The 72,089-nt window shown below is 43.3% G+C and overlaps 2 protein-coding genes across 2 annotated transcripts; both read left to right on the forward strand.

Moving 5' to 3' along the window:
- The first annotated feature begins 14,973 nt into the window (after positions 1-14,973).
- On the forward strand, positions 14,974-15,960 carry LOC128735914 (uncharacterized). Its single transcript, XM_053830393.1, has one exon. The coding sequence runs from the start codon at positions 14,974-14,976 to the stop codon at positions 15,958-15,960; it is 987 nt and encodes a 328-aa protein (XP_053686368.1).
- A 1,523-nt stretch (positions 15,961-17,483) lies between these two features.
- Positions 17,484-20,483, forward strand: LOC128735915 (uncharacterized). Its single transcript, XM_053830394.1, has one exon. It carries the CDS (start codon positions 17,484-17,486, stop codon positions 20,481-20,483), a length of 3,000 nt encoding a protein of 999 aa, XP_053686369.1.
- Positions 20,484-72,089: the final 51,606 nt, after the last annotated feature.

Here is a 72,089-nt window from a genome sequence, read left to right on the forward strand (position 1 = left end):
AACCCGATCAAAAACATCCTTCACCAACATGGATTTGCGACAGCCTTCAAAAGCAGCTGCACTCTACGGGAAATGTTGTGCAACCTCAAAGACAAAATCCCGCTTGAGGAACAATCTGGAATATATCAAATCCCATGCCAAGATTGCCCCGCTATCTACATTGGACAAACACGTCGCAAATTCAAAATTAGACTGAGGGAACATAGGAAGGCCGTGGAGCACAGCCGATCATGTGACTCTAGTGTAGCAGCGCACAGTGAAGAATCACGGCATACAATAGATTGGGAGAGTGCGAAATTAATCAAAACCATTAAGAAGGTTTCACTGCTAAATGCATGGGAATCAATGTATATCGCCAATGCAGAGAAACCTCTTATGAATGGAGATGATCCACCAATAATTTCCCCTCTCTTTGGATTGGCAAAAAAAGTGAGATCAAGTTAACAATTTCTCCCGCTCTTCGACGTGGATTCAACCAGATAAACAATACGTAATCAGTTGGACATCGGCATCGTCCTGATGATAGGCTTAGAATGCCTGAAACCGGTCGACGCGTAGGTAAAAATAATTTTTATTAATATTGTTTTTATCCTTAAATGTTGTAAGAGTGATACGTGTTTGTGTCTTGTCCACCAATTTTATTATTGTGGTGCTCTTACGGTGGCACGAAAGCAAGAAAAAGTGACATAACAATTTAAAAAAAAAGCTTTACATTTATTTCTCAGATCGCTCGTCTCACATCCCACTGCGGTACTAACATGTACTGAAGACAGTAGTTATGCCTCGAAGACAGCAAAACACTACGCAGTTCTGAAGTACGCCATATATATTTGACTGCTAAAGGAAACCACACACTACAATATATGTGCAGCATAGCAAAAGACTGCAATAAAACCCTTAATCCACCCTTCCTAGCCTTCCTGTTAAGAAAAATGTAAAAAACCTACTAACCCCAGTAAATCGGGTGTATCGATCATACCTTCTAACATAAGTTATAAGCAGTGCTTACCGTTATATTTTTATATAAGACTTACGGCTCCTTTAAGTTAACACGAAAGAGCCAAATCAAATAAACGAGATTAAAAAAAAAACAACCAATTCATATATATTCGTAGTGTCAAAACCTCTCATTTGCTATTAAAATAATTAAAATTAGGTAAATTATCTTGGTTAAAATCATTATAAATGATTGTTAATTTTGGTGTGATGTATACGGATGCTCATAACTTTCAAATTAAACGTCCAATCTAAAAATCATTCAATAGTGATCTATTAGGATATATTGTCTTTCAAATGAGACTAATAGCGCATAAATCGGTTTAGCCATCTCTGAGAAACAGGCGATGATTATTACTTTGTCAAAACAGGTTTTTTAAACTACTTGTTTGTTTTCAATTAAAAATTTCTGAATAATATAGCTTTAATAAGGGCTTTCATTTGATACTAAGATCATTGAAATCGGTCATGTAGTTCTGGAGAAACCCGCGTCACGTATTTTTCACATTTTTGCTTATAATTTTTAAACGAAACGTCGTGTCACGAAACAACTCAATAGTGATCTACTAGACAATAATACCTTTCAAACAAAAGTAATAGCGAACGAATCGGTTCAGCCATATCTGAGAAACAGGCGAAAGAAAACATCATTACATACATACATACATACACACACACACACACACACACACACACACACACACACACACACACACACACACACACACACACACACACACACACACACACACACACACACACACACACACACACACACACACACACACACACACACACACACACACACACACACACACACACACACACACACACACACACACACACACACACACACACACACACACACACACACACACACACACACACACACACACACACACACACACACACACACACACACACACACACACACACACACACACACACACACACACACACACACACACACACACACACACACACACACACACACACACACACACACACACACACACACACACACACACACACACACACACACACACACACACACACACACACACACACACACACACACACACACACACACACACACACACACACACACACACACACACACACACACACACACACACACACACACACACACACACACACACACACACACACACACACACACACACACACACACACACACACACACACACACACACACACACACACACACACACACACACACACACACACACACACACACACACACACACACACACACACACACACACACCCAGACATTGCTCAAATAGTCGAATCCTATCCTATTTCGTGTTTTTCGACCAATTTTTAAACCTTTGTTATGGTATAACAAAGGTATAAATGAGTTTTTCAAAATTTCTAGTCGATTATGTCCCCTTAAAACAGAGTTCAATCCGTGTTTCAGATTCAGTCAAAAGTAGAACAGAACTGTCGAGCAGTTGTAAATTCGTTCCACAAAAGAGCTCGAAAAGTAGAACTGCAACTCAGCATTGCGAATGCCTAAGGCCGTTCCCAATGCTGTTGTATTTTGTATGGGCTGGTCTATTTTATAACTAGAACTAGAACTGGTCATTCGCAATGCTGAGTTGCAGTTCTACTTTTCCAGCTCTTTTGACGTAGGGCTACGTCTTTGTTTACTATGCAGGGACTGGGTAGCACTTTGTGAAAACGAAAAAAGAAGTGTAACGTTTGAATAAAAGATTTCAAATAATGCTAATAACTACTAAACTACTGAACGAAATTGAACAATGTACCGTGAAAGCACCTAATTCCGATCACCTAAGGCATGATTCATCTTTGAGTCCCTACTGAAAAATATAGTTTTGATATTTATTTACACGGTATGTGTCTTTAGCAAGTATTTTCAATTATGTTTCATGGAAAAATACTAAAATACCTAAACTATTTACCGAAAGTTAAAAAAATGCATCAAAGTAAGATGTATCAGTGCACCTAATTCCGATCATCAATTATAAGGGGTGATTCTAATTCCGATCACAGGTGTATCTAATTCCGATCACGTCATGATGAGCTGTTAAAGTATAAAACTATTGTCAACTCGTACCAAATGGATCTGAAAGGTATTGCATTTATGTAGTTTGACGACAATCCCCTTACCAGTCATCTTTTGCTTGCGTTAATGATCATTATTATCATTAGCTTAATATTCATAAAATGTGTGCACTCAAAAGATCGACAAGTGGATTATGAAACTTTTCTCTTCTTTTATCTTTGTTCAACTGTTACAATTACAATAAAATTGAGCCACATTCGACGTTTTCATAAAGCTTTGATCATAAATAATAGTAAAAATCAAATCAGAAACGTTGTGTTTCAGACATGACCACGTAGTTGGCGTAGAACTACGTGAGGCTGGTTTTCGCGAAGAAACCTTGAATATTAAAGAAAACTTTTTACACCATATTGGTATACGTGTAGCGTAAAATAGCGTAAAGTGAGGAAAAAACAAACAATAATAATATTATCTTGCTGCACCGTATTTATGGTTGGTGAGCTATTTTGTGATATCAAAAACGAATATTTTTCTCAGTGCCATAATCAGAGTATTTCAATATAGAAATCTGCCTCACGCATTCAGCTATTAACAAAGTTCTAGGAGAAAACTTAAGTCCTCAAAATAATATGCTATTGTTATATTAAAAGAACACGCATTAATAAGATAGTTCATAACTGCGCTGCCGCTGCCGCTTGTTTGCAGCGTTAGAAAAGCAAAACATCTGAACCTCTCAGTTGGACTCGAGGTACGGCGTAGTCGTAGTGGTAATAGGAATTATACTTTCAGCCGACATTCGGAGAGGAATCGCGCTAGTAACAATAGTTTTTCTCGCAAAAATAATGATTCAAATCCTCAGTCCAGAAATAATCATTTTCGCTTAATTTGCAATTGGTGTAAGAAAAGAGGTCATATAAAGAAAAATTGCTGGCTCATGAGAGATCGCAAATCGGTAAATTTTGTTGAACAGATAAATGATTCCCTTGAAACTTATGATTTTAAGAGGCTACAAATTAGTGATCGCGAAGAAGATGAAGTTTATCCCTGCATGATTTCAGCCATCAATCATGTCAGTGAGCCATGCCTAGTAAACGCCTTGGTTAACAATGTAAGTCTTAGGATGGAAATTGATTGCGGTGCGACAGTTACAGTTATTAGCAAATCTACTTACTTAGCCCTATTCTCTAAGTTACCTGTTTCGAACTATCAAAGCAAACTTGTGGTAGTGAACGGTGAACCATTGAATATTTTTGGGAAAATTTCTGTTTGCGTTAGAGTAAATGGGGTAGAAGAAAATACATCGTTGGTGATTTTGGATGGTAAAAACTCTTTCACACCGCTGTTTGGAAGGAATTGGCTAGATATATTTTATCCCAACTGGAGAGGTATGTTCCGGGGAGCTTTTTCGGTGAACAACGTGGATATTACCAAATCTGACGGAAAAGACTTAGGTTTCGAAGCAGACTTGAAAATGAAAGATGAACAACCGATATTTAAAAAGGCATACGATGTACCATACAAATTGAAGCAAAAAGTGTTGATGCACTTAGATCAATTAGAGAAACAGCAAATCATAACTCCAATCGAGGTCAACTGTTAACGCGCACAGAAGTCAACTTAAATTGGTGGGGAGGAACAAACCTAGTACGGCGATAAGTATACCAATGCAGCGCAGTAAACGTCTACGAGAAATTTCTGATACAGAAGCAGAAGCTTCCAATGCTCGAGGCATGGACGGTGAAATTTCTAACAACCACAAGCGTTTAAAGCGCAGATTACGACGTCCTCGGAGTCCTATCGTCACGCGATCTAAATCGCGATCGAAGTATCCAGATGTACAGTGAAACGAACGATCTTCGGAATATTATACAAGCAAAAGTATTTAATTTAAAACGTTAAATTCTCGAATATTGTTGTATTGTTGTGGCTGAACTAAATTATACTCAGCGTTCAAGTTTATTGTAATTGTAAAAATTGTAATCCTTTTAATAGACAAGTTAGAGATGATATTGTCAACGAAAGAAGGAATTGTTATATATTCTTTCGATCAGATTGCCAAACCCTTTAATATCATTTATATAACTCACCGCTTAGCGGAACTCAATCTCTGTTAGATCTCATTGGAGAGATTCAACTGTATAAAGCGAGTACGAATAAAGAGCTGGTAGTTTATTCCAGTTAGTGTTACCGTAACTGCAGCATCTCTTATATCTGTCTTCACGTTGAAGATTCCCCTGATTGATCATACATAACAATAATTTGATCTAGTTTATATCCATATGAGTATCAAAAATCAGTATTTTGTCTTGCTGTATAACCAAATTGTAAAAAAGCAAAGCCATGGGTTTATACCGTCTTTAGACATTACCCTTCTTTATCGACAGACTTCGCAGCCGGCTGTTAGAGTACAGAAAAATTACGGGGCCAGTGCAACAATCCTACTGACTCTAACTAGCAAGCACCGCCTAGCCGAGATTCGAACATACGACGACTGGCTTGTTAGACCAACATCGTACCTCGAAGCTAGCTGGGCGATGCTTGCTAGTTAGAGTCAGTAGGATTGCCCAAATTGTAACAAAGCGATTTATAAGTAACAGAACGAGATAAAATCTTGGTAGAAACATTTATAGCAAAGTTTGATAAAAATATCAACTTGAGCAACAATTCTGTAAGATTTTTGTTAGAATCATCTGATCGGGAAGCTATTAGACGTCACATGTTCGAATCTCGACTGAAAGAGTCAAAGGATTTGTAGCACTAGTCCTACAATTGTTCCGTACTCTTACAGGCTGCGAAGTCTGTCGTATAAAAACAGAAGGTCAAAATTCCAAATCGGAATGTAGCACCTAGGCTATATTGAGCTCTGTAGTAAGCAAAAAATTTATTTATTTTGCTTCTTTGTCTTGAATCAGCAGCAGCCACAAGCTTGAAATTGTGAAGAAGCAGAGGATTTCCTGGTCTTTATTAGCAACAAGCATTGGACTAACATTCCTTCCCATCACACCAGGAACCGCATTTAGACGTGGCCGGCGTCGGTATTGATCAGCACGCACGGACCTGATAAGGTAGCACAATAAGGAAAATGCGCTGTCCTAACCATGCTTTTTCCAGCCATCATTTTACAATTTTCATTGGTCCTGGTCAATAACGGAGTAGCAGCACACGGGCGGAATCCTATGCTTATGCTTATGGTTGCTTATGCTAATCAGCAGCAGCCACAAGCTTGGTGTGTAATGGTCGTCCGTGCCTGGGAAGCAAGACTATCATACGGAAAATGTATGGAAAATTTTTAGCTTGAAACCTTTAGTTAATTTTCACTATTTAGCGATTGGCAAACAATCTTTTCAAGAAAGCCATACAATTGCTGCATCGTTTATGATCAAAATCCGTTTTAAACTGGAAAAGCTATTAGCGTTCAAAATCTTTCATTCTTTCGTGAGGGTGGCTTGACTCCAAATTTTGGTTGACACCCTGCCGTAAGACGTAGTCCTACGTCAAAAAATTTCGATAATCCTACCATGTTATCATGTTGCAATTAATCCTAAAATCCAAATAGTAACTTTGTTAGCTTGCATTTTGCCAGTTTATAACTTTGATATAGTGATCGGAATTAGAAGCAGAAAAAAATTATGTTCATAATTCCGATCAATCACTCTAATGGAATAAATTCCGCAAATTCAACATTTTTTCAGCCAAATTTGATATAGAACGGTTACATATGCTTGTATCTATTTGTTATCATAGAATACCGAAGAAGGTAATCTATTTTCACGCTGCTATGATCTTAGCAAATTTGATCGTGCGCTTAGCACTTCGGCTAAGAAAATACATTTTGATGGCGTTTTTTGCTACTGCCTGTCGAATTAAATTTATTTTGAAGTGCATGGTGCCCCAAAGGCAGTCATTTTTCAACAACTGACACATAAATACATAGCACAATAACTAAGTGCTCATTTACTACAGATTTTGGGTCAATTTTCTAAAAATTGACCATTTAGGCTGAGTGATCGGAATTAGGAGCTGATCGCAAATATGTGCGGTCACGGTATATGTCGTTGGATAGATAAAATGATCAGCAATTTTATGGAGGGGGTAAGAGACCAATTTTATGGAGGGCGTAAAAGGAGGGGGGGCCTTTTTGGCCTATACAAATGAAATACAAATTTCTTCATAACTCGAGAACTAATCAAGCAAATAGAACCAAATTTGGCATGTGGGGGTTTCAGAAAGTAGGATTTTTTTCTGCTGTACTGAGACCCCTTCCCATTCTAAGAGGGGGCTCCCATACAAATGAAATACAAATTTCCTCATGAATCTCGAACTAATCAAGCAAATGTAACCAAATTTGGCATGTGGAGTTTTTTGGAGGCATGAATTTATGGTTTGAGATCCTCCCCCTGTGGTACGAAGAAATAGAAATAAACACAAATAAAACAGAAATTTTCGCGTATGTGCTATATTTTCTGCTGTGAAAGTAAACTGGTAAAACCTTCTCGGAGTAAAAAGCAGTGAATCTACGCCGCTAACTTACGTGCCTGTTGCCATTTATGTCAAAAGAGAACGACGATTTGCGATGAACGTGCTTTGGCTCTAATGTTATTTGTAACCAATGACCCTTTTTAAGGCCACAAGCAAGTTAAAGTAAGATTATTGAAACATGTCAAGCTACGCATAATCATATTTAATAAAATAATCAGTGGGGTGGTCTTTCATTACCATTTCAACCTTTATGATGTACACAAGTGATTTTTAAAAGAAATCTTTATGTCTCAATAGTTGCAGGCATTGTACATAGGAACCCCCGTCCACGTATTTTCAAAGACACCATTGCATTCAATGAAGAATTGAATCTGAATATTTCGCTCCACAGTGGCCAAATTTTTGAAAAAACGCGGACATTAGCAATTGGGTAAGAAATGCGTAATTTTTCAAGGGTGCTGTCTTCGGAGAAGTTTAATAATAAAATATAGCGCATCTTTCTGCACTATTAGGGTGACCGTTAATTCACCTATTAGGGTGATACGAAATTTTGTTTTTTTAATTTAAAAAAAAAATGTTTCTTCAAAAAGTTTCAGAACATACTAAAATAAGCAACTTTGCTGAATACATTAACTATCTATCTCTTACCGATTGCGAAATATAATGATGTGTCAAAAAGGAGCGCTTAAAAACCAATTATGCTTAATAACTTTGTACACGATTTTTTTTATTGCTTTCGAGTGTTCAACAAAGTTATTCAGTATATTTTAGCATACTTTACATAGACCCTTTTGTTATGGCGAACATCATAGTTTGTTTCTTACGTGCTGTGATAATTATTAACTAATTTACGTGTGAAATTGCAAATGTACAGTGGAATTTGTGTTTCCAAAGTGTACCTTAAAAGGATTATTATCGGAATAAATAGAAGTTCAGTAGCAACTGCTGCTTGTTATTGAATTATTTACGATATAATTTTGCAGCCGGCTTCGCCGCTGCCGTATTGTGATATAAACCTAACCTAAGTTTCCTTTAATTCTTATAGTCTTATTGCATTCTAATCACTGGAATTTCAGTCTAATACAACCTTGATAGCTCTCTTTCTTGTCTGCGATTCTCCAAAATACCTTTTGTCTTTGTCTATATTGCCTGTGTGCGCTGTACGTAGCGTCCACCGTGCAATATGGAATGTGCAGGTATGGAAGTGTAATGGGAACGTATTCATCAATGATCTTGTCTGCTGCTACCGCTGTGGCGGGAGCTTTCACTCTCGCTGCGGTGGAATAAGTGGACCTGCTGTAAAATTGATCAATACAAGCGATAATGTACTGTTCAAATGTGATGGCTGTCTATCAGTTCAGGTTTGTGACGAGCAGAATGTTTTGAAGTAGGACTACTTCTTTGATTTCTATATTGGGGTGCACTTTAGAAAAACGAAAAGGGAACATGTAACGAAAAGTGGTTATGGTTTGCACGCTTATAACTCAGTCATCCGTCAACAGATTCTAGAGATATTGGTATCAATCGATTGGAAATTTTTCAAAAAGTTCATTACAACACAGTAGATTACATGTTTCCCTAACAGACGTTTAATAATTGAGAAAATATGAGTCGAATATTTAATATTTCATTATTTGCATTTTTTTGCCTTCCCGCGTCAGTGCTTCCCTAGCACGGATGACAGAAATATATACGAGATGAGCTATGGGTTAAACTTCCTTTCCTTACCTTCTTCGGTCACCGGCTTTCGTTGGCGAAACATCTACCAGCAGCAGCTAGCTTGCGACGCACCGGATAGCAAGTTTTCGAGACACATCGGTGGCAAATTGGCAATTTTAAAGGTTGTATTTGAAACATTGTTTGCCTTTGCCTCGGTGTGCGTGATCAGTCTGTCGCCGACTTTCGTTGGTTGGTGAAACATCAGCCAGCAGCAGCTAGCTTGCAACGCATCGGACAGCCAGTTTTCGAGACACATCGGTGGCAAATTGGCAATTTTAAAGGTTGTATTTGAAACTTTGTTTGCCTTTGCCTCGGTGTGCGTCATCAGTCGGTCGCCGGCTTTCGTTGGCGAAACATCAGCCAGCAGCAGCTGGCTTACGACGCATCAGACAGCCAGTTTTCGAGACACATCGGTGGCAAATTGGCAATTTTAAAGGTTGTATTTCCACCATTTGTCTGCGGATCAACCTTACTGAAAACAGTAATTTTATTTATTGCTAGATTCCCGAGATATATCGAGATAAAGTCAACGGTTCACAGGTGTTGTACAAAATACAACAGCGCAAGTAAACCTTCCGTTACTGCGCAACTGGGGAATCTATTAGGTATATGAAATTCGTACAAAAATCACCGGATTTGGCATTGGGAGGCGAATTGCTCTACATTCGTAGTCCTACTTCAAGCCTGCGCCCGTGCCACTAGGCATGGACCCTTATACTTTTTGCATTTTCGAATATCAAATTGATGAAAGCTGAGATCAAGAAGATTTCAGACTCCATCACAAATATCCAAAACAACATTGCTGCTCAGATGGACAACGCGTTTAAGAGAGGGATGGAAGAGTTGGGATTAAAAGTAAATTGTGCGATAAATGATAGATTTCTCGGCTTTGAAAAACTTATGCTTGAAAAAATGAATAATATGGCTGGGTCATTTTTTGAAATGAAACGTAAACAGGAATTAGTTACTATGAACGAACATGTTTCAGATTCGGAAAAATTGAGCGTGAAAAGTAAAAAGCGTAAATTGAATGATAGCGGTAGTAACGTGAACAATGAAGAGGAAGAGGTAACCTTTGCTAGCGTGTTGAAAGGGAATGTGAAAAAACGTAAGGCTTGCCCGGTCGTTGTGATCAAACCAAAAGAGTCCTCCTAGAGTAGTGAGGCTACACGGGATTTTTTAAAATCGAAATTAAATCCAAAAACACAAAATAAGTAATTTTAAAAACGGAAAAGATGGCTCGGTTATTGTTGAGTGTGCAACGAAAGATATTGTGGAACACGTGAAAAAAGTCATTGAAAGCAATCTTGGTGAGAGTTACACTGCTGTTGTTCCCATTCCCCCAGTGCCAAGGTTAAAAGTAATGGGCATGAGTGATCAGTATTGTTCTGATTGACTTTTTAAGAAGTCAAAATGAGGGTATTTCCATAGAACAAGTCAAGGTTTTTGAATGAATTTTTAAATAAATGACAAAGAGTAAGAGTAAGGTTGTTAATATGTACGAGAATCCTCGTTTCAAGTATAACAAGTTCAATGCGATAATTGAAGTTAATAAACAGACTTACAACTGTTTATTGACTTCAAAAAAAGTGAATGTCGGTTGGGATCGATGCCATTTTGCTCCGGCAATTAATGTTTTGAGATGCTTCAAATGTGGAGAATTCGGTCACAAAAGTACGGATTGTAAGAATGACGAAAAGTGCTCTTTGTGCATTAAAAAACACAGAACATCTGATTGTACGACTGTTTCGAAATGTGTTAATTGTATTAAATTCAATAAAGAACGTAAAATGAATTTGGACATTAACCACGCAGCATCTAGTTCAGAGTTGCTTAGTTTACAAGAAATTGTATGAGCAGAAAAATGGTAGTTTACATTTTGATAAATAGCAACCAAATTCTAAGAGAAATGTGAATCAATTTGATATAATGTATTTGAATATTACTAGGTTATCTAGAAACTACGTTGCGTTGCGACAGATTGTAGAAGAAAAACCCGATTTAATCCACCTAGTGGTGAAAGGAACCTTTGTTATACGGTCTTACTTGCTATTTGAAATAGAAATCGACACGTCTTCAGAACATAATTCAGCTATTGATTATCGTTGCGTAGTGCGTTGGTTTACATAAAATTTTGGAAAATTGAATAAGGTTACAAAATTTGAACAAAATAGGAACACTTTTAAATTTTGATAGATCCTTTTTTCATTAAATTACTGAGTTGGTTGTTACTAATTTGAGTAAGTGCAAGTAAAAGCAAGTTGTAAGAGGAAATATTATTCTTTAACATATACGTTGCCTAGTAAAGGTCTAGTTTATAGGTTTTTGAACTATGCATAATTCCCTGTAATGCCATTCTATTTGATTTACATCAATAGAGTTTTCTTGAATAATTTTCATCAATTTTTATTACCCTTCGGTTACTCACGCTGTTGTATTTTATACAACACGTGTAGGGGTTTCAACGCCATATTGTTATAAAGTTACAAATCGTTGTTTTACTAACGTATATTCTTCAATAAACTTATTATGAGCAAAATGTCATAATTATTCAATGCATTAATAATTTAAATTGTTGGGAAAATGTATGCAGCAAAACTATTTGCAAATGTAAAATGTTTAAAATGTATCCGTTTGCTGGTAGTCGAGTAATTCGGTATCAAAATTAGGGTATTCTTTATAATCAAAGTTCTACAGTTTCTAAACAATCAAACATAGAGGTATACTGTTTTCAGCAAAGTTGTGTATTTTTACTATCTGTACAGTTTTGTTGTACATGAAAAAGTCATTTGACAATTACAAAAAGAGCAAAAATAGAAAAACTGATTTTACAAATTCATATCCCATAAATATGATTTTTCTATCTTCGCTGCAAAGATAGGAGGTTACTGTCTTTAGCAAAATTTCTTGTAATAATATGTTCTATAACTTTGCAGAACACATCAATGTGTTATATTGACACTGAAGGAAAATATTTTTTTTATTTCACTTTTAGGGGGATTAATCAAAATTTAAATTCCACCAGACGATAGAGCTTTCAATTTCAAGAAACTCTTCCAAAGGTTCGATAAACCTAAAACCAAGTTTTCCCAGTCAAAACTTTAGTGCACACCTTTTCTTTGGTTTGGGGCTATTTTGCGCGCGAGTAACTGTGTTACAAAAGTTGACGCGAGTGTTCGAGGGTTAATATCATTTGACCGGTAAAACCAACTCTTATGAAATTCTGCATATATATTCGTAGTGTCAAAACCTCTCGTTTGATATAAAACTAATGATATTAGGTAAATTATTTTGGTTAAAAACATTATAGATTATTGTTAATTTTGGTTTGGTGTATACAGTTGCTCATAACTTTCAAATTAAACGTCCAATCAAAAAATCATTCAATAGTGATCTATTAGGATATATTATCTTTCAAATGAGACTAATAGCGGATAAATCGGTTAGGCCATCTCTGAGAAACAGGCGATAGTTATTACCTTGTTAAAACAGGTTTTTACCTGTTTTTACCAGGTTATTACCTTGTTAAAACAGGTTTAGGAATTGGTCGAAAAACACAAAATTGATCCGAGGCCCGGAGGGCCGAGCCACATATACCAATCGACAGGGTTCGACGAACTGAGAAATGTCTGTGTGTGTGTGTGTATGTGTGTATGTATGTGCGGGGCGCAACTTTCCTATCGCCTTTTGTTGTTTGAGTTAGTCACCGTTCGCTTTATAATCTGAGTTTCTTGATATTTTCGGTGAAAATTAGACCAATACTGTGTTTTCAGCGGACGTTTCGACCTACTATTCTTCGGTCATTGACTACGCATCAACACGTATATTCTCTACCTCGTCATCTATCTAACTTAGAGTTAGATTTTCACCGAAAATATCAAGAAACTCAGATTATATTTCCTATCGCCTGTTTCTCGAAGATGGCTGAACCGATTTGTTCGCTATTACTTTTGTTTGAAAGGTATTATTGCCTAGTATATCACTATTGAATTGTTTCGAGGTTCGACATTTCGTTTAAAAGTTATAAGTAAAAAGTGAAAATTACGTGACACGATTTTCTCCGGAACCAAATGATCGATTTCAATGATTTTGGTATCGAATGAAAGCTCTAGTTAACACTAAAATTTTTTGGTAAATTTTATTGAAAACAGACAAGTAGTTTAAAAGTTATGCTTAAAAAACCTGTTTTGACAAGGTAATAATTATCGCCTGTTTCTTAGAGATGACTAAACCGATTGAGGCGTTATTAGTCTCATTTGAAAGGTAACATAACCTAATAGATCACTATTGATTTGTTTTTTGATTGGACGTTTAATTTGAAAGTTATGAGCAATTGAATACAACATATTAAAATTTACAATAATTTATAACGATTTCATCTAAGATGATTTATCTAATTTGAATTATTTTGGCATCAAATTAGAGATTTTAATGCTGCAAATATATCTGCAAAATTTCAGAAGAATCGGTTTTGCCGATCAAAAGATATTAATCCTCCAACACTCGCGCCAACTTTTGTAATACGGTTACTCGCGCGCACAATGACCCAAAGCCAAAAAGACATGCGCACTAGAATTTTGACTGGGAAAACATGGTTTTAGGTTTATGGAACCTTCGGAAGAGTTTCTTGAAATTGAAAGCTCTATCGTCTGGTAGAATTTAAATTTTGATTAATCCCCCTAAAAGTGAAATATAAAAATTATTTTTCTTCAGTTTCAATATAATTGTTGAATATTGCCACTAAAAATATCTTAATTCCAAATCTAAAATTATCTAATCGATTTAAATTGTAAAATCTATTCCTCAGCAAATATTAATGAGTTACTTAAATTACCTAAACTACCTTAAAGCTACAGCCTTATATACTAGATGAACAAACTGTACTTACAACCTAATGATAACGCGAGAGAATTCACTCTCTTATCTATCTCTATGTGTGACGATAATTAATAATCGATCGTATCCGATCAGAAAAAATGAGTTCAAACTAAGCATTGAGTGCGTACGGTCGAGACATCCGAAGTAATCCATCCGGTTCGGTAGCGCATTCATATTTTATAAGTGCCTGCGAGTGCCTTCTGATCGCCACCCGTGTGGCAAAGAAAAACCTTCGGTCAAGCCAGTGCGAGTGGCTTGAACACTTGGTCCTTCGAGCCGGATCGAAGGAATCCCGGACAGAAGGCTAGTGCTTGTGATATTAATTCTGGTCGAGTGCGCTGACCACGAGCGGCCCGCAGACCTATAGAAAGGCGGCCATTGCGACAGCTATTGTGTTCCCCGTAACAGTGAAATCAATAGGGGACAATAGAACCGACCCTATTGATATTCGGCCATCGCGAATTTAGTGCGTGACTATAGTGCCACATGTGCTTTCCCCACGTTTTTCCTCCTCGTGGCTTACAAGCCGATAGTAGCCGCAATTTAAGCTAGTTGAAATTGCGTGCCCTGTGTTGTAGCGACTGATAGCTACTGATCTTTGATTTGGCACAGTTAGTGAGTTTGGTGGCTATAAACTTTAACCTAGACAATTAGTGGTGCACCGATTCGGTAATTCGCGACGGCGGGAAGGATTTTCGTCCGCGTCGGGAAGGAGCATACACGTTACGTCCGCGACGGGAAGGAGTTATTTCGTTGCGTCCGCGTCGGGAAGGAGTTATTTCGTTGCGTCCGCGTCGGGAAGGAGATAATCGTTTTCGTTTCCGCGGTCGTTTCGTGTTAATCGGTGCACAATGCCACCAGAGAAGAAAATTGAAAAACGCTTAGCTGAAATGGTGGTGAATATAACAGCTCTCAATGCTCAGTGTGACGTAGTCGAAAAATTCATTAAACAATTCGACGAAGATCGCGATCAATGCCAAATTCCCGTTCGGATTGAATCGCTTGACCGAGTGTATAAAGCGTTTTTGACAGTGCAGGAAGAAATCGAGAGACTGGACGATCCAGAGATGCTAGAGATTCACTTGTCTGAGAGATCTAAATTCGAGAACAGATATTGTGTGGCAAAGGGCTTTCTATTAGCAAAGCGTAGTGACGATGTGAACCATACCGTGCTTAATGCTTCTCTACCTGGTAGTGCGCCTGTCACTTCGAACTACCACCTGAGGCTACCCAAGATAGACCTCCCAAAGTTTAGTGGCGAGTTTTCAAAATGGCTGTCTTTTCGTGACACCTACATATCGATGGTGCATTCAAATGTCGACATACCCACCGTAGCCAAGCTGCAATATCTTCTCCAGTCGCTAGAGGGTGAAGCGCATAAACCGTTTGAAAGCGTAGATGTGGTAGCAGATAACTACGCAGCCGTATGGGACAATTTGCTCAAGCGGTATGATAACAAGAGATTTCTGAAAAAGCAATTGTACCGCGCTCTGCACGATTTACCCGCAATAAATAAGGAATCCGCCACCGAGCTTCATGAGCTCCTAGATGAATTTCATCGTCACGTTAAGGCACTCGCTAAACTAGGAGAACCAATTGAGCACTGGGACACTCCGCTAATCAATATGCTATCGTACAAACTCGATCCCGCAACAATTCGAGCATGGGAAGAAAAGGCCAGCCAAGTGGATGATGAAAATGTGAAATTTACCGATCTGATAGACTTTCTATACCAGCGGGTGCGAATATTGAAATCGGTATCTTCCGACATACTCCAGCGTGTTCAGCTTGTTCAATCAAAGGTGGCCGGCAATGTTCACGCTCCGAAGAAGTTTTGACGTAGGACTACGTCTTTGTTTACTATACTGGGACTGGGTAGCACTTTGTAAAAACGAGAAATAGAAGTGTAACGTTTGAATGAAATATTTCAAACGCTAATAGCTACTATACTACTGAACGAAACATAACAGTTAATATGTCGTTGGATAGATAAAATGTCCAGCAATTTTATAGTAACATACTAATAATAATTTTTTATACGCTAAATAGTGAAAATGTGTGTAAAGATTCAAGGTCGAATTTTTCCATACATTTCCCTTGTTATCGCCTAGCTTCACAGGCACGGATGACAATTAGATACACCAAAGGATTTGGATCCAAATGATAACCTTGAGACCACTTTGTAAGCCACACCCCTTTTCCAATGCAATCGGCAACATCGATGGCTATTGACGGCAACACCGGTCCCAAAGACAAGCGGAATCAGAGGGCAATGGCCAACGTGAATCCCACACGATGCACTCAACATTACATTTTGCATTATCCCCATCGCAGACATGCGACATTGTTCGATAGCTTGCTCAATCAGTGTCGGACAATCATTTAAGCAGCAGCAGCCGATATGGTTTCCTCCAAGCAGCAGCGGCAGTGCCAGTGACTATAAAATGGTACTCTTGGTTCGCCGTCTGCTCATTCATCGCACAATCGCACTGACGGACGGTCAGTATTTACCATCGACGGCTATTGGTGGCGAAAGCAACGGCATTTGGCGGCAACACCAGCGATCGGAGCCAACACCGATAGCAATCGGGAGGTAACAACGATAGCATTTTGGCGGCTATTGGAGGCAAATCCAAGGACCTTTGCGGCATCTAATGTCATCTTCGATAACAATTCGAGCCACCCAATGGCGTTTTGGCGGTTATTTTCGCAAACCAACAGCAAATGGAAACGGATCGACTGACGGGCAGCAAATTCAGTAGTAGGCCGTTGTGGTTTTTTGATAAAACTAATCCATTTCTACTTTACAGTGATTTGGTATTTCCTATCACTCCTGTATTAGCGGGCAACCATCATCCTAGAGTCTAAAGGACTGAATAGCGACATCCATCTATATATTGGCAACAGTAATTATAGTACTGAAGATGTGCTGTCAGCTCAAACATAGTTCTTTTCAGGGCCACCAAACAATTTCAAACGGTTTTTTTCAAAACCACCATTGATTCAATGAAGAATTAAATCAGAATATTTCGCTCTTCTTTTACAAATAAACACTCAAACAATGATACTCACAAATACTCAAATATGCATATGCCAGAAATGCAGTTTACATTAGTCTTTGATTTAATGATCAGACATAAAGTTATACTTCATCGATTAAAACATGTTATCAATATAATGAATATTATATGACACAGTCCTACGTCACCCTTTCGTACAACCCTTAGGGCTGTATACCTTGTAGTTTTTCTCATCCAAGATCGCAGCCAACGCCGCTGCGTCCGAGTGTAAATCTAATACTCCATCCTGCCATGCCTGCTCTGATAAACACTATCTGTTCGAATGCCCGACGTTCACAAAGATGTCGGTCCGTTCTCGTCGAGAACTCGTCTCGCAACGTAAGCTCTGCTGGAACTGTTTCCGAACCGGGCACTCCGCCAAAAAATGTTATTCCAAATTTACCTGCCGGACCTGTCGAGATCGGCATCACACGATGCTGCATGATACCCCGCAAGTTGGCAAGAATTCATCCACCACTCCAGCCGTTACCACTCCCCAAGAGGAACCGCAGCCCGGTCCATCCAAGTTGTCACGTGTGTACTCACAAGAGGCTTCCACGTCGTCGAAATTCCAAAGAGTTAGCATGGCGGTTCAAGCCTATACAAGCACAGTTCTGCTGGAGACAGTCGCACTGAACGTCGTCGATGATAACGGAAAGGTGTTTCAAGCCCGAGCGCTTCTAGATTCGGCTTCAATGTCGAACTTTATGTCCAAGAAGTTGGCTAAACTTCTCTCCAATCGTCAATCCAAGGTGGATATTACCGTGGCTGGTATCGGCCATTCCGTGCAGAAGATGAAGTGCTCCATCACCACCACCATTAAGTCCAGAGTTGGTTCGTTCGATACCAAACTCAAGTTCCTGCTAATCGACAATCCTAGTGCCGATCTACCTACCGTTCCGGTTCAAATTTCCACTATGGAGATCCCAGACGTTCCGATAGCCGATCCGCAGTATTTTGTTCCCAGCGAAGTCGACGTAGTTATTGGCGGTGAGGCATATTGGGAAGTACATACAGGAAAAGCGCTCCACTTAGGTCCAGGATTACCGCATATGGTTGAAACCTTGTTCGGTTGGACATTCTCCGGTCCGACGTGCATCGATTCTTGCGGTACGACAGCCTGTCTCCTATCGACCAAGGAAGATAGTCTTGATGTCACTCTCCGAAAATTTTGGGAGATCGAGACTATCCCAACTCAATCGACACATTCCACTGATGAGCGGACCTGCGAGGAACTGTACGAGAAAACTACCACCCGAAGCAACACTGGGCGATACATAGTTCGCCTACCCAAAACGAATAATCCAGATATCATCTTGGGAGATTCCCGAAGCATCGCTGAACGTCGGTTTCTCAACTTAGAGCGCCGTTTAGAACGCAGCCCGGACGTCAAAACTGCATACCATCAATTTATGGCAGATTATGAGCGTCTAGGGCACATGAAACGTCTTGATGAACCAGTAGACAGCAGTATGCTGCACTGCTTCTTGCCCCATCACCCTGTTTTTAAGTCATCCAGCACCACAACCAAAACAAGAGTGGTGTTTGACGCGTCGTGCAAGACAGCGTCTGGTCATTCCCTAAATGACTTACTTCTAGTCGGCCCAGTCGTGCAACAAGATTTGTTGTCACTAATTATGAGATTCCGGTCTCACACAGTCGCTTTGGTTGGCGACATTGAAAAAATGTATCGTCAAATACAACTCCATGAGGACGATCTGCCACTCCAACGGATTCTTTGGAGGACAGGTCCGGAAGATCCCATAGCATCGTATCAACTCCAAACGGTAACCTTTGGCACCGCGTCTGCCCCATACCTTGCCACCAAAACGCTACAAAGACTTGCTAAAGATGCAGCCGAACGTTTCCCCGCTGCCGCCGGGCCCGTTACTGATGACTTCTATGTCGACGATTTTTTGTCTGGAGCCTCAGACGTCAAGACAGCACTCCTACTTCGCCGCGAAGTCTTCGCAATGCTCGAGTCAGCAGGACTCCCAATCAAGAAGTGGGCATCCAATTCACTCGAGGTTCTCGAAGACATTCCACCAGAAGACCAAGCAATCCAGCCTTGGTACGATCTCCAAGTTGAGCAGTCCGTCAGCACTCTCGGCTTAGTGTGGGAGCCCCGCTCCGATTCTCTCGGTTTTAAAGTACAACTTCCCCTGCCTGCGGCCACTCTAACGAAGCGTACAATCATGTCGTACATAGCACGAATTTTCGACCCCTTAGGACTAGTGGGTCCGGCTGTTACCAAAGCAAAAATCTTCATGCAGCGCATGTGGGCGCTGAAAACCTCCGATGGCAAACGTTTTGATTGGGACCAGCCTTTACCGCAAACCCTGCAGCTTGAGTGGAAAGAGTTCCACAATACCATCGACCTACTACGCCAAGTACGAGTTCCACGTTTTGTTGCAATTCCGGACGCAATCAGTATTGAACTGCATTTTTTCGCCGATGCGTCAGAGAAGGCGTACGGCACCTGCTGTTTCGTTCCTGCTCAATCATCCCAACAAGTAACTGTTCAGCTCCTAACCTCCAAATCAAAGGTGGCACCGCTCGCCGCACGTCATACCATCGCCCGGTTGGAGCTCTGTGCAGCTCATCTATCAACGCAGCTCTACAAGAAGGTGGCAGCTGCTCTCAAATTTCCCTATACAGCATATTTTTGGTCCGACTCCACAACAACCCTTCAATGGATTCGTTCGTTCCCCGGACGTTGGAAGACCTTCGTGGCGAATTGGGTCACACACATCCAGCTTTCAAGCCCAATTGACAACTGGAAGCATGTAGCAGGTATTGATAACCCGGCCGACGATATATCCAGAGGTTTGAGCCCCGCCGAAATCCTAAACAAAACACGTTGGTGGAATGGACCACCATGGCTTGCTCTACCTCCGGAATCCTGGCCTGCTGGTGCACTTTCCAATGTAGAACCACCCGAATTATCCCAAGAAAGCAGAAAGATTCCGATTGTCGTCATGACCGCAACTCAAATCAACTTTAACGAAAGACTGTTTTCCCGTTTCTCATCATATTCCAAGCTTCGTAGGACTGTTGCTTACTGCCTGCGGTATTGTCAGCTGTTGCGTGACCGGGCGATTTTTCACCGCAGCAACCCAGCAACATATACACAGCTCATCGCAAAGGGGACTACAAATGCAGCCTTTCAAGCACTGACTACAGATGAACTTCACTCAGCCGAAAGAATCCTCTGTCGTCTGGCCCAGCACGATTCGTTTCCCGAAGAGCACAGTGATCTCGCTGCTGGTGATTTCGTTTCCAAAACCAGTCCTCTTAAGTAGTTGAGTCCCCAATATGACCAGTTCGGAATCATCCGCGTTGGGGGACGATTGAGCAATGCTGAACTACCGGAATATGTTAAACATCCCATTGTACTGAGCGCCAAACATCCATTGGCCAATTTATTGGCAGCACACTACCATAAAGGATTGCTGCACGCTGGACCTCTGCTGATGCTTTCCAGCCTTCGCCAGAAATTCTGGATTTTAGGTGGGAGAAATCTAGTTCGACGAATTTTTCATCAATGCCATGTGTGCTTCTGAAAGAAGCCCCAGTTAATTCAACAAAGTGTAGCTGACCTTCCATCATCCCGAGTAACTCCTGCTCGCCCATTCACCATCTGTGAAGTAGATTATTGCGGCCCATTTTACGTGAAATCTGAAATACGGAAAAGAGAGCCAACGAAGGTTTATGTAGCAATATTCGTTTGCTTCTCGACACGAGCCGTCCATATAGAGCTCGTGAGCGATCTCACCACAGCTGCATTTCTAGCTGCACTTCGTCGAATGATCTCCGATAGAGAATGGCCTACGGAAATTCATTCGGACAATGCAACCACGTTTAAAGAAGCACCTGTTGGAAGCACCTTCCAACGAACTTCGCTGCTTGTACGAAATGTTTAAGAACGACCAAGCGGCACGAACTGAGATCTTCACATGGTGTGCGAATAATGAAATTCGATGGAAATTCATTCCACCCCGCGCCCCTCACTTCGGAGGATTGTGGGAGGCTGCCGTAAAGTCGACAGACAGACAGACAGACAGACAGACAGACAGACAGACAGACAGACAGACAGACAGACAGACAGACAGACAGACAGACAGACAGACAGACAGACAGACAGACAGACAGACAGACAGACAGACAGACAGACAGACAGACAGACAGACAGACAGACAGACAGACAGACAGACAGACAGACAGACAGACAGACAGACAGACAGACAGACAGACAGACAGACAGACAGACAGACAGACAGACAGACAGACAGACAGACAGACAGACAGACAGACAGACAGACAGACAGACAGACAGACAGACAGACAGACAGACAGACAGACAGACAGACAGACAGACAGACAGACAGACAGACAGACAGACAGACAGACAGACAGACAGACAGACAGACAGACAGACAGACAGACAGACAGACAGACAGACAGACAGACAGACAGACAGACAGACAGACAGACAGACAGACAGACAGACAGACAGACAGACAGACAGACAGACAGACAGACAGACAGACAGACAGACAGACAGACAGACAGACAGACAGACAGACAGACAGACAGACAGACAGACAGACAGACAGACAGACAGACAGACAGACAGACAGACAGACAGACAGACAGACAGACAGACAGACAGACAGACAGACAGACAGACAGACAGACAGACAGACAGACAGACAGACAGACAGACAGACAGACAGACAGACAGACAGACAGACAGACAGACAGACAGACAGACAGACAGACAGACAGACAGACAGACAGACAGACAGACAGACAGACAGACAGACAGACAGACAGACAGACAGACAGACAGACAGACAGACAGACAGACAGACAGACAGACAGACAGACAGACAGACAGACAGACAGACAGACAGACAGACAGACAGACAGACAGACAGACAGACAGACAGACAGACAGACAGACAGACAGACAGACAGACAGACAGACAGACAGACAGACAGACAGACAGACAGACAGACAGACAGACAGACAGACAGACAGACAGACAGACAGACAGACAGACAGACAGACAGACAGACAGACAGACAGACAGACAGACAGACAGACAGACAGACAGACAGACAGACAGACAGACAGACAGACAGACAGACAGACAGACAGACAGACAGACAGACAGACAGACAGACAGACAGACAGACAGACAGACAGACAGACAGACAGACAGACAGACAGACAGACAGACAGACAGACAGACAGACAGACAGACAGACAGACAGACAGACAGACAGACAGACAGACAGACAGACAGACAGACAGACAGACAGACAGACAGACAGACAGACAGACAGACAGACAGACAGACAGACAGACAGACAGACAGACAGACAGACAGACAGACAGACAGACAGACAGACAGACAGACAGACAGACAGACAGACAGACAGACAGACAGACAGACAGACAGACAGACAGACAGACAGACAGACAGACAGACAGACAGACAGACAGACAGACAGACAGACAGACAGACAGACAGACAGACAGACAGACAGACAGACAGACAGACAGACAGACAGACAGACAGACAGACAGACAGACAGACAGACAGACAGACAGACAGACAGACAGACAGACAGACAGACAGACAGACAGACAGACAGACAGACAGACAGACAGACAGACAGACAGACAGACAGACAGACAGACAGACAGACAGACAGACAGACAGACAGACAGACAGACAGACAGACAGACAGACAGACAGACAGACAGACAGACAGACAGACAGACAGACAGACAGACAGACAGACAGACAGACAGACAGACAGACAGACAGACAGACAGACAGACAGACAGACAGACAGACAGACAGACAGACAGACAGACAGACAGACAGACAGACAGACAGACAGACAGACAGACAGACAGACAGACAGACAGACAGACAGACAGACAGACAGACAGACAGACAGACAGACAGACAGACAGACAGACAGACAGACAGACAGACAGACAGACAGACAGACAGACAGACAGACAGACAGACAGACAGACAGACAGACAGACAGACAGACAGACAGACAGACAGACAGACAGACAGACAGACAGACAGACAGACAGACAGACAGACAGACAGACAGACAGACAGACAGACAGACAGACAGACAGACAGACAGACAGACAGACAGACAGACAGACAGACAGACAGACAGACAGACAGACAGACAGACAGACAGACAGACAGACAGACAGACAGACAGACAGACAGACAGACAGACAGACAGACAGACAGACAGACAGACAGACAGACAGACAGACAGACAGACAGACAGACAGACAGACAGACAGACAGACAGACAGACAGACAGACAGACAGACAGACAGACAGACAGACAGACAGACAGACAGACAGACAGACAGACAGACAGACAGACAGACAGACAGACAGACAGACAGACAGACAGACAGACAGACAGACAGACAGACAGACAGACAGACAGACAGACAGACAGACAGACAGACAGACAGACAGACAGACAGACAGACAGACAGACAGACAGACAGACAGACAGACAGACAGACAGACAGACAGACAGACAGACAGACAGACAGACAGACAGACAGACAGACAGACAGACAGACAGACAGACAGACAGACAGACAGACAGACAGACAGACAGACAGACAGACAGACAGACAGACAGACAGACAGACAGACAGACAGACAGACAGACAGACAGACAGACAGACAGACAGACAGACAGACAGACAGACAGACAGACAGACAGACAGACAGACAGACAGACAGACAGACAGACAGACAGACAGACAGACAGACAGACAGACAGACAGACAGACAGACAGACAGACAGACAGACAGACAGACAGACAGACAGACAGACAGACAGACAGACAGACAGACAGACAGACAGACAGACAGACAGACAGACAGACAGACAGACAGACAGACAGACAGACAGACAGACAGACAGACAGACAGACAGACAGACAGACAGACAGACAGACAGACAGACAGACAGACAGACAGACAGACAGACAGACAGACAGACAGACAGACAGACAGACAGACAGACAGACAGACAGACAGACAGACAGACAGACAGACAGACAGACAGACAGACAGACAGACAGACAGACAGACAGACAGACAGACAGACAGACAGACAGACAGACAGACAGACAGACAGACAGACAGACAGACAGACAGACAGACAGACAGACAGACAGACAGACAGACAGACAGACAGACAGACAGACAGACAGACAGACAGACAGACAGACAGACAGACAGACAGACAGACAGACAGACAGACAGACAGACAGACAGACAGACAGACAGACAGACAGACAGACAGACAGACAGACAGACAGACAGACAGACAGACAGACAGACAGACAGACAGACAGACAGACAGACAGACAGACAGACAGACAGACAGACAGACAGACAGACAGACAGACAGACAGACAGACAGACAGACAGACAGACAGACAGACAGACAGACAGACAGACAGACAGACAGACAGACAGACAGACAGACAGACAGACAGACAGACAGACAGACAGACAGACAGACAGACAGACAGACAGACAGACAGACAGACAGACAGACAGACAGACAGACAGACAGACAGACAGACAGACAGACAGACAGACAGACAGACAGACAGACAGACAGACAGACAGACAGACAGACAGACAGACAGACAGACAGACAGACAGACAGACAGACAGACAGACAGACAGACAGACAGACAGACAGACAGACAGACAGACAGACAGACAGACAGACAGACAGACAGACAGACAGACAGACAGACAGACAGACAGACAGACAGACAGACAGACAGACAGACAGACAGACAGACAGACAGACAGACAGACAGACAGACAGACAGACAGACAGACAGACAGACAGACAGACAGACAGACAGACAGACAGACAGACAGACAGACAGACAGACAGACAGACAGACAGACAGACAGACAGACAGACAGACAGACAGACAGACAGACAGACAGACAGACAGACAGACAGACAGACAGACAGACAGACAGACAGACAGACAGACAGACAGACAGACAGACAGACAGACAGACAGACAGACAGACAGACAGACAGACAGACAGACAGACAGACAGACAGACAGACAGACAGACAGACAGACAGACAGACAGACAGACAGACAGACAGACAGACAGACAGACAGACAGACAGACAGACAGACAGACAGACAGACAGACAGACAGACAGACAGACAGACAGACAGACAGACAGACAGACAGACAGACAGACAGACAGACAGACAGACAGACAGACAGACAGACAGACAGACAGACAGACAGACAGACAGACAGACAGACAGACAGACAGACAGACAGACAGACAGACAGACAGACAGACAGACAGACAGACAGACAGACAGACAGACAGACAGACAGACAGACAGACAGACAGACAGACAGACAGACAGACAGACAGACAGACAGACAGACAGACAGACAGACAGACAGACAGACAGACAGACAGACAGACAGACAGACAGACAGACAGACAGACAGACAGACAGACAGACAGACAGACAGACAGACAGACAGACAGACAGACAGACAGACAGACAGACAGACAGACAGACAGACAGACAGACAGACAGACAGACAGACAGACAGACAGACAGACAGACAGACAGACAGACAGACAGACAGACAGACAGACAGACAGACAGACAGACAGACAGACAGACAGACAGACAGACAGACAGACAGACAGACAGACAGACAGACAGACAGACAGACAGACAGACAGACAGACAGACAGACAGACAGACAGACAGACAGACAGACAGACAGACAGACAGACAGACAGACAGACAGACAGACAGACAGACAGACAGACAGACAGACAGACAGACAGACAGACAGACAGACAGACAGACAGACAGACAGACAGACAGACAGACAGACAGACAGACAGACAGACAGACAGACAGACAGACAGACAGACAGACAGACAGACAGACAGACAGACAGACAGACAGACAGACAGACAGACAGACAGACAGACAGACAGACAGACAGACAGACAGACAGACAGACAGACAGACAGACAGACAGACAGACAGACAGACAGACAGACAGACAGACAGACAGACAGACAGACAGACAGACAGACAGACAGACAGACAGACAGACAGACAGACAGACAGACAGACAGACAGACAGACAGACAGACAGACAGACAGACAGACAGACAGACAGACAGACAGACAGACAGACAGACAGACAGACAGACAGACAGACAGACAGACAGACAGACAGACAGACAGACAGACAGACAGACAGACAGACAGACAGACAGACAGACAGACAGACAGACAGACAGACAGACAGACAGACAGACAGACAGACAGACAGACAGACAGACAGACAGACAGACAGACAGACAGACAGACAGACAGACAGACAGACAGACAGACAGACAGACAGACAGACAGACAGACAGACAGACAGACAGACAGACAGACAGACAGACAGACAGACAGACAGACAGACAGACAGACAGACAGACAGACAGACAGACAGACAGACAGACAGACAGACAGACAGACAGACAGACAGACAGACAGACAGACAGACAGACAGACAGACAGACAGACAGACAGACAGACAGACAGACAGACAGACAGACAGACAGACAGACAGACAGACAGACAGACAGACAGACAGACAGACAGACAGACAGACAGACAGACAGACAGACAGACAGACAGACAGACAGACAGACAGACAGACAGACAGACAGACAGACAGACAGACAGACAGACAGACAGACAGACAGACAGACAGACAGACAGACAGACAGACAGACAGACAGACAGACAGACAGACAGACAGACAGACAGACAGACAGACAGACAGACAGACAGACAGACAGACAGACAGACAGACAGACAGACAGACAGACAGACAGACAGACAGACAGACAGACAGACAGACAGACAGACAGACAGACAGACAGACAGACAGACAGACAGACAGACAGACAGACAGACAGACAGACAGACAGACAGACAGACAGACAGACAGACAGACAGACAGACAGACAGACAGACAGACAGACAGACAGACAGACAGACAGACAGACAGACAGACAGACAGACAGACAGACAGACAGACAGACAGACAGACAGACAGACAGACAGACAGACAGACAGACAGACAGACAGACAGACAGACAGACAGACAGACAGACAGACAGACAGACAGACAGACAGACAGACAGACAGACAGACAGACAGACAGACAGACAGACAGACAGACAGACAGACAGACAGACAGACAGACAGACAGACAGACAGACAGACAGACAGACAGACAGACAGACAGACAGACAGACAGACAGACAGACAGACAGACAGACAGACAGACAGACAGACAGACAGACAGACAGACAGACAGACAGACAGACAGACAGACAGACAGACAGACAGACAGACAGACAGACAGACAGACAGACAGACAGACAGACAGACAGACAGACAGACAGACAGACAGACAGACAGACAGACAGACAGACAGACAGACAGACAGACAGACAGACAGACAGACAGACAGACAGACAGACAGACAGACAGACAGACAGACAGACAGACAGACAGACAGACAGACAGACAGACAGACAGACAGACAGACAGACAGACAGACAGACAGACAGACAGACAGACAGACAGACAGACAGACAGACAGACAGACAGACAGACAGACAGACAGACAGACAGACAGACAGACAGACAGACAGACAGACAGACAGACAGACAGACAGACAGACAGACAGACAGACAGACAGACAGACAGACAGACAGACAGACAGACAGACAGACAGACAGACAGACAGACAGACAGACAGACAGACAGACAGACAGACAGACAGACAGACAGACAGACAGACAGACAGACAGACAGACAGACAGACAGACAGACAGACAGACAGACAGACAGACAGACAGACAGACAGACAGACAGACAGACAGACAGACAGACAGACAGACAGACAGACAGACAGACAGACAGACAGACAGACAGACAGACAGACAGACAGACAGACAGACAGACAGACAGACAGACAGACAGACAGACAGACAGACAGACAGACAGACAGACAGACAGACAGACAGACAGACAGACAGACAGACAGACAGACAGACAGACAGACAGACAGACAGACAGACAGACAGACAGACAGACAGACAGACAGACAGACAGACAGACAGACAGACAGACAGACAGACAGACAGACAGACAGACAGACAGACAGACAGACAGACAGACAGACAGACAGACAGACAGACAGACAGACAGACAGACAGACAGACAGACAGACAGACAGACAGACAGACAGACAGACAGACAGACAGACAGACAGACAGACAGACAGACAGACAGACAGACAGACAGACAGACAGACAGACAGACAGACAGACAGACAGACAGACAGACAGACAGACAGACAGACAGACAGACAGACAGACAGACAGACAGACAGACAGACAGACAGACAGACAGACAGACAGACAGACAGACAGACAGACAGACAGACAGACAGACAGACAGACAGACAGACAGACAGACAGACAGACAGACAGACAGACAGACAGACAGACAGACAGACAGACAGACAGACAGACAGACAGACAGACAGACAGACAGACAGACAGACAGACAGACAGACAGACAGACAGACAGACAGACAGACAGACAGACAGACAGACAGACAGACAGACAGACAGACAGACAGACAGACAGACAGACAGACAGACAGACAGACAGACAGACAGACAGACAGACAGACAGACAGACAGACAGACAGACAGACAGACAGACAGACAGACAGACAGACAGACAGACAGACAGACAGACAGACAGACAGACAGACAGACAGACAGACAGACAGACAGACAGACAGACAGACAGACAGACAGACAGACAGACAGACAGACAGACAGACAGACAGACAGACAGACAGACAGACAGACAGACAGACAGACAGACAGACAGACAGACAGACAGACAGACAGACAGACAGACAGACAGACAGACAGACAGACAGACAGACAGACAGACAGACAGACAGACAGACAGACAGACAGACAGACAGACAGACAGACAGACAGACAGACAGACAGACAGACAGACAGACAGACAGACAGACAGACAGACAGACAGACAGACAGACAGACAGACAGACAGACAGACAGACAGACAGACAGACAGACAGACAGACAGACAGACAGACAGACAGACAGACAGACAGACAGACAGACAGACAGACAGACAGACAGACAGACAGACAGACAGACAGACAGACAGACAGACAGACAGACAGACAGACAGACAGACAGACAGACAGACAGACAGACAGACAGACAGACAGACAGACAGACAGACAGACAGACAGACAGACAGACAGACAGACAGACAGACAGACAGACAGACAGACAGACAGACAGACAGACAGACAGACAGACAGACAGACAGACAGACAGACAGACAGACAGACAGACAGACAGACAGACAGACAGACAGACAGACAGACAGACAGACAGACAGACAGACAGACAGACAGACAGACAGACAGACAGACAGACAGACAGACAGACAGACAGACAGACAGACAGACAGACAGACAGACAGACAGACAGACAGACAGACAGACAGACAGACAGACAGACAGACAGACAGACAGACAGACAGACAGACAGACAGACAGACAGACAGACAGACAGACAGACAGACAGACAGACAGACAGACAGACAGACAGACAGACAGACAGACAGACAGACAGACAGACAGACAGACAGACAGACAGACAGACAGACAGACAGACAGACAGACAGACAGACAGACAGACAGACAGACAGACAGACAGACAGACAGACAGACAGACAGACAGACAGACAGACAGACAGACAGACAGACAGACAGACAGACAGACAGACAGACAGACAGACAGACAGACAGACAGACAGACAGACAGACAGACAGACAGACAGACAGACAGACAGACAGACAGACAGACAGACAGACAGACAGACAGACAGACAGACAGACAGACAGACAGACAGACAGACAGACAGACAGACAGACAGACAGACAGACAGACAGACAGACAGACAGACAGACAGACAGACAGACAGACAGACAGACAGACAGACAGACAGACAGACAGACAGACAGACAGACAGACAGACAGACAGACAGACAGACAGACAGACAGACAGACAGACAGACAGACAGACAGACAGACAGACAGACAGACAGACAGACAGACAGACAGACAGACAGACAGACAGACAGACAGACAGACAGACAGACAGACAGACAGACAGACAGACAGACAGACAGACAGACAGACAGACAGACAGACAGACAGACAGACAGACAGACAGACAGACAGACAGACAGACAGACAGACAGACAGACAGACAGACAGACAGACAGACAGACAGACAGACAGACAGACAGACAGACAGACAGACAGACAGACAGACAGACAGACAGACAGACAGACAGACAGACAGACAGACAGACAGACAGACAGACAGACAGACAGACAGACAGACAGACAGACAGACAGACAGACAGACAGACAGACAGACAGACAGACAGACAGACAGACAGACAGACAGACAGACAGACAGACAGACAGACAGACAGACAGACAGACAGACAGACAGACAGACAGACAGACAGACAGACAGACAGACAGACAGACAGACAGACAGACAGACAGACAGACAGACAGACAGACAGACAGACAGACAGACAGACAGACAGAAATCCTTCTTTATAGGTATAGATTGTGACCATGTTACACACTTTATTTGAGTAAAATAGTCTTTTTTTTTAAATTGGGATTTTTTATCATGCGCCTAATTCGGACAACGGATCACAAATTTTTTCAGGATGAAAAAAATTGGGCACCAGAGGGTTAAACAAAATGAGAATCAATAGAATTGCTTGAATCGTTCTTGAGATGTTACCGAATTTTAAAACCTGGTTTCGAGAAAAACGACATTTACTCATTTTATTTTCGGGACGACGACACTATGCAAGTTTTTGCGACTTGTAAGGTGCTGCGCGCGACCTGTTCGTTTGTCAGCGTTATAGGCGCGATTCTCAACGGGTTGTTCGGGGAAAGGTTTCGTTTCTATCACGGAGCGAAAAAATTCCAATTTGTTTCAAACGAAATTTTTATAACAACCTAAGAATACTTTTGTTTCATAACGAAATTTTATTTGAATCAAGAAAATAACAGTTTTGAATTAAAAGTAAAGTACTGTCAAATTGAGTTTTCGATATAACAATAAATATTTTCATTTCAATCATACATATCAGTTTGAAACAAAATTAAATTTCTGTTTGTGCGTAAAACAACCATAAATGTGGTTGAAACTACATTTTTACCTTTGTTTTATAGAGTTAGGAGGGGTAAAAGTGCAATTTAATGATTTATCGGTGCAGATTCCGAGTAAATTGATTACATTGGCATTAATGGGTGACTACTTTGACAGCTTGAATCTAACGTAAACTTTGGTTGCTTACGAAGCATACTTGCTGAGTTATGTGCAAATGTTATTTTAGGGCAGTTTTGATGTAATTTTTTGTTATACGGGTAATACGATATCAACAGGAGGATATTACTTGTTGAAAATGTGTAGCAGTGTTTTACATCACTCGCATATCTGTTTTGAAAATACGGTGAAAAGAGTTCACAAAATATATTTCGCTTTTCCATAATTTAATCAAGCTCTGTCAAGCGCCTAGCGGGGTAAAAGTTCGATTCACGGACGGGGCAAAAGTGCGATTCATGGACGAGTCAAAAATGTATAGTTGATTATATACAGCTTTTGGCACTATATTACAGATACTAGAAATGGAATAGCTGCAGAAAACTGTGCTCTACGAAGGAAAACAATGTTTTCCCGCTAATGAAACAAAAAACAAACGTTTGGGAAAGTTTCGATCTGTCGGAGGCTGCAATACACCAGCGCAAAATAGGAAAGGTGTAAATTGAGAATATTACTTACCCAAACATACCGCAGATTTAAGATAATATGGTTTTGTTAGCTACTGCTGTGCTAATTTCATGGATTCGAGCTTCGCACTTTTGCCCCGCGGTATTCGCATTTTTGCCCCGCTAGTGGGGTAAAAGTGCGAATCGGTACTTGATCAGAAGAATGAAGAATTTATTTTTAATAACACTATTGTTCCAGATGATTTATAGTTGAATGTAAAGACATTGAGTTACTGCATCACTATAAAATATATTTTGTTGTTATCCTTCTTTATATCTCGCGAGAATTGATGACAACTTCAAACATCGCACTTATGCCCCGCCCTACTCTACATTGCGTAGTCAAGGTCTAGTTTATAGATTCTTGAACTATGCATAATTTCCTGTAATACCTGTTTGATTCATATAAATAAAGTTTACATGAATAAATTTCATTAATTTTTATTAACCTTCGGTTACTTGCGCTGTTGTATTTTGTACAACACATGTAGGTTTTTGAATCCCATATTATTATAAAGTTACAAATCGTTGTTTAACTAACGTATATTCTTCAATAAACTTGTTTTGAGCAAAATGTCAGAATTATTCAATGCATTAATACTTTAAATTGTTAGGAAAATAGATCAGCGTAAACCGAGCAAGCAGCATGTGAGGTGTACCGCAGTTGACCCCAAATGGAATTTTCTCTCGTTTTTTCGTATAGAAAAATGACAGAAAAACTATCAGCAAATGTAAAATGTTTAAAATGTACCGTCTACCGTCTGCTGGTGGTCGAGTAATTCGGAGTCAAAATTAGAGTATTTTTTATAATCAAAGTTCTATAGTTCCTAAACAAGCAAACATAGAGGTATACTACGTTCAGCAAAGTTGTGTATTTTTGCTATTTGTACAACTTTGTTGTACAAGAACACGTCATATAACAATTCCAAAAAGAGCTGAAATAGAAAAACTGATTTTACAAATCCCTATATGTACAATAAATAAATTTTCTCTATCTTCACTGAAGGGATAGAAGGTTACTGTCTTTAGCAAAATTTCTTGAAATAATATGCTCTAAAACTTTGTAGAACACATCAATGTGTTATATTGAAAATGAAGAAAAATATTTTTTTCATTTCACTTTTAGGGGGATTAATCAAAATTTAAATTCTACCAGACGATAAAGGTTTCAATTTCAAGAAACTCTTCCAAAGATTTGATAAACCTAAAACCAAGTTTTCCCAGTCAAACAATAATGCGCACCAGGGATGGTTCCTCCTCAGGAGGAGAAAAGGAGAAGAGAAAAATTCAAACTGTGCTCAGTCATCAACGCGATTTATTCTGCTCCGTTTCATTTTAACTTTTCTCTTTTTTGCTGAACGCAATTGTATGAGCAACCGCACACTGTGCTACTCATTGAGGAGAATGTTAATACACTTTGAATACGTTGATGCGATGCGGTGACGTATGACAACTACGGGTAGTTTTAACATGGGTAGTGCGTTGAGAAAAAACGACGATTGTCAGTAGCGGTCATTGCCATCAGAAAAATATTAATCCATTAGTGCAGTTGAATCATGATTCTTACATTTAGTATATTCAGTTGAGTTTGGCTGCCCGTGAACGCAACTGCATCATATGGTTAGACATGTCACAATGGCAACAGTGCGAAAAATGTTATTTAGATATGACAACATTTGAATTCCCATGCATTTGCTGCTTGACGCGCACCAACAGGAAGTTCCATTATAAACAAAGGTAATTCTCCGCAAAGATTCAAAATTTAACGACTTTTGATTGTCTTGACGCCTCTGAGTCTAAAGTTGCTGTACGCGCACCGGTTGTTTTGTTTTCACGTTTACTGCTGTAGCTACCGAGAGGACCGGGAGCAAAACCGAAAGTTGCTCATTTAAAGAGCGCATTAAGAAGTTTTTCTGCACGTCAGTTTTTTTCATTATGTTTAGTCTGTTTCTCATTGTGTGGATTTATTTCTCATTTTTGAAAGCAGGTCTGCTCATTGTGTTGAACAAAAAAAGTTGCACTTTTTGCACAATGAGTGGGGAAATTACAAGCCTGATGCGAACGTTTCTTTTGCTTTTGGGATATTGTGCGCGCGAGTAACCGTGTTACAAAAGTTGGCGCGAGTGTTCGAGGGTTAAAATTTTTTGAACGGCAAAACCAATTCTTCTGAAATTTTGCAGCATTTGCAGCATTGAAACCTCTAATTTGATGCCAAAATAATTTAAACTAGATAAATTATCTTGGATGAAATCGTTATAAATTATTGTAAATTTTAATGTGTTGTATACGATTGCTCATAACTTTCAAATTAAACGTCCAATCAAAAAACAATAGTGATCTATTAGGGTATTTACCTTTCAAATGAGACTAATAGCGCATAAATCGGTTTGGCCATCTCTGAGAAACAGGCGATAATTATTACCTTGTCAAAACAGGTTTTAAAGCATAACTTTTAAACTGCTTGTTTGTTTTCAATACAACTACTTGAAACATTTAGCACTAACAAGAGCTATCATTTGATACTAAGATCGTTGAAATCGGTCAAGTGATTCCGGAAAAATCGTGTCACGTAATTTTTACATTTTTATTTAGGCCATTGCAAATCATTTCTAAAGTTTTTGTCCCCCCGCCCTTCAAAATTGGCTTTAAAAATCGGGGGGCAAAAAAAAATTTCTTTAACTTGAGTAAATTTTTTTTATATAAAATCAATTATCTGTGGGTTTTACAGCCTAAAAAACTCGAAAAAAGATAAAAGAGTGTACGGAGTGTTAACGCTTCTAGCACCAAACGAAAATGGAAGTAAAAATAATGTAGCTTCCGAAAACCGGCAAAAAACTTTTTTTGTCGATTTTGACTTTATAGGGAAGGTTTTTGCAACTTCGCCTGCAAATGACGGATCTTGGTAGTAACATGTTCAATGAACCTGGAAATACTAAGAACCTGAGCAGAGGGTCCAAAGCCCCTAAGAAGGATGGTTTTAATAGCTGTTATCCATGGCTATCACGTAAAAATCTAAATAGATAAACCCCTAATCCAAGGTGTCATGCGACCTGTGCCGAGGGATGAATGGTGGAGGGGGTTCTAGAAATACTCAGCCGCTAACGGAGCCTGTGGAGTACCAGGGCACCCTCCACGGTATTCTTGCCCTTACTGCATTAAGCCGATCACTGATGCAGCGGACCATCTTTTACCGAGCTACTCGTGTGATTCATATGGAGAGTCTAAATATAAATAAAACACAGGGCTCTGGAAGCCTCTCTCTGCCGGAAACGAAGGAGGAGGAGATGAGCATAGGGGAGGATCAGGAATTGAACGATGCGTTAGCAGAGGTTCCGTCTTGTTCCTCGTCTATTCTCAACACGCCGACTCGTTGTGAGTCGACGGATGACGAAAGCGACGGAATAACCGTCACAATCAGATCTGGGTCTAAAGCGGAAGGTCCAGCTGAGAATGACATTCCGTGGAAACGGAACCTGACAAAAGCTCAGAAAAAGAAGTTAAAGAGTTTGCTTGCCTCTGGGCTTCCTGCAAAGGAGGTACGTGAGCAAGTGTTAGCACAATCTGCTTCTGTGTCAGGTAAAAGGCAACGAGGATCGGAGCTGCCTAGCAGCGGAGAAAAGCCGATCCCCAAAAAACAGAAGCGAATTCTAAAGCGAGCGAGTGAAACAGGTCATGCGAAAGCAAACCACCCATCCCGCTCGAAGGGGAGGAACAAGAGTGAGGTCTACGAGAGAAGCCCCCAAGCTTCCCTCGGACTCCACTACTGGTGTCTCCTACAGGGAGGCCGCAAGTCAGATCAGAGTTCGGATCCTCTCTGAGGACTATCCCAGCGCTGAACTGAGTACGGCACAACTGGATTCGATACAAGATGATCTACTAACAGCCATAGAGCAACAACGTAACGAGCAGGTTAAACCTAAGTTCTCTAACTGCTCGTACAAGTCCGGGTACCTGGTTCTTTCTTGTAAAGACCAGGAAACTTCGGAGTGGTTGAAGGAAGTGGTTCCTGGCTTATCTCTATGGGAAGGATCAAGACTCGTTGCTCTGGATGCAAAGAACATTCCGCGTCCAGAAATCTATCATGCTTTCTTCCCACAAAGCGCGTCATTCGATAACGAGAGAATCAGAAGACTCATAGAGAGTCAGAATGAGAATCTAGTTACTGACAAATGGCGAATTCAGCAGCGAACTAATCCCAATGGGAAACATGCGGATTGGTCGCTAACAATTGATGAAGCTTCTATGCGTCAACTCGTGAATAGGGACTTCATCATAAATTTTCGGTTCGGCGAAACCCAGCTGAGGAAAACAACTCCGAGGCAACGACAAATCACAAGTCAGCCTATGGAGGCAAAAATCTCTGAGGCCAGTACTAGCGAAGTCAAAGTGAATCAAGGGTCCGCTGGTGCTGAGTCTCAAAACTCCAAGAATCCTAACAACCAGGGGATCCATGAAGCTACTGGAACCAAACAGGAGGTTCCACAGAATGCTCAAATGGCTCCCAACAGTGATTCTGGTAAAGAGAAGACTCATCGAGGTGAGTCTCCCATGCCCATGGATCTTGACAGTATGGCGGTGCCAGGGCCGAGTGGAACCAAAATAGTGGTCTCCACAAGTGGCCCAGGAAACTCCTGTAAGATCCGTGGAAAAAGCGAAACCACTCGAAGCCAGCCCCCCCTCGATTTAAACCGAGTTCGGGTACTGGCAGTAAGAAAACTGCCACCATGAGGTCTAAACCTCCAGGGAATCCGTCTCTCCTAAATGCTAGTGAGCGGAAAATTCACAAAAATGCAGAACACTAAGGTTCTGCAGATAAACCTCCATCATGCGAAAGCTGCATCGGGCGTACTTTCCAGAAGGTTTATCAAAGATGCTGTGGACCTGGCCTTGATTCAAGAGCCCTGGGTCTACAAAGGAAGAATACAAGGTATTCAAACAAGAACATGTAAGTTATACTATGATGACAAGCATGACTCTCCGAGAGCTGCTGTCCTGATTAATGCAAATATTAATTGTTTTCCCATTACAGAGTTCATTAAACGAGACATCGTCGCGATCAGAGTTGAGGTACCAACCGCCAGGGGAAAATCCGATATTATCATAGCATCGGCCTATTTACCTGGTGATTGTCCTGAGGCTCCCACTCAAGAGGTTGCGGCGTTTGTAAAATACTGCAGAGAAGTCAACAAAGACTTTATCACACTCTGTGGGGAAGTACTGACATCAACAATCGAGGTGAGTGCCTTTTAGAATTTCTCTCGTCAAACAATATCGATATTGCTAATAGAGGCAATGAACCAACATTCATAAATGCTATCAGGGAGGAAATCTTGGACCTGACCCTGTGCAGTCCAGTAATTTCGGAGAAAATACAGAACTGGCACGTGTCGGACGAAGCATCGCTGTCTGATCATAGGCACATTATTTTCGAATGGGTGGGTGACCTAGTGTTTAGGTCGCATATCGAGATCCTAGGAAAACCAACTGGGATCAGTATGCGCTTGAGCTCGAAACGAAAAACCTCATTACAAGAATTAGGTCGGTTCAACAACTTGAGTCGGCCTCAAAGGGGCCTCCACTTAAAAGGGTTACTTCAACTAGAAATGTTCCCTGGTGGAACAGAAGGCTCGAACGGCTTCGCAAAATGGCGCGAAAACTGTTCAACAGAGCAAAGATTATTTCGGACTCGACTCAATATAGGAGAGCTCTAACCGAATATAGCAAAGAACTAAGACGATCAAAAAGGAAATCTTGGGTACACAATTGTGAAAGCATTGAAAGTACTCCAATTGTGGCAAGACTTAACAAGACTCTTGCTAAGGATCATTCGAACGGATTCGGTACTCTCAAGAAAGATGACGGTTCGTTCACAAAATCTCCGACTGAAGTACTAGACTTGATGATGGGGACTCACTTTCCGGGATCTTCCTCAGTTCATGCTGCTGCCAGCTCGGATTCTGATTGTGACATAGGATGTTCTCAAAGAAACTCTTCGGGATCTGAGAGAACAAAAGAGATTGCAACCAGAGTCGCAGGGATGGCTTTCACTAGGGCTAGGATGGAAAACGCAGTGAGATCCTTTCAACCTTGTAAATCGGCAGGTGCAGATGGGATTTTCCCAGCGCAGATTCAAAATGGAGAATCAGCGCTAATTCCATCTCTAATCGAGATTTTTAAGGCAAGTCTGATACTAAATCATATTCCGTCTACATGGAGATTGGTAAAAGTTGTATTTATACCAAAACCAGGAAAACGTGACAAATCACATCCAAAAGCCTTCAGACCAATTAGTTTATCATCAGTATTGCTGAAAATTATGGAGAAGGTATTATATGAATACATTAAGTCTGAATACATGATCAGATATCCATTATCGAAACACCAGTTTGCTTACCAAGCTGGGAAATCTACAATAACAGCACTACACACGCTCGTGACAAAAATTGAAAAGTCTCTTTCAACGAAAGAAACAGCATTAGGCGTGTTTCTCGACATCGAAGGGGCGTTTGATAATGCTTCTTATTTATCAATGGTAAATGCGATGAAGAAAAGACAGTTTGATAACTGTATAGTCGAATGGATCCAAAGTATGCTCACACATAGGCAAATCACCTCGGAGCTAGGAGGGCTCTCAACGACGGTGACTGCAACCAAAGGTTGCCCACAAGGAGGGGTTCTTTCACCCCTTCTTTGGTCATTAGTAGTTGATGATCTTCTGAGAAGCTTAGCGGCAAAAGGTTTCGAAGTTGTGGGTTTTGCTGATGATTTAGTCATCATGATTCGTGGAAAATTCGACGACGTGATATCGGATAGAATGCAAAGGGCCTTAAACCTTACACTATCTTGGTGTAGTAAACAAGGCCTGGGTATTAATCCTTCAAAAAACAACAATTGTTCCTTTCACTAGGAAGAGAAAACTGAAGTTACAGTCTCTGCACCTTGGGGAAGAAGAAATTAAATGTAGCGTCTCAGTTAAATATCTGGGAGTAATCCTAGACGCTTAATTATCTTGGAACGCACAATTAGATTCAATAATCAGCAAGGCAAACACTGCCCTATGGGTATGTTCAAAAATGGTGGGAAAACATGGGGCCTCAAACCAAAAATGGTGTTGTGGGTCTACACCGCCATTGTGAGACCTAGGATAGCTTATGCTTCGTTGGTATGGTGGCCAAAAACTTCAGACGCCACGGCTATTCAAAAGTTGAACAAACTTCAACGATTAGCATGCATGGCCATAACCGGAGCAATGAAAAGCACACCTTCGAAGGCTCTAGAAGCTATTCTCCACCTGCTACCTCTGAATCAACACGTTCAGTTAGAGGCTAAGAAAAGCGCCCTAACACTTAAACGATGGAAAGCAATACTCGACGGGGATAAAATCGGACACTTGAGTATCCTGAAATTTCTACCCGTTGGCCCAGTTGCGGAAATGAACAGTGATTGGATGGAAGCTAGAACCAACAACGACATCCCATACACGGTGAACGAACCATCACATTCGGTCTGGGACGAGGGGGGACCTAGCGTCCGCAGTGGTTCAATCAAGTTCTATACCGACGGATCAAAGGTGGGAGTCAAAACGGGTGCTGGAGTGTACGGCCCCAGAACTAGAATATCTATAGCAATGGGAGATTGGCCAACAGTTTTCCAGGCTGAGATAGCTGCTATAATAGAATGTGCAAACGTCTGTCTCAAAAGGAAATACAGACATGCCAATATCTGCATTTTCTCTGACAGTCAAGCGGCACTAAAAGCGCTTAAAGCTTTTAAGTGTTTCTCAAAACTTGCCTGGGATTGCATTTGTCTCTTACGGCAACTGAGCCATGTAAATTCGGTAAACCTGTACTGGGTCCCTGGTCATTGCGGAATAGATGGAAATGAAGTCGCAGTCGAACTAACCAGATGTGATTCTAACTCTCCATTCACAGGTCCGGATCCATTCTGCGGTATCTCGGACTGTGTGATGAAGAGTGGGTTGAAACAATGGGAGAGCCGAATGATTATGGCCAATTGGATGGCTGTACAGTAGCTCAAACAATCAAAGAAATTTATAATGCCTAGTACTAAGGTTACTCAAAAGCTGCTGAGTCTCAATAAGAGAGATCTCAGCACGTTTACCGGTCTGGTGACAGGACATTGCCCGAGTAAATATCATCTTCGGAATCTCGGTTTCGTGCAAGATGATATTTGTCGCCAGTGCAATACCGAGAGCGAAACCTCGGAACACTTACTCTGCAATTGTGGAGCACTAATAGGACGCAGACTGCAGTATCTCAAGAAGGCCCTACTAGAGCCTAGGGAGATCTGGTTTGCGTCGCCGATCAGGACTATAAGGTTTATAAACCAAATCATCCCTGATTGGCACCTGTCTCGCTCCAGCTACCAGCCTACCACTTCTTCAATAAGTGATAGGTAAGCCTGAAGCGTACAGTAAAAGAAACAATGGGGCATACCACAATAGTTCAAAATAATGGACGCAATGGTGAGAGTACCCAACAGAAGAAGAGAAGAGAAGGTTTTTTCATAGAAAATAACAACGTATATATCAAAAGCAAGAATAAATTCGGGTTTCACGATTAAACTTCAAGCAAAAATTCCTAAAAATCTTAATTTTTTTGCGTGATTAAAAAAAACTCTTTGTTTTTTTTCGCCCCCCCCCTTCAGTTGTCTAGCATCGGAAGGACAAAAACTTTAAAAATATTTGTAATGGCCTTATAACTTTTAAACGAAATGTCACACAATTAAATAGTGATATACTAGGCAATAATACCTTTCAAACAAAAGTAATAGCGTTCGAATCGGGTTAGCCATATCTGAGAAATAGGCGATAGAAAATTAGAGCCTCACACACACATACAAACACACACACGCACACACACATACACACACATACACACACATACACACACACACACACACACACACGCACACACACACACACAAAAAAAAACACACATTTCTCAGTTTGTCGAACCCTATCGATTGATACATATATGTGGCTCAGGCCTCGGATCAATTTCGTGTTTTTCGACCAATTTCTTAACCTTTGTTATATAGTATAACAAAGGTAAAAACTTAATGTTGAGGATTACTAGCTCCTAAATAATTACCTGCGTCTCCGATAAAAGAAGGTTATTTGCCACCTCATATCTCTTTGGACGAGATAAATATTTGCTAACCTTAAATTGTTTTTCTAGTTCTAAAAGTTGTTGCGATGTAAAAGCTGTTCGAGGTCTTCGATTTTTCCCATAGAGTGCGTTTTGACCTGCAATACATTGTAGAAATATTCAGTAATAGATTTTAGCTGTGCTCAAAATTGTTTATATTACTAAACCGAATTAATTATTTCAGTTCTTCAACTCAGATTGTAATGCACACGGATAAATTAGTAAAAAACTTGAAAACCTTATTGAACAGTAAAATTTACATATAGCTATATTTTCTTTTGTTTAGCTCGTAACTATTTGTAAGTGTCATTTAACTTAATTTATCAATACCATTATTATCTTTATGATATTTATGCGGTGTATAGAACCTTCTATAGAAATATCTAAACACAAAAGATAATTTTTGCAGCCTTGATCAAATATAAGTAGCAAATTAAGGAATCAACATGAAATCTGAATTAGTGCAACAAGAGCAGCGCCATAAACATGCTTGAGGATGGGAAAAATTAGAAATACTCAGAGGTGAGAGATACGCGGAAGGAGCCATCTTGGGAGCCAATCGAGCAGCGAGTATTGTCAAAAGGGAGCCAATTGAACGCGCGTGTGGTTTGCTTAAATGTTTGATTAACAAGTATTGAAATAGTTACGAAATCTACTTAGGTTATTGTCACGCATCTTGAATATTACACTCAGTTTATTTGTTTATTTGTTGTTAATTTAAAATTTTTCATCTGACAATGATGTCTTAATGAATAAAATTGGCTATTATCTACGACTAATTATTATCGACCTAATTCTACTCAGTATTCTTCAACCACCGTGAAAGCGCGTATGCATGCTGAAATCGGTGGCATTTTCCAACACTGATTATCAGTTTGTTTGTGTAACACCAATTCGCAAATGATATTAGCGAGTTTTGTAGGTGCCAGCAGTCCTCTAGCGTGCGCACTGTTACGTACAATTTTAAATCGTTTGCATAAACAAGCTGGATGCTATCGTGCAAAGTGAAAGTAGCTTCATTGAAAAATAAAATGAACAGCATCATATTTTCATACTTTTGTCGACACCGACTTTAAATTTTGTCTCGGTTGTAAAATTGAGTGCTTCCCTCGATTAGCACGTTCTTTACAATTGATCGATTTTTGCCCTTTTATTTAAGCCCCATTTGCTTCGTTTGTAGATTACACGTGTTTTAATTATGGTAGGTTGCCAATTTTAAAGCTGTTTCACTAATTAATTTTACGTGCTATAGAATTGTAAACCATATTACATTTCCAAAAGTTTTGGTATCGTGGCTAACTACGACGGGTCAACCTAGTATATATATTACTAGCTGACACGGCAAACTTCGTATTGTCACAACTTAAACTGTGTTCACAATCTCGAGTTTTGCAAGTTTCTTGGGAGTTCATGGGTGTTTTAATATACAAATTTTCCTCACAGTAAAGTAGAAAACAACTCCCCCCATTGCTTAGCTTGATAAAATAAAGCGGATAGCATTTAAATATTCGCCATCATTACAAACCATTTCGCCGAATACCATTTTACGGAACACCAATTCTCGGTTGACCATAACGCGGAATATAGAGTTTCGCAGAATACCATTTCTCGAAAAACCCACGCGGGATGTATCGTTGCACGGAAAATCTTTTCGTAGAAAGTACCATTTCGCAGGGGTGACCCAACTTTCCTTCAGTTGGGTTTCGCAATAGAGGTCAGTAGATCTAGGAAAATAAATAAACCTAGATAGAGGTGATCTCTACGGGGGGCTGCCCCCCGCAGTGGCCGGCGCTTCCGACGGCAGGTCGCCGGCAACACTCGCGGCCTGTGGTCGTCTCGCGCTGAATTATCTAATGTTACTATTGATAGTTTTTAGTGGTCTTGTTATTGATTAATCTATTTAAATTTGAATTCTCTATATCTATTCAAATTTCAAATTTTAAATTTATTACCAACAGGCAAGACTTGCCCTAATTGACCTTAATAACCTTAAAACGTCGAAACATAGAGACAAAACTCGAACGTAACACTCGTTGTGATAAATACAAATACTGCCGAAACTCGGTTGAAAGAACACTGTAGACCAGATATAGCGCTGTTGGCACTGTAATTTGTCCGTCGAAAAGGTAAATTTAGTAGAGATAACCTCCGCAGTGATCTGGTTGGTGCATTCAAGTTGATTTGACGAAGGATGGTAGGGCAGTCGATGTTGGATGCCAAGATATCCGAAACAACCATGGCGCGTGCTGTTTCTCGGCGAAGTTCGAGAGTATCGATTCGGATGAGTTCTGGGAACGATCTTCGTAACGAGTATTCCTCATTGGCTGTCGCCATGGAAGCAATCGAAGAGCGTAGCGTACGCAGCGACGCTGGTTACTTTCGATGCGGTAGATAGCGTTATTGTAGTGAGGTATCCATACTACGGAACAGTATTCTAGGGAAGCTCGAACCAGTGACCCGTAGAGCGCTACCAAACATTCAATGCTGTTAAAGTCACGTGTCATTCGCATAATTAAGCCTAGTTGTCTAGAGGCTTTGGCAACAATCAACGAAACGTGTTGTTTGAAAATTAGCTTAACATCAAGTAACACGCCGAGATCCTTGACTTGTTCCACTCGCTGAATTGGAAGTCCATTGAGTTTGTAGTTGAAGTGAATCGGTTGCTTTTTTCTCGTAAAAGTGATTACAGAATATTTGATCGGATTTAGTAGCATACGATTCGTCTCGCACCAACTGGCAAAAGCATTTGGCGGTTGTTGAAGAAACAAAGCATCGTCAATGTTTTGGACAGCGTTGAACAAATTTAAATCATTCGCGAAAGCTAGACGTGGGCATTCTAGCGTATGGATTCCATCGTTAAAGTACAGGACAAACACCAGCGTAGCGGACACAGATGACTGCCTTGTGCAATCACGGAAGTAGCAGGGAACGAAGCGGAAGTCGCATCACCGATTTTCACACTCAGGATTCGTCCAGTTAAGTACGATTCGAACCAGTACAACATATTGCCGCTAAAACCATACCTATCCAATTTAGCGACAGCGATACGATGATTAAGTTTATCGAAAGCAGCGGAGAGATCTGTGTAAATCGCGTCGTTTTGAGCTCGTCCAATGAAGCTGTCAGTTACATAGCTAGTGAAGCAAAGTAGATTCGTAGCACAGGAACGTTTTGGGAGAAATCCGTGTTGCTCATCTGCAATCGCTTGTTGGCAATGCGAAAAAAGTGATATAATGAGCACTAACTCGAATAATTTCGACGTGGCACACAGCGCAAATTCCTCGATAGTTATCGACCCTCGACAGATCGCCTTTTTTGTGAACCGGAAACAAAAATGCCTGCTTTCAAGCTGCAGGAAATTTTCCAGTAGAGATGGACAGACGAAACAGGAGAATGAGACGATGAAGCACTTCTTGAGCAGCGTAGCCGGGATCCCATCCGGGCCTGGAGAGTACGAATGTTTGAGCTTTGCACAAGCGGCCAGAATCATGTTAACATCAATGTTCATCGACGCGAAAGGGTAATCAAAGCGAGGAACGATACTTGCGGCATCCGATACTTGGCTTGTTGTAAGTACTTCGTTGCAAAACACCCTGGAGAACGTTGCTGCAAATAAGCTGCAAATGTCGGCAGCATTATTGGCCATTTCACCATCTAATTCCATAATGGAGGGCAGGCGTGACTGCTTCCGCTGACCATTAACAAAATTCCAGAACCGCTTAGGGTCAAACTTCAACTTTCTCTGCATATGCCGTTTATATTTCGAATAACAGCGTCGTCTAAATCTTTTGTAATCGTAGTTGATTCGTCGATAATATTTACGCAGCCTTAGTGAACCGCTCGCAGAAAACCTCCTGAATGCAGAATTTTTTATTGTTTTCAAGCGTGGAAGCTCCGCTGATTGCCAAGGAAGAAAATTCTGGAAACGCCTTTGCACTTTAGGAACGAAACGGTCAATCAATCGATTAATAATTGATGTGAACTCGTTAACAGTCAGGTCGATGTCGCTTGCATTCAGAGCGTCTGTCTGTCTGTCTGTCTGTCTGTCTGTCTGTCTGTCTGTCTGTCTGTCTGTCTGTCTGTCTGTCTGTCTGTCTGTCTGTCTGTCTGTCTGTCTGTCTGTCTGTCTGTCTGTCTGTCTGTCTGTCTGTCTGTCTGTCTGTCTGTCTGTCTGTCTGTCTGTCTGTCTGTCTGTCTGTCTGTCTGTCTGTCTGTCTGTCTGTCTGTCTGTCTGTCTGTCTGTCTGTCTGTCTGTCTGTCTGTCTGTCTGTCTGTCTGTCTGTCTGTCTGTCTGTCTGTCTGTCTGTCTGTCTGTCTGTCTGTCTGTCTGTCTGTCTGTCTGTCTGTCTGTCTGTCTGTCTGTCTGTCTGTCTGTCTGTCTGTCTGTCTGTCTGTCTGTCTGTCTGTCTGTCTGTCTGTCTGTCTGTCTGTCTGTCTGTCTGTCTGTCTGTCTGTCTGTCTGTCTGTCTGTCTGTCTGTCTGTCTGTCTGTCTGTCTGTCTGTCTGTCTGTCTGTCTGTCTGTCTGTCTGTCTGTCTGTCTGTCTGTCTGTCTGTCTGTCTGTCTGTCTGTCTGTCTGTCTGTCTGTCTGTCTGTCTGTCTGTCTGTCTGTCTGTCTGTCTGTCTGTCTGTCTGTCTGTCTGTCTGTCTGTCTGTCTGTCTGTCTGTCTGTCTGTCTGTCTGTCTGTCTGTCTGTCTGTCTGTCTGTCTGTCTGTCTGTCTGTCTGTCTGTCTGTCTGTCTGTCTGTCTGTCTGTCTGTCTGTCTGTCTGTCTGTCTGTCTGTCTGTCTGTCTGTCTGTCTGTCTGTCTGTCTGTCTGTCTGTCTGTCTGTCTGTCTGTCTGTCTGTCTGTCTGTCTGTCTGTCTGTCTGTCTGTCTGTCTGTCTGTCTGTCTGTCTGTCTGTCTGTCTGTCTGTCTGTCTGTCTGTCTGTCTGTCTGTCTGTCTGTCTGTCTGTCTGTCTGTCTGTCTGTCTGTCTGTCTGTCTGTCTGTCTGTCTGTCTGTCTGTCTGTCTGTCTGTCTGTCTGTCTGTCTGTCTGTCTGTCTGTCTGTCTGTCTGTCTGTCTGTCTGTCTGTCTGTCTGTCTGTCTGTCTGTCTGTCTGTCTGTCTGTCTGTCTGTCTGTCTGTCTGTCTGTCTGTCTGTCTGTCTGTCTGTCTGTCTGTCTGTCTGTCTGTCTGTCTGTCTGTCTGTCTGTCTGTCTGTCTGTCTGTCTGTCTGTCTGTCTGTCTGTCTGTCTGTCTGTCTGTCTGTCTGTCTGTCTGTCTGTCTGTCTGTCTGTCTGTCTGTCTGTCTGTCTGTCTGTCTGTCTGTCTGTCTGTCTGTCTGTCTGTCTGTCTGTCTGTCTGTCTGTCTGTCTGTCTGTCTGTCTGTCTGTCTGTCTGTCTGTCTGTCTGTCTGTCTGTCTGTCTGTCTGTCTGTCTGTCTGTCTGTCTGTCTGTCTGTCTGTCTGTCTGTCTGTCTGTCTGTCTGTCTGTCTGTCTGTCTGTCTGTCTGTCTGTCTGTCTGTCTGTCTGTCTGTCTGTCTGTCTGTCTGTCTGTCTGTCTGTCTGTCTGTCTGTCTGTCTGTCTGTCTGTCTGTCTGTCTGTCTGTCTGTCTGTCTGTCTGTCTGTCTGTCTGTCTGTCTGTCTGTCTGTCTGTCTGTCTGTCTGTCTGTCTGTCTGTCTGTCTGTCTGTCTGTCTGTCTGTCTGTCTGTCTGTCTGTCTGTCTGTCTGTCTGTCTGTCTGTCTGTCTGTCTGTCTGTCTGTCTGTCTGTCTGTCTGTCTGTCTGTCTGTCTGTCTGTCTGTCTGTCTGTCTGTCTGTCTGTCTGTCTGTCTGTCTGTCTGTCTGTCTGTCTGTCTGTCTGTCTGTCTGTCTGTCTGTCTGTCTGTCTGTCTGTCTGTCTGTCTGTCTGTCTGTCTGTCTGTCTGTCTGTCTGTCTGTCTGTCTGTCTGTCTGTCTGTCTGTCTGTCTGTCTGTCTGTCTGTCTGTCTGTCTGTCTGTCTGTCTGTCTGTCTGTCTGTCTGTCTGTCTGTCTGTCTGTCTGTCTGTCTGTCTGTCTGTCTGTCTGTCTGTCTGTCTGTCTGTCTGTCTGTCTGTCTGTCTGTCTGTCTGTCTGTCTGTCTGTCTGTCTGTCTGTCTGTCTGTCTGTCTGTCTGTCTGTCTGTCTGTCTGTCTGTCTGTCTGTCTGTCTGTCTGTCTGTCTGTCTGTCTGTCTGTCTGTCTGTCTGTCTGTCTGTCTGTCTGTCTGTCTGTCTGTCTGTCTGTCTGTCTGTCTGTCTGTCTGTCTGTCTGTCTGTCTGTCTGTCTGTCTGTCTGTCTGTCTGTCTGTCTGTCTGTCTGTCTGTCTGTCTGTCTGTCTGTCTGTCTGTCTGTCTGTCTGTCTGTCTGTCTGTCTGTCTGTCTGTCTGTCTGTCTGTCTGTCTGTCTGTCTGTCTGTCTGTCTGTCTGTCTGTCTGTCTGTCTGTCTGTCTGTCTGTCTGTCTGTCTGTCTGTCTGTCTGTCTGTCTGTCTGTCTGTCTGTCTGTCTGTCTGTCTGTCTGTCTGTCTGTCTGTCTGTCTGTCTGTCTGTCTGTCTGTCTGTCTGTCTGTCTGTCTGTCTGTCTGTCTGTCTGTCTGTCTGTCTGTCTGTCTGTCTGTCTGTCTGTCTGTCTGTCTGTCTGTCTGTCTGTCTGTCTGTCTGTCTGTCTGTCTGTCTGTCTGTCTGTCTGTCTGTCTGTCTGTCTGTCTGTCTGTCTGTCTGTCTGTCTGTCTGTCTGTCTGTCTGTCTGTCTGTCTGTCTGTCTGTCTGTCTGTCTGTCTGTCTGTCTGTCTGTCTGTCTGTCTGTCTGTCTGTCTGTCTGTCTGTCTGTCTGTCTGTCTGTCTGTCTGTCTGTCTGTCTGTCTGTCTGTCTGTCTGTCTGTCTGTCTGTCTGTCTGTCTGTCTGTCTGTCTGTCTGTCTGTCTGTCTGTCTGTCTGTCTGTCTGTCTGTCTGTCTGTCTGTCTGTCTGTCTGTCTGTCTGTCTGTCTGTCTGTCTGTCTGTCTGTCTGTCTGTCTGTCTGTCTGTCTGTCTGTCTGTCTGTCTGTCTGTCTGTCTGTCTGTCTGTCTGTCTGTCTGTCTGTCTGTCTGTCTGTCTGTCTGTCTGTCTGTCTGTCTGTCTGTCTGTCTGTCTGTCTGTCTGTCTGTCTGTCTGTCTGTCTGTCTGTCTGTCTGTCTGTCTGTCTGTCTGTCTGTCTGTCTGTCTGTCTGTCTGTCTGTCTGTCTGTCTGTCTGTCTGTCTGTCTGTCTGTCTGTCTGTCTGTCTGTCTGTCTGTCTGTCTGTCTGTCTGTCTGTCTGTCTGTCTGTCTGTCTGTCTGTCTGTCTGTCTGTCTGTCTGTCTGTCTGTCTGTCTGTCTGTCTGTCTGTCTGTCTGTCTGTCTGTCTGTCTGTCTGTCTGTCTGTCTGTCTGTCTGTCTGTCTGTCTGTCTGTCTGTCTGTCTGTCTGTCTGTCTGTCTGTCTGTCTGTCTGTCTGTCTGTCTGTCTGTCTGTCTGTCTGTCTGTCTGTCTGTCTGTCTGTCTGTCTGTCTGTCTGTCTGTCTGTCTGTCTGTCTGTCTGTCTGTCTGTCTGTCTGTCTGTCTGTCTGTCTGTCTGTCTGTCTGTCTGTCTGTCTGTCTGTCTGTCTGTCTGTCTGTCTGTCTGTCTGTCTGTCTGTCTGTCTGTCTGTCTGTCTGTCTGTCTGTCTGTCTGTCTGTCTGTCTGTCTGTCTGTCTGTCTGTCTGTCTGTCTGTCTGTCTGTCTGTCTGTCTGTCTGTCTGTCTGTCTGTCTGTCTGTCTGTCTGTCTGTCTGTCTGTCTGTCTGTCTGTCTGTCTGTCTGTCTGTCTGTCTGTCTGTCTGTCTGTCTGTCTGTCTGTCTGTCTGTCTGTCTGTCTGTCTGTCTGTCTGTCTGTCTGTCTGTCTGTCTGTCTGTCTGTCTGTCTGTCTGTCTGTCTGTCTGTCTGTCTGTCTGTCTGTCTGTCTGTCTGTCTGTCTGTCTGTCTGTCTGTCTGTCTGTCTGTCTGTCTGTCTGTCTGTCTGTCTGTCTGTCTGTCTGTCTGTCTGTCTGTCTGTCTGTCTGTCTGTCTGTCTGTCTGTCTGTCTGTCTGTCTGTCTGTCTGTCTGTCTGTCTGTCTGTCTGTCTGTCTGTCTGTCTGTCTGTCTGTCTGTCTGTCTGTCTGTCTGTCTGTCTGTCTGTCTGTCTGTCTGTCTGTCTGTCTGTCTGTCTGTCTGTCTGTCTGTCTGTCTGTCTGTCTGTCTGTCTGTCTGTCTGTCTGTCTGTCTGTCTGTCTGTCTGTCTGTCTGTCTGTCTGTCTGTCTGTCTGTCTGTCTGTCTGTCTGTCTGTCTGTCTGTCTGTCTGTCTGTCTGTCTGTCTGTCTGTCTGTCTGTCTGTCTGTCTGTCTGTCTGTCTGTCTGTCTGTCTGTCTGTCTGTCTGTCTGTCTGTCTGTCTGTCTGTCTGTCTGTCTGTCTGTCTGTCTGTCTGTCTGTCTGTCTGTCTGTCTGTCTGTCTGTCTGTCTGTCTGTCTGTCTGTCTGTCTGTCTGTCTGTCTGTCTGTCTGTCTGTCTGTCTGTCTGTCTGTCTGTCTGTCTGTCTGTCTGTCTGTCTGTCTGTCTGTCTGTCTGTCTGTCTGTCTGTCTGTCTGTCTGTCTGTCTGTCTGTCTGTCTGTCTGTCTGTCTGTCTGTCTGTCTGTCTGTCTGTCTGTCTGTCTGTCTGTCTGTCTGTCTGTCTGTCTGTCTGTCTGTCTGTCTGTCTGTCTGTCTGTCTGTCTGTCTGTCTGTCTGTCTGTCTGTCTGTCTGTCTGTCTGTCTGTCTGTCTGTCTGTCTGTCTGTCTGTCTGTCTGTCTGTCTGTCTGTCTGTCTGTCTGTCTGTCTGTCTGTCTGTCTGTCTGTCTGTCTGTCTGTCTGTCTGTCTGTCTGTCTGTCTGTCTGTCTGTCTGTCTGTCTGTCTGTCTGTCTGTCTGTCTGTCTGTCTGTCTGTCTGTCTGTCTGTCTGTCTGTCTGTCTGTCTGTCTGTCTGTCTGTCTGTCTGTCTGTCTGTCTGTCTGTCTGTCTGTCTGTCTGTCTGTCTGTCTGTCTGTCTGTCTGTCTGTCTGTCTGTCTGTCTGTCTGTCTGTCTGTCTGTCTGTCTGTCTGTCTGTCTGTCTGTCTGTCTGTCTGTCTGTCTGTCTGTCTGTCTGTCTGTCTGTCTGTCTGTCTGTCTGTCTGTCTGTCTGTCTGTCTGTCTGTCTGTCTGTCTGTCTGTCTGTCTGTCTGTCTGTCTGTCTGTCTGTCTGTCTGTCTGTCTGTCTGTCTGTCTGTCTGTCTGTCTGTCTGTCTGTCTGTCTGTCTGTCTGTCTGTCTGTCTGTCTGTCTGTCTGTCTGTCTGTCTGTCTGTCTGTCTGTCTGTCTGTCTGTCTGTCTGTCTGTCTGTCTGTCTGTCTGTCTGTCTGTCTGTCTGTCTGTCTGTCTGTCTGTCTGTCTGTCTGTCTGTCTGTCTGTCTGTCTGTCTGTCTGTCTGTCTGTCTGTCTGTCTGTCTGTCTGTCTGTCTGTCTGTCTGTCTGTCTGTCTGTCTGTCTGTCTGTCTGTCTGTCTGTCTGTCTGTCTGTCTGTCTGTCTGTCTGTCTGTCTGTCTGTCTGTCTGTCTGTCTGTCTGTCTGTCTGTCTGTCTGTCTGTCTGTCTGTCTGTCTGTCTGTCTGTCTGTCTGTCTGTCTGTCTGTCTGTCTGTCTGTCTGTCTGTCTGTCTGTCTGTCTGTCTGTCTGTCTGTCTGTCTGTCTGTCTGTCTGTCTGTCTGTCTGTCTGTCTGTCTGTCTGTCTGTCTGTCTGTCTGTCTGTCTGTCTGTCTGTCTGTCTGTCTGTCTGTCTGTCTGTCTGTCTGTCTGTCTGTCTGTCTGTCTGTCTGTCTGTCTGTCTGTCTGTCTGTCTGTCTGTCTGTCTGTCTGTCTGTCTGTCTGTCTGTCTGTCTGTCTGTCTGTCTGTCTGTCTGTCTGTCTGTCTGTCTGTCTGTCTGTCTGTCTGTCTGTCTGTCTGTCTGTCTGTCTGTCTGTCTGTCTGTCTGTCTGTCTGTCTGTCTGTCTGTCTGTCTGTCTGTCTGTCTGTCTGTCTGTCTGTCTGTCTGTCTGTCTGTCTGTCTGTCTGTCTGTCTGTCTGTCTGTCTGTCTGTCTGTCTGTCTGTCTGTCTGTCTGTCTGTCTGTCTGTCTGTCTGTCTGTCTGTCTGTCTGTCTGTCTGTCTGTCTGTCTGTCTGTCTGTCTGTCTGTCTGTCTGTCTGTCTGTCTGTCTGTCTGTCTGTCTGTCTGTCTGTCTGTCTGTCTGTCTGTCTGTCTGTCTGTCTGTCTGTCTGTCTGTCTGTCTGTCTGTCTGTCTGTCTGTCTGTCTGTCTGTCTGTCTGTCTGTCTGTCTGTCTGTCTGTCTGTCTGTCTGTCTGTCTGTCTGTCTGTCTGTCTGTCTGTCTGTCTGTCTGTCTGTCTGTCTGTCTGTCTGTCTGTCTGTCTGTCTGTCTGTCTGTCTGTCTGTCTGTCTGTCTGTCTGTCTGTCTGTCTGTCTGTCTGTCTGTCTGTCTGTCTGTCTGTCTGTCTGTCTGTCTGTCTGTCTGTCTGTCTGTCTGTCTGTCTGTCTGTCTGTCTGTCTGTCTGTCTGTCTGTCTGTCTGTCTGTCTGTCTGTCTGTCTGTCTGTCTGTCTGTCTGTCTGTCTGTCTGTCTGTCTGTCTGTCTGTCTGTCTGTCTGTCTGTCTGTCTGTCTGTCTGTCTGTCTGTCTGTCTGTCTGTCTGTCTGTCTGTCTGTCTGTCTGTCTGTCTGTCTGTCTGTCTGTCTGTCTGTCTGTCTGTCTGTCTGTCTGTCTGTCTGTCTGTCTGTCTGTCTGTCTGTCTGTCTGTCTGTCTGTCTGTCTGTCTGTCTGTCTGTCTGTCTGTCTGTCTGTCTGTCTGTCTGTCTGTCTGTCTGTCTGTCTGTCTGTCTGTCTGTCTGTCTGTCTGTCTGTCTGTCTGTCTGTCTGTCTGTCTGTCTGTCTGTCTGTCTGTCTGTCTGTCTGTCTGTCTGTCTGTCTGTCTGTCTGTCTGTCTGTCTGTCTGTCTGTCTGTCTGTCTGTCTGTCTGTCTGTCTGTCTGTCTGTCTGTCTGTCTGTCTGTCTGTCTGTCTGTCTGTCTGTCTGTCTGTCTGTCTGTCTGTCTGTCTGTCTGTCTGTCTGTCTGTCTGTCTGTCTGTCTGTCTGTCTGTCTGTCTGTCTGTCTGTCTGTCTGTCTGTCTGTCTGTCTGTCTGTCTGTCTGTCTGTCTGTCTGTCTGTCTGTCTGTCTGTCTGTCTGTCTGTCTGTCTGTCTGTCTGTCTGTCTGTCTGTCTGTCTGTCTGTCTGTCTGTCTGTCTGTCTGTCTGTCTGTCTGTCTGTCTGTCTGTCTGTCTGTCTGTCTGTCTGTCTGTCTGTCTGTCTGTCTGTCTGTCTGTCTGTCTGTCTGTCTGTCTGTCTGTCTGTCTGTCTGTCTGTCTGTCTGTCTGTCTGTCTGTCTGTCTGTCTGTCTGTCTGTCTGTCTGTCTGTCTGTCAAAACTCGAAATGACGAGTGACAAAGGTCATCCGAGATTCACGATTTATGTACAGCACAGTTTAATTTGTGGCAATACGAAGTTTGTCGGGTCAGCTAGTTATCAATAAATGTACAGAGTCTAGAAAAAAATTCATTCGCCGAGATATATTCTCGGGTTCTTCCTAAATATTTAAAAGATATCGGAAATTATTTAAAAAAAACTGATTTCATCGGCTTTTGTATGTTTTACCTTTGTTATACTAGGGTACGCGTACCCTTAGTGGAGGTAGTACCAATAGTGGTTGTACTTGAATAAAATACTCCCTTCATGAGATAAAAGTATAAGGGTCCATGCCTAGAGGCACGGGCGCAGGCTTGAAGTAGGACTACGAATGTAGAGCAATTCGTCTCCCAATGCCAAAAGCGGTGATTTTTGTACGAATTTCTTATAATAGATTCCCCAGTTGCGCAGTAACGGAAGGTTTACTTGCGCTGTTGTATTTTGTACAACACCTGTGAACCGTTGACTTTATCTCGGTATATCTCGGGAATCTAGCAATAATTAAAATTACTGTTTTCAGTAAGGTTGATCCGCAGACAAATGGTGGAAAAAGTTCCATAAGTTTTTCACCAAGTGGCATTAGTATTCGAGAGAATTCTGTTACGTTTTTGCATGCCTATAAATCGGAGTTGACGCGAGTAACGAAAGGTAAAGGATTGTGTTCTTACATGTGAGAAATTCATAATTTCAACTCTTCAGCTAATTTAAATAGTGGACCTGCAAAGGCAAGTTTATTATTCTCGAATTCTCAAATTTCTGACTCGTGGTGTCCATTGTCTATTTTCGTCCATCAGATAGGTTATTGGTGTGTGGATTAATAGTGGGAATACTGTTTATGGGACAAACGCTACTGGTAGGATCTGTAATCAAGATAGACTTTTATGTTTATGATGTTATGAGTCGCAAGCTAGCTGCCTGCCGATGCGTCTCCAACGAAAGCCGGCGACCGACTGATGACGCACACCGAGGCAAAGCAAACAATGTTTCAAATACAGCCTTTAAAATTGCCAATTTGCCACCGATGTGTCTCGAAAACTGGCTGTCCGATGCGTCGCAAGCTAGCTGCTACTGGCTGATGTTTCGCCAACGAAAGTCGGCGACCGACTGATGACGCACACTGAGGAAATGGCAAACAAATTTTTAAATACAACCTTTAAAATTGCCAATTTGCCACCGATGTGTCTCGAAAACTGGCTGTCCGATGCGTCGCAAGCTAGCTGCTGCTGGCTGATGTTTCGCCAACGAAAGCCGGCGACCGACTGATCACGCACACCGAGGCAAAGGCAAACAATGTTTCAAATACAACCTTTAAAATTGCCACCGATGTGTCTCGAAAACTAGCTGTCCGATGCGTCGCAAGCTAGCTGCTGCTGGCTGATGTTTCGCCAACGAAAGCCGGCGGCCGACTGATGACGCACACCGAGGCAAAGGCAAACAAAGTTTCAAATACAACCTTTAAAATTGCCAATTTGCCACCGATGTGTCTCGAAAACTGGCTGTCCGATGCGTCGCAAGCTAGCTGCTGCTGGCTGATGTTTCGCCAACGAAAGCCGGCGACAGACTGATCACGCACACCGAGGCAAAGCAAACAATGTTTCAAATACAACCTTTAAAATTGCCAATTTGCCACCGATGTGTCTCGAAAACTAGCTGTCCGATGCGTCGCAAGCTAGCTGCTGCTGGCTGAGGTTTCGCCAACGAAAGCCGGCGACCGACTGATGACGCACACCGAGGCAAAGGCAAACAAAGTTTCAAATACAACCTTTAAAATTGCCAATTTGCCACCGATGTGTCTCGAAAACTGGCTGTCCGATGCGTCGCAAGCTAGCTGCTGCTGGCTGATGTTTCGCCAACGAAAGCCGGCGACCGACTGATGACGCACACCGAGGCAAAGGCAAACAAAGTTTCAAATACAACCTTTAAAATTGCCAATTTGCCACCGATGTGTCTCGAAAACTGGCTGTCCGGTGCGTCGCAAGCTAGCTGCTGCTGGCTGATGTTTCGCCAACGAAAGTCGGCGACCGACTGATGACGCACACTGAGGCAAAGGCAAACAAATTTTTAAATACAACCTTTAAAATTGCCAATTTGCCACCGATGTGTCTCGAAAACTGGCTGTCCGATGCGTCGCAAGCTAGCTGCTGCTGGCTGATGTTTCGCCAACGAAAGCCGGCGACCGACTGATGACGCACACCGAGGCAAAGGCAAACAATGTTTCAAATTCAACCTTTAAAATTGCCAATTTGCCACCGATGTGTCTCGAAAACTGGCTGTCCGATGCGTCGCAAGCTAGCTGCTGCCGGCTGATGTTTCGCCAACGAAAGCCGGCGACAGACTGATCACGCACACCGAGGCAAAGCAAACAATGTTTCAAATACAACCTTTAAAATTGCCAATTTGCCACCGATGTGTCTCGAAAACTAGCTGTCCGATGCGTCGCAAGCTAGCTGCTGCTGGCTGAGGTTTCGCCAACGAAAGCCGGCGACCGACTGATGACGCACACCGAGGCAAAGGCAAACAAAGTTTCAAATACAACCTTTAAAATTGCCAATTTGCCACCGATGTGTCTCGAAAACTGGCTGTCCGATGCGTCGCAAGCTAGCTGCTGCTGGCTGATGTTTCGCCAACGAAAGCCGGCGACCGACTGATGACGCACACCGAGGCAAAGGCAAACAAAGTTTCAAATACAACCTTTAAAATTGCCAATTTGCCACCGATGTGTCTCGAAAACTGGCTGTCCGATGCGTCGCAAGCTAGCAGCTGCTGGCTGATGTTTCACCAACGAAAGCCGGCGACCGACTGATGACGCACACCGAGGCAAAGGCAAACAAAGTTTCAAATACAACCTTTAAAATTGCCAATTTGCCACCGATGTGTCTCGAAAACTGGCTGTCCGGTGCGTCGCAAGCTAGCTGCTGCTGGCTGATGTTTCGCCAACGAAAGCCGGTGACCGAAGAAGGTAAGGAAAGGAAGTTTAACCCATAGCTCATCTCGTATATATTTCTGTCATCCGTGCTAGGGAAGCACTGACGTGGGACGGTAAAAAAATGCAAATAATGAAATATTAAATATTCGACTCATATTTTCTCAATTATTAAACGTCTGTTAGGGAAACATGTAATCTACTGTGTTGTAATGGATTTTTTGAAAAATTTCCAATCGATTGATACCAATATCTCTAGAAACTGTTGACGGATGACTGAGTTATAAGCGTGCAAACCATAACCACTTTTCGTTACATGTTCCCTTTTCGTTTTTCTAAAGTGCACCCCAATATAGATATCAAAGAAGTAGTCCTACTTCAAAATGCAATTATGCTCCCATTCCTTTCCACCCTTCCCCTTCATTCCGAAAAAATCCTTCTTCATTACTTCCCCTTACCGTCCCTTCATCAATTGTAGAATCATCGTTTCAAAAAAATGTTAATATATGCCTGACCGCATTTCAAGGTCATGACTAAAGTCACGAGTTTGGTCAATATTCATAGGAACGGAGCCTTTCTCCGAAGAACCGCGCTGAGAAACGCGGACTAACACGCTTTCGGACGAACAGCGTCACACGCAGTACCTTGCAAGTCGTAAGGGCCTGCATAGTGTCGTCGTCCTGAAAGTAAAAACACGTTAGATTAATTCTTGGTCGGAGATTTCTACAGTATGTGGAGGAAGAGGCACAATTTGTGTCTAAAAATAGACCAACCCATGTCGCTATGGTTAATAAGGGGGGTAGTGCAGACTTCTTTTGTCCAGCGCCTCTGTGGTTCAAAGGTACACGGGTACCAGTGAGCGACACGCCCTGGCAGGTGTTGTGGGTTCAAATCCGGTTATAATCTCTGATTACAGCTTGGTTCGACCCATGCACCTTCCAGCATTGGACAAAAGATAGGAGTCACAACGACAACTTGTTAAGCATAGCTACCTATTACCCCCCTTCCTTTCCACCCTTCCCCTTCATTCCCGAAAAAAATCCTTCTTCATTACTTTCCCTTACCGTCCCTTCATCAATTGTAGAATCATCATTTCAAAAAAAATATTAATATATGCCTGACCGCATTTCAAGGTCATGACTAAAGTCACGAGTTTGGTCAATTTTCATAGGCACGGAGCCTTTCTCCGAAGAACCGCGCTGAGAAACGCGGACTAACCTACCGGTCTAGGACTAGCTACCTATTACCCCCCCCCCTTCCTTTCGATCCTTCCCCTTCATTCCCGAAAAAAATCCTTCACTACTTTCCCTTACCGTCCCTTCATCAATTGTAAAATCATCGTTTCAAAAAATATTATGAGGAATGCTTTTAATAGCGCCAGCTGGGAAGCAATCGCCCGTTCGCTGGTTAGCATGACGGTTCCTGTGTATCTCTGCAGGATTTTGAAAAGTTACTTTCATTATCGTACACTGATATACGAGACAGACTGTGTATCTCTGCAGGATTTTGAAAAGTTACTTTCATTATCGTACACTGATATACGAGACAGACCGAGGGGAGAGAAGGATTACAATCACGGCAGGCGTTCCCCAGGGCTCCATCCTTGGCCCGACGGTATGGAACGCGATGTACGATGGAGTATTGAAGCTGAACCTCCCCAGGGGTGTGGAAATTGTCGGCTTCGCTGATGATGTGGCGTTGATAGTAACTGGCGAATCAAGAGAAGAGGTGGAGGTACTCGCCATGGAGTCCATACATATGGTGGAAGATTGGATGGGAGACAATAGGCTGGCAATAGCTCATTATAAAACAGAGGTGGTAGTGATTAGCAACCGAAAGGCAGTGCAGCAGGCAAAGATCATAGTTGGAGAAAGCATCATCGACTCTAAGCGTGACATGAAGCAGCTGGGCGTGATCATCGACGACCGACTAAATTTCAATAGTCACGTAGATTATGCCTGTCAGAAGGCAGCAAAAGCGATTACAGCGCTAACCAGAATCTTGCCGAACAATTCGGCGATAAATAGTAGCAAGAGGAGGCTCCTGGCTAGTGTAACCACTTCAATACTTACACGGAGCGAAAAAGCTCCAGTTTGTTTCAAACAAAATGATTGTTGTTTTAAGCCTCAATAAAATATTTTTATAACAACTTGAAAATATTGTTGTTTCCAAACGAGATTCTGTTTGAATCAAGTAAATAACAGTTTTGAATTAAAAGTAAAGTATTTTCAATTTTGAAGTTGACATTGATGTAACAATAAATATTTTCATTTCAATCATACATTTCAGTTTGAAACAAAACGAAATTTTTGTTTGTGCGTAAAACAACCATAAATATGGTTGAAACTACATTTTTATTCTCCGTGTAGGTATGGCAGCCCTGCATGGATCTCGGCATTAAGAACGAAAAGAAATCTATCGCGTTTGTATAGTACGTACAGACTGATGAGCATGAGAGTAGCGAGCGCCTACCGCACCATATCACTGGAAGCGGTCTGCGTCATTGCCGGCATGATTCCCATTGGATTGGTATTGGAGGAGGATCTAGAATGCTACAGAAATAGAGGCCTCCGCGGAGCTCGAAAACGAACACGGGTAGATACATTGCGTAAGTGGCATCACACAAATCATGTGGGCGCTGCAGTGAAAATGGCGCGAGGATCAACAGTCGAGTCCTTAAGTAAAGTCTCATGTAATCGGTCTCGGGGAATGTTTCACCGCCGAGGAACTTCTCGTCGGAGTAGGGTAGCTTCACCGCCGGGGACTACTCGAATCGACGATAGCAGAGTGAAAGATGACACAATAACAACACTCACGGAAAGAAATCCTGCGAGGGTGGCCGTGAAGGGATGGACGTTAAGTTGGTCGCCATCTCTGGATCGGTACATGTCTCGACAGGTGCAAGGAAAGTGGACGGTGAAGGAGCAGGAGTAGCATCAAGAATGGCAGAACCCTGAGAGGGTGGCTGTGAAGGCGTGGACGTTATGAAAGTTGCCATCTCCGGATCGGTTCACGTCTCGACTGGTGTATGGAGCGGTTTACAAACACAGCCCCCCCCCCCCCCGGAGTAATACTTAACGGTAGTTCCGAGGGGGTAAGGTCAGACGCCCGTGAGGGTTTTAGTGGGTTAGAGTCCCACTCTGTGCCACATACATCATTAGTGTGTCTGGCGTAGAGCGTTTCCTCACGTAAAAAAAAAACACACACACAGACATTGCTCAATTCGTCGAACCCTATCGATTGGTATATGTGACTCGGCCCTCCGGGCCTTAGATCACCTTCGTGTTTTTCGACCAATTCCTAAACCTTTGTTATATAGTATAACAAAGGTAATATATAGTACAACAAAGGTAAAACATACAGAAGCCGATGAAATCAGTTTTTTTTAAATAATTTCCGATATCTTTTAAATATTTAGGAAGAACCCGAGAATATATCTCGGCGAATGAAAGACAGACAGACAGACAGACAGACAGACAGACAGACAGACAGACAGACAGACAGACAGACAGACAGACAGACAGACAGACAGACAGACAGACAGACAGACAGACAGACAGACAGACAGACAGACAGACAGACAGACAGACAGACAGACAGACAGACAGACAGACAGACAGACAGACAGACAGACAGACAGACAGACAGACAGACAGACAGACAGACAGACAGACAGACAGACAGACAGACAGACAGACAGACAGACAGACAGACAGACAGACAGACAGACAGACAGACAGACAGACAGACAGACAGACAGACAGACAGACAGACAGACAGACAGACAGACAGACAGACAGACAGACAGACAGACAGACAGACAGACAGACAGACAGACAGACAGACAGACAGACAGACAGACAGACAGACAGACAGACAGACAGACAGACAGACAGACAGACAGACAGACAGACAGACAGACAGACAGACAGACAGACAGACAGACAGACAGACAGACAGACAGACAGACAGACAGACAGACAGACAGACAGACAGACAGACAGACAGACAGACAGACAGACAGACAGACAGACAGACAGACAGACAGACAGACAGACAGACAGACAGACAGACAGACAGACAGACAGACAGACAGACAGACAGACAGACAGACAGACAGACAGACAGACAGACAGACAGACAGACAGACAGACAGACAGACAGACAGACAGACAGACAGACAGACAGACAGACAGACAGACAGACAGACAGACAGACAGACAGACAGACAGACAGACAGACAGACAGACAGACAGACAGACAGACAGACAGACAGACAGACAGACAGACAGACAGACAGACAGACAGACAGACAGACAGACAGACAGACAGACAGACAGACAGACAGACAGACAGACAGACAGACAGACAGACAGACAGACAGACAGACAGACAGACAGACAGACAGACAGACAGACAGACAGACAGACAGACAGACAGACAGACAGACAGACAGACAGACAGACAGACAGACAGACAGACAGACAGACAGACAGACAGACAGACAGACAGACAGACAGACAGACAGACAGACAGACAGACAGACAGACAGACAGACAGACAGACAGACAGACAGACAGACAGACAGACAGACAGACAGACAGACAGACAGACAGACAGACAGACAGACAGACAGACAGACAGACAGACAGACAGACAGACAGACAGACAGACAGACAGACAGACAGACAGACAGACAGACAGACAGACAGACAGACAGACAGACAGACAGACAGACAGACAGACAGACAGACAGACAGACAGACAGACAGACAGACAGACAGACAGACAGACAGACAGACAGACAGACAGACAGACAGACAGACAGACAGACAGACAGACAGACAGACAGACAGACAGACAGACAGACAGACAGACAGACAGACAGACAGACAGACAGACAGACAGACAGACAGACAGACAGACAGACAGACAGACAGACAGACAGACAGACAGACAGACAGACAGACAGACAGACAGACAGACAGACAGACAGACAGACAGACAGACAGACAGACAGACAGACAGACAGACAGACAGACAGACAGACAGACAGACAGACAGACAGACAGACAGACAGACAGACAGACAGACAGACAGACAGACAGACAGACAGACAGACAGACAGACAGACAGACAGACAGACAGACAGACAGACAGACAGACAGACAGACAGACAGACAGACAGACAGACAGACAGACAGACAGACAGACAGACAGACAGACAGACAGACAGACAGACAGACAGACAGACAGACAGACAGACAGACAGACAGACAGACAGACAGACAGACAGACAGACAGACAGACAGACAGACAGACAGACAGACAGACAGACAGACAGACAGACAGACAGACAGACAGACAGACAGACAGACAGACAGACAGACAGACAGACAGACAGACAGACAGACAGACAGACAGACAGACAGACAGACAGACAGACAGACAGACAGACAGACAGACAGACAGACAGACAGACAGACAGACAGACAGACAGACAGACAGACAGACAGACAGACAGACAGACAGACAGACAGACAGACAGACAGACAGACAGACAGACAGACAGACAGACAGACAGACAGACAGACAGACAGACAGACAGACAGACAGACAGACAGACAGACAGACAGACAGACAGACAGACAGACAGACAGACAGACAGACAGACAGACAGACAGACAGACAGACAGACAGACAGACAGACAGACAGACAGACAGACAGACAGACAGACAGACAGACAGACAGACAGACAGACAGACAGACAGACAGACAGACAGACAGACAGACAGACAGACAGACAGACAGACAGACAGACAGACAGACAGACAGACAGACAGACAGACAGACAGACAGACAGACAGACAGACAGACAGACAGACAGACAGACAGACAGACAGACAGACAGACAGACAGACAGACAGACAGACAGACAGACAGACAGACAGACAGACAGACAGACAGACAGACAGACAGACAGACAGACAGACAGACAGACAGACAGACAGACAGACAGACAGACAGACAGACAGACAGACAGACAGACAGACAGACAGACAGACAGACAGACAGACAGACAGACAGACAGACAGACAGACAGACAGACAGACAGACAGACAGACAGACAGACAGACAGACAGACAGACAGACAGACAGACAGACAGACAGACAGACAGACAGACAGACAGACAGACAGACAGACAGACAGACAGACAGACAGACAGACAGACAGACAGACAGACAGACAGACAGACAGACAGACAGACAGACAGACAGACAGACAGACAGACAGACAGACAGACAGACAGACAGACAGACAGACAGACAGACAGACAGACAGACAGACAGACAGACAGACAGACAGACAGACAGACAGACAGACAGACAGACAGACAGACAGACAGACAGACAGACAGACAGACAGACAGACAGACAGACAGACAGACAGACAGACAGACAGACAGACAGACAGACAGACAGACAGACAGACAGACAGACAGACAGACAGACAGACAGACAGACAGACAGACAGACAGACAGACAGACAGACAGACAGACAGACAGACAGACAGACAGACAGACAGACAGACAGACAGACAGACAGACAGACAGACAGACAGACAGACAGACAGACAGACAGACAGACAGACAGACAGACAGACAGACAGACAGACAGACAGACAGACAGACAGACAGACAGACAGACAGACAGACAGACAGACAGACAGACAGACAGACAGACAGACAGACAGACAGACAGACAGACAGACAGACAGACAGACAGACAGACAGACAGACAGACAGACAGACAGACAGACAGACAGACAGACAGACAGACAGACAGACAGACAGACAGACAGACAGACAGACAGACAGACAGACAGACAGACAGACAGACAGACAGACAGACAGACAGACAGACAGACAGACAGACAGACAGACAGACAGACAGACAGACAGACAGACAGACAGACAGACAGACAGACAGACAGACAGACAGACAGACAGACAGACAGACAGACAGACAGACAGACAGACAGACAGACAGACAGACAGACAGACAGACAGACAGACAGACAGACAGACAGACAGACAGACAGACAGACAGACAGACAGACAGACAGACAGACAGACAGACAGACAGACAGACAGACAGACAGACAGACAGACAGACAGACAGACAGACAGACAGACAGACAGACAGACAGACAGACAGACAGACAGACAGACAGACAGACAGACAGACAGACAGACAGACAGACAGACAGACAGACAGACAGACAGACAGACAGACAGACAGACAGACAGACAGACAGACAGACAGACAGACAGACAGACAGACAGACAGACAGACAGACAGACAGACAGACAGACAGACAGACAGACAGACAGACAGACAGACAGACAGACAGACAGACAGACAGACAGACAGACAGACAGACAGACAGACAGACAGACAGACAGACAGACAGACAGACAGACAGACAGACAGACAGACAGACAGACAGACAGACAGACAGACAGACAGACAGACAGACAGACAGACAGACAGACAGACAGACAGACAGACAGACAGACAGACAGACAGACAGACAGACAGACAGACAGACAGACAGACAGACAGACAGACACACAGGTTTCCGGAAAGGCCGGTCTACAATAGATGCCATACGAATGGTAGTGGATGCTGCAGAAAAGACCCAGAAACAACAAAGAAGAGTGACCAAACTCGTGACTTTAGTCATGGCCTTGAAATGCGGTCAGGCATATATTAATTTTTTTTTTGAAACGATGATTCTACAATTGATGAAGGGGCGGTAAGGGAAAGTAATGAAGAAGGATTTTTTCGGTAATGAAGGGGAAGGGTGGAAAGGAAGGGGAAGGAACTGCCAGGGCGTGTTCAAACTTTTGTTTGAAAGGTATTATAGTGGAGAATATCACTATTGAATTGTTAGTTAAACAACGACTTGTAGCTATATAACAATATAGCATTCAAAAACCTACACATGTTATACAAAATACAACAGCGTGAGTATCCGACGGTTAAGGGGGCATAGTACTTTTTACACCATATTTTTTGCCTTATTTCAAATATTTTTTTCTCAATAACGCGAAAAGCGAATCGATTCGGGTTTATTGCTTGCTAAACATTGCACTTTATACTAATATTTGCAGTTTTGTTTGCATATGTGAACCTCTTCCCCTCTCCCCTACGGCTCCTTGAACATGATCATTCGAAAAAAACATGATTTGCGGTACCATGGATTGGCGCTGGGGGGCTTATCCGAATTGAAAAATTCCAAAACGACATGAAAAAATATTAAATTATCTCGTGTTTGACCCATCCTTTTTTTAAAATTCGAACACATAACAAAATGGCGGACATTCAAACATAAAAGTAAGGTTTTTAGCCGAAAAAATTGACTTTAAACATTTCTAAAAAATACAAAAATTGTAATATCGAAAAAAGGATGGGTCAAACACTAGATAATTTTATTAGCTTTGAAACAAAAAAAGAATCATGAGAATTGCTTCAGCCGTTCTTGAGATATTTATGGTACCGACTTTCAAAACCTGGTTTCGAGAAAAACGGCGTTGAAGTTTTTATTCGCTGTGTAATCGCTCCAGACATGCGCGGTACAAATAGCTGTAACTTTGTCAATTTTTGGAATTCATCGAAATGACTTGAAACACATATGGTCAAAATGTTAATCTTTCGAAATAATCAATAAAAAAAATTTCGATTTTTTTAAATTGAAAAAGTACTATGCCCCCTTAATAAAAATTGATGAATTTTATTCAATAAAAGTTTATTGTTGTGAATCAAATAGAATGGCATGACAGGAAATTATGCATAGTTCAAAAACCCATAAACTAGACCTTTACTACGCAATGCATATGTTAAAGAATAATATTTCTTTTTACAACTTATTTTTACTTGCACTTACCCACATTAGTAACAACTTGCTCAACAATTTCATAAGAAAAGGAACTATCAAAATTTATAAGAGCCGTAAAACGGGATAACATTGATCAAATGGTCCATTCGCATAAATAAGTGAAATAAACCACTACTCCAGAACTAATCAGTGTTATCCCCAATATTCAATGTTACCCCGTTTTATGGTGCTTCTATTTTGTTCAAATTTTGTAAATTTATTCAGTTTCCAAAAATTTTATGTAAACTAACACACAGCGCAATCTCAACCAATAGAAGAATTATTTTCCGAAGACGTGTCGATTTCTATCTCAAATAGCAAGTAAGACCGTATAACAAAGATTCCTTTCACCACTAGGTGAGGGGTAGAAAACTGGTGCTTGAACAGGCATCACAAATTTTACATTTACAACTATATTTTCAAACCTTTAGTCTTAATTTTTATCCCAAAACATAGGAAAAAGGTTTTTGCTTATTGTATGCTTATAACTGCTCATCTATATGCAACTATATGGCAGTAAATCTCGGTTTTCCAATTTTATGCCGATAAAAGTGGCGAAACTGGTGTCGTTACCCTACTATATTCAGCAAAGTTGTGTATTTTTAGTATTTGTACAACTTTGTAATATATGAATATGGGTCATTCCATCTCAAACGTACACAAAAATCAAAAAAAAAAAATTGGATGCGACCATCAGCGATTTTAACCAAAGTTGGCATAATTGTTCATTTCGACCCCACAACCAATTTCCCAAAGTTTTATGTCGATTGATCAATCCCCCTAGCAGTGCCGCTACTACCTTTTTTACAGATTTTCAAAAAAAAATCATTTTACTGATTTAAATATCTCTGAAACAGTTTGATGTGAAGTCATGCCAATATACTTTTTCTAAGGGTCTTTGGCTGCGCAATCGAATGATGTTATCAGTTTTTATTTAATTTGTCAACATCATACATTTTTTTGCAATTTAAAACGAAAAATGCAAATATCTCGAAACACCACCAATTTTGTTTTCAAATGAATATGCTCAAAATGTTCGCCAAAAAATTCTACATAAGAATCACTTAACAAGAAAAAACGATATTGGTAGTTTGAGAGATATGGGGTTTTGAATACCTGGGGCATGCGGAATTCTATCTGAATTGTTAGTGATCGAACGCCTAAACACGTCTACCTGAAGCTTCTGGACATTTTCATGACTAAATAATGTATTTTAATGAAAAAGATGCATTTTCAACATAGAATCGGCATAATAAATTTTGATGTTCAGGATACTTGTGTATACATTTAAATAAAAGTAACAATTTCGTACAATTTTTTATAGTTTTATTGTTCAAGTGTGCTAGTTATCTTATGTAACATTTTCCGGCCTATCTCATAGTGCCCACCCCTTTCCTAATTGTCATCGGAAAGTACCGTCATCCGGGGCGAGATTGTGCCAAAAAAGCATATATTTTTGTTCTTTAGTTCAGTATATACACAATTTAGGAACTAAGTTGATTTCAAACCTGTCAATATATACTAAATTGTTCAATTAACAACTATCGTAGAGATGGTTTAGTTACAATGAACCCTAATTTTACTGGAAGTGCATGAACTTTGGCACAATCTCACCCCTTCTAGGGGGTGACATTTTGCCAAAAACATAAAGTTAGGCTAAAAACCTAAACAGTAAACATTAGCATGTTTATAAACAATACACATAAATATCAGTATAAAGTAGTTCACATGGGGCCGTCCATGAACTAAGTGAGTGGATTATTAGAGGCTGGGGGTCAGCCAAAAACAACGCATCATACAAAAAGTATGAACGAAAATAACCCGGAGAGGTCTGAAATAACTAAAAATGTTGTAGTCAATGGACAGCTTTTATATAGCCAGTAGCGTTTCTAGGGTTAACAAGGGGGAGATGTATGAAGGGGTGTATCCTAAGGGGGCATACCTATTTGATCATTTAACAAACGTAACCATTACTTCGTTCGAGAACCCGCGGCCGCAGAACATGTGGCCTATCCCCCCCCTCCTTTAAACTGGCAGTTTAGACACGGTATAATATATTCGTCTTATTAGAGTGTTTATTCGAAGTATCTGAAATTTCCAGAGAAAAAGTAAAAACTAGTGTTGCGGCACAAAGCCGCAATATGACCGCGTTGACCTTCACATCTAGCAGAACAACAATCAGTGTACTCGGTCGAAGATGAGACAAAGCGCTATTGTTGTTCTGGCTAGATGTAGTAATAAGCTATTATCAGACGATGTACCTATAAATAGAATAATAAACGTGAGTCTTGAGTTCAGTCCGTTCGCAGCCACCGCCGCTGGCGGTGGCGTGCATATCGTAACACTTGTCATATATTGCATAATAATATCACAGTCCCGTTGGTAAACGGCCCCCCTTACGACGATCACGGAACATTGGTGCCGTGACCAGGATTTGTCCTGGCACTGACAACGTTTTACCAACGGGACTTCAGTTTTATCGATCGTGTTATCGATTCGCAGCAACACGTGATATATTCAGTAGTGGTATAGTGACTAGAACAGTAACAGTTTACTCACGGGACATCAAATCCATCGACCGTGTTGCTGCAATACTACTAGAGTAGTAGAATGTATTACATTTGACATCCACGTAGTGGGACGATGCCGCTGAACCTTGCTGTGCTCGTCGTACCAGAGGAATTACGGCATATCGATAGTCGAAATAGGATTAAATTCACTACGCTTCAGCTAGGCCGGTGTGGGTGACTTCGCAGCCGCTTAGCAACAAATCCCCGAGCGGAGCTATGTCGGTGTGGGCGAATCACAGCCGCTTAGTAAAATACATTCTCCCCGGTTTTGGATTCAGCTAGTAGTAGGAGGGCTGTACAGCACCGAAGCTTGCAGCATCCGAGGGTGTATTCTTATCAGCAAGTGCTCAGTTGCGTATAGAAATTTCATCTGGGTCGTTCGCCAGAAGGAAGCTAACTCGCTGGCATTCTGTCGTTCATCCATTTCGTTTCATCGGTACATCGTAATGAGAATTCATGTGTGATAATCCGGCCACCAAGTGCCAATTTGTATGAACACCTGATCCAGTTGTAACCTTCGGCCACTCTGCGCCAACTTGTGAGGACGCCAGGTCCAATCGTTATAATCAGCGCCAATTTGTGAGGACGCCAGGTCCAGTTGTTATAATCCGGCCACGCAGCGCCATTTTTTGAGGACGCCAGGTCCAGTTGTGATAATCCGGCCTTCCAGCGCCAATTCGTTTTTGATGATCCAGCCACTCGGCTTCATGTTGGGAAGACACCAGGTCCAGATACGTTATTCCGGCCACTCTGCGCCATTTTGTAGAGACACACGGTCCAGTTACGTTATTCCGGCCGCTCTGCGCCAGTTCAAGTGATAGTCAGTCTACGAAATTTCGACTACACCTCACCAGTTAAATTTTTTGCCTTACTGCTAAGACCTAGAATCATTTTCGTTTTGTACATCGCAGTGTAAAACCTTCGCTTTTGGTGCAGGAGTATGTTGCGGCACAAAGCCGCAATATGACCGCGTTGACCTTCACATCTAGCAGAACAACAATCAGTGTACTCGGTCGAAGATGAGACAAAGCGCTATTGTTGCTCTGGCTAGATGTAGTAATAAGCTATTATCAGACGATGTACCTATAAATAGAATAATAAACGTGAGTCTTGAGTTCAGTCCGTTCGCAGCCACCGCCGCTGGCGGTGGTTTGCATATCGTAACACTTGTCATATATTGCATAATAATATCACAGTCCCGTTGGTAACCGGCCCCCCTTACGACGATCACGGAACAACTAGTTTAAATTATTTAGCAGACCTATGATGCTGTGTGCTCGAAATGGATGATGCAATCTAATCTGTCAAAATAATTTACAGCTAATTACCGACACGAAGAATTTGAAGACAATTTTGGATGCCGATTTACAACACCTATGTAGTCAAAAAGCTAACATACAATAACGTGCAGTATAAAATGCCAGATACGCTGATTTGCTGCTTACGTTAAGGCTTATTAGTTACCTGAAATGGGTAGTTTAATATACAAATTTGCAATTTTTCTTCACAGTAAGTAGAAAACAACTCCCCTGTCCCCTCATTGCATAGCCAGAAAGCGGATAGTAATAATCGCCATGATTGTACAACATTACGCCGAATATCATTTTGCGAAAAACCTTAAGCGGAATGTACCATTTCACGGAACTTTTTTGAGGAAAGTACCATTTCGCGATCCTCTCCTTACTCGCTATCGCTCGTTCCAGCAAGCCCAGGTAGACCTAGGAAAATAAATAAACCTAGACGGTAGTGATTTCTGCGGGGAGCTGCCTCCCCACAGTGGGCGGCGCTTCCGACGGCGGGTTGCCGGCAACACTCGCGGCCGTCCCGTCCTGATCTAGTGTTACTATAGATAGTTTTTGTAGTCTTGTTATTGACTAATGTTTTATGGAAGAGTCTTGAATTTCTCGAGTTCGATTAGTTTTTGAGTTTCGCAAAAATTTCTGTTTTATTTGTATGAGAGTCCATATCTCCCTACCACAGGGGTGAGAGGTCTCTAACTATCATAAAATAAATTCAAGACTCAAAAATCTCCTACATGCTAAATTTGGTTCCATTGGCTTGATTGGTACTCAAATTATAAGGAAATTTGTATTTCATTTGAATGGGAGCCCCCCCCCCCCTCTTAAAAGGGGAAGGGGTCGTAATACACCACAGAAAAAAATTCTGCCAACTAAAACACCCACATGCCAAATTTGGTTCCATTGGCTTGATTAGTACTCAAATTAGGCCATTACAAATATTTAGAAAAGTTTTTGTCCCTCCGGTGTTGGGCCACTGAAGGGGGGGGGGGTGAAAAAAAAACAAAGAGAATTTTTTAATCGAGCAAAAAATTGTGGATTTTAGGCATTTTTACTTAAAGTTTAAACGTGAAAACCAAATCTATTCTTGCTTTTAATATTGCGACATTTGCCCCTATTTAGACTACCCCGATTTACACGATTATCACAGTCGAATCTCGCACACGATTTCGCTCAAAGAATATGAAGTGAAAAAGAAGGGGAAGAAGGAAAAAGTAGTCAAACTCATTAGAAGATCAAACTACAAGCCACTTTAGTGTCAGATTAACAGTGCAAAATGCGGTACGTTGCATTTAATGATTATCACAGTAGTCTAAATAGTCATAAAAGGGGCAATATATACGTTGTTATTTTTCATGCAAAACTCTACAAACAAAAAGACAAAAACGAAGGAAATTTTTTTTTGCCGAGTTTCGGAAATTCCACTGTTTGAACTTCCATTTCTATTTCGTGCTAGAAGCGTTAACTCAACTCGTACACTCATTTTTCGTGTTTTTCAGGCTGTAGAGTCCACAGACAATTGGTTTTATACAAAAATTTAACTCAAATCCTACAAATTATTTTTTTGCCCCCCGATTTTTCCAGCCAATTTTAAAGGGGGGGGAGGGGGACAAAAACTTTGCAAATGATTTGCAATGGCCTTATAAGGAAATTTGTATTTCATTTGCATGGGAGCCACCCCTCTTAAAAGGGGAAGGTGTCGTAATTCACCATAGAAAAAATTTCTGTCATCTAAAACTCCCACATGCCAAATTTGGTTCTATTTGCTTGATTAGTTCTCGAGATAAGAGGAAATTTGCATTTCATTTGTATGGAAGCCCATCCTCTTAAAGGGGAGATGGGTCATAACTCGCTTTCTAAAGAGGAGAGGGGTCTCAATTCACCATAGAAAGAAACTTGCCTCCAAAACCACTTACATGTCAAATTTGGTTCCATTTGCTTGTTTAGTTCTCGAGTTATGCGGAAATTTGTTTTTCATTTGTATAGGAGCCCCCCCCTAAATTGGGGAGGGGTCCTAATTCACCATAGAAAATATTCTTGCCTACAAAAACACCCACATGCTAAATTTTGTTCCATTTGCTTGATTAGTTGTAGAGTTATGAGGAAATTTGTATTTCGTTTGTATGGGAGCCCCCCCCCCCCCTCCTAAAAAGGTAAGAAGTCCTAATTCATCATGGAAAAAATGGTTGCCTCCAAAAACACCCACATGCCAAATATAGTTCCATTTGCTTGATTAGTTCTCGAGTTATGAGGAAATTTGTATTTCGTTTGTATAGGAGCCCCCGCCTCCTAAAGTGGAGAGGGGTCCTAATTCACCATAGAAAATATTTTTGCCTCCAAAAACCTCCACATGCCAAATTTTGTTCTATTTGCTTGATTAGTTCTCGAGTTATGAGGAAATTTGTATTTCATTTGTATAGGAGCCCCCCCCTCCTAAAGTGGGGAGAGGTCCTAATTCATCATAGAAAAAATTCTTGCCTCCAAAAACACCTACATGCCAAATTTGGTTCCATTTGCTTGATTAGTTCTCGAGTTATGAGGAAATTTGTATTTCGTTTGTATAGAAGCCCCCCCCCTCCTTAAGTGGAGAGGGGTCCCAATTCATCACAGAAAAAATTTTGGTCTCCAAAAACACACACATGCCAAATTTGGTTCCATTTGCTTGATTAGTTCTCGAGTTATGAGGAAATTTGTATTTCATTTGTACAGGAGCCCCCCCTCTTAAAGTGGGGAGGGGTCCTAATTCAACATAGAAAAATTTCTTGCCCTCGAAAACCTTCACATGCCAAATTTGGTTCCATTTGCTTGATTAGTTCTCGACTTATGAGGAAATTTGTATGGAAGCCCCCCCTCTGAAAGGGGAGAAGAGTTATAATTCCCCTTATAAAGAGGGGAGGGGTCTCAATTTACCACAGAATAAATTCTTGTCACAGAAAACATCCACATGCCAAATTTTGTTCTATTTGCTTGATTAGTTCTCGAGTTATGCAGAAATTTGTGTTTCATTTGTATGGGAGCCCCCCCCCCCCCCTCTTAGTGGGGGGAGGGGTCTTTGAGCATCACTAAAACCTTTCCTGGCCCCAAAAGTTTTCGATTCTATAAGGAACATACGGACAGACAGACAGACAGAAATCCTTTTTTATATGTATAGATATACAAGTATCCTGAACATCAAAATTTATTATGCCGATTCTATGTTGAAAATGCATCTTTTTCATTAAAATACATTATTTACTCTTGATAATGTCCGGAAGCTTCAGGTAAACGTGTTTAAACGTTCTTTCATTAACAATTCAGATAGAAATACGCATGCCCCAGATATTCAAAACGCCATCTCACACGCCATATCTTGTTTTTACCTTTGTT

This window comes from Sabethes cyaneus, chromosome 2, assembly GCF_943734655.1.
Source record: "Sabethes cyaneus chromosome 2, idSabCyanKW18_F2, whole genome shotgun sequence".
Lineage (NCBI taxonomy): Eukaryota > Metazoa > Arthropoda > Insecta > Diptera > Culicidae > Sabethes > Sabethes cyaneus.

Bases quoted from the DNA above. Each gene is read 5' to 3' on its own strand.
- LOC128735914 (XM_053830393.1), top strand. From the start codon at position 14,974: ATGCCACCAGAGAAGAAAATTGAAAAACGCTTAGCTGAAATGGTGGTG.
- LOC128735915 (XM_053830394.1), top strand. From the start codon at position 17,484: ATGTCGGTCCGTTCTCGTCGAGAACTCGTCTCGCAACGTAAGCTCTGC.